This window comes from Somniosus microcephalus, unplaced genomic scaffold, assembly GCF_052327205.1.
Source record: "Somniosus microcephalus isolate GS21.2 unplaced genomic scaffold, FLI_Smic_1.0 unresolved_chr2, whole genome shotgun sequence".
Lineage (NCBI taxonomy): Eukaryota > Metazoa > Chordata > Chondrichthyes > Squaliformes > Somniosidae > Somniosus > Somniosus microcephalus.
The window spans coordinates 6,646,393-6,718,481 of record NW_028225180.1 but is presented as its reverse complement, the minus strand read 5'-3'; the positions used below and the strand labels follow the sequence as shown (position 1 = coordinate 6,718,481).

The window sequence follows — 72,089 nt, the reverse complement described above, 5'->3', positions numbered from 1 at the left end:
ATCCTCAAGGCAGCCTTGCCCAATTTGATTTGTCCAATTAATATGATAGTTAAAATCCCCCATAATTATAGATGTTCCCTTATTACAAGCCTCAACTATTTCCTGATTGATACTCCGTCCAACAGAGTTGCCACTGTTCGGAGGCCTATAGACTACGCCCACTAGTGTTTTTTTCCCCTTATTATTCCTTACCTCCACCCAAACTGTTTCATTATCCTGATCTTTTGACCCAATATCATTTCTCTGTATTGCAGTGATTCCTTCCTTTATTAACATAGCCACCCCACCTCCCCTTCCTTCCTGCCTGTCCTTCCTGATCGTTAAATAACCTGGTATGTTTAATTCCCAGGCATTGTCACCCTACAGCCATGTTTCTGTAATGGCCACAAGATCATACCCATATGTAGTTATTTGTGCCATTAACTCGTCTATTTTGTTATGAATGCTACGTGCATTCAGATAGAGAACTTTCAAATATGTTTTGTGACACTTAGTTCCTGATTTTGCCCTTTTTATTACTTTACCTTTTACTCCATACCTTCTGTCCCTTCCTGACACACTCTGTTTTTTAATTTCCCCACTGCTACCTAAGTCTATGACCTTCTCTGTTGTCATTTTTATTATTTGCTCTCTAGGAACCTCCCCCCCACTAGTTAGTTTAAAGCCCTCTCCACAGCCCTAGTTATATGATCCGCCAGGACTCTAGTCCCAGCACTGGCCAAGTGAAGCCCGTCCCAACGGAACAGCTCCCTCCTGCCCCAGTACTGGTGCCAGTGTCCCAGGAAGCAAAACCCATTTCTCCCACACCAGTCTTTGAGCCACGCATTTAACTCTCTAATTTTATTTGTCCTAGCCAAATTCGCTCGTGGCTCAGGTAATAATCCAGAGATTATTACCCTTGTGGTTCTGCTTTTTAATTTGGCCCCTAGCTGCTCAAACTCCCTCAGCAGAACCTCCTTCCTTGTCCTATCTATGTCGTTGGTACCAACATGGACCATGACAACTGGATCCTCCCCCTCCCACTCCAAGTTTCTCTCCAGTCCAGAGGAGATGTCCTTAACCCTGGCACCGGGCAGGCAACACAGCCTTCGGGACTCTCGCTCTCGGCTGCAAAGAACTCTATCTATCCCCCTAACGATACTATCCCCTAACACTACAACATTTCTTTTAACTCCCCCCACTTGAATGGCCCCCCGCTCCACGGTGCTGTGGCCAGGTTGCTCATCCTCCCTGCAGTCCCTGCTCCTGTCCCCACAGGGAGTAAGAGCCTCGAACCTGTTGGACAAGTGCAAGGGCTGCGGCTCCTCCAACACTACCTCCTGGATCCCCGTACCTGCCTCACTTCTAGTCACACCATCCTGACCCTGGCCACGGACTACATCTGAATTAATTAATCTAATTGGTGTGAATACCTCGTGATACACAGAGTCCAGGTAACTCTCCCCCTCCCTGATGTGTCTCAGTGTTTGAAGCTCGGACTCCAGCTCTTCAACACGGAGCCGGAATTCCTCGAGCAGCCAACACTTACTGCAAATGTGATCACCGTGAGCATCAATGATGTTCACCAGCTCCACATATTGCAGCAGTAACACATCGCCTGATCTCCCATTCTATGTAATTAATTAAATTTATTAATATTATTCTTAAATACCCTCTGCCTCGATTCTAGATGGTGAATATCGCACCTTAGAAACTATAAACCAAGGAGATTTAAGCTTAAAAAGGGAGAAATACTTACCAACCAATCACTTACCCGCTTTCTGGTGACGTCACACCTTGAATACTTTTTACCTCTCTCCTTCCCTGAGATTGGAGCTTGGTACGCCTACCTGAGCCTCTGGGGCCTCTTGTAGTCGCTCTGCCGCTCAGCTCCGCCTCCACCCACTGCCGATGCCGCACTGGGGCCTACCTGAGCCTCTGGGGCCTCTTGTAGTCGCTCTGCCGCTCAGCTCCGCCTCCACCCGCTGCCGATGCCGCACTGAGGCCTACCTGAGCCTCTGGGGCCTCTTGTAGTCGCTCTGCCGCTCAGCTCCGCCTCCACCCACTGCCGATGCCGCACTGAGGCCTACCTGAGCCTCTGGGGCCTCTTGTAGTCGCTCTGCCGCTCAGCTCTGCCTCCACCCACTGCCGATGCCGCACTGAGGCCTACCTGAGCCTCTGGGGCCTCTTGTAGTCGCTCTGCCGCTCAGCTCCGCCTCCACCCGCTGCCGATGCCGCACTGAGGCCTACCTGAGCCTCTGGGGCCTCTTGTAGTCGCTCTGCCGCTCAGCTCCGCCTCCACCCGCTGCCGATGCCGCACTGAGGCCTACCTGAGCCTCTGGGGCCTCTTGTAGTCGCTCTGCCGCTCAGCTCCGCCTCCACCCACTGCCGATGCCGCACTGAGGCCTACCTGAGCCTCTGGGGCTTCTTGTAGTCGCTCTGCCGCTCAGCTCCGCCTCCACCCGCTGCCGATTAGTTTGGGATTGATACAGGGCCATGGGGAGAGAGCGGGGCAGTGGGATTAGTTTGGGATTGATACAGGGCTATGGGGAGAGAGCGGGACAGTGGGATTAGTTTGGGGATTGATACAGGGCCATGGGGAGAGAGCGGGGCAGTGGGATTAGTTTGGGGATTGATACAGGGCTATGTGGAGAGTGGGGCAGTGGGATCAGTTTGGGATTGATACAGGGCTATGGGGAGAGAGCGGGGCAGTGGGATTAGTTTGGGGATTGATACAGGGCCATGGGGAGAGAGCGGGGCAGTGGGATTAGTTTGGGATTGATACAGGGCTATGGGGAGAGAGTGGGGCAGTGGGATTAGTTTGGGATTGATACAGGGCTATGGGGAGAGAGCGGGACAGTGGGATTAGTTTGGGATTGATACAGGGCTGTGGGGAGAGAGTGGGGCAGTGGGATTAGTTTGGGATTGATACAGGGCTATGGGGAGAGCGGGGCAGTGGGATTAGTTTGGGATTGATACAGGGCTATGTGGAGAGTGGGGCAGTGGGATTAGTTTGTGATTGATACAGGGCTATGGGGAGAGAGTGGGGCAGTGGGATTAGTTTGGGATTGATACAGGGCTATGGGGAGAGAGTGGGGCAGTGGGATTAGTTTGTGATTGATACAGGGCTATGGGGAGAGAGTGGGGCAGTGGGATTAGTTTGTGATTGATACAGGGCTATGGGGAGAGAGTGGGGCAGTGGGATTAGTTTGTGATTGATACAGGGCTATGGGGAGAGAGTGGGGCAGTGGGATTAGTTTGTGATTGATACAGGGCTATGGGGAGAGAGTGGGGCAGTGGGATTAGTTTGTGATTGATACAGGACCATGGGGAGAGAGCGGGGCAGTGGGATTAGTTTGGGATTGATACAGGGCTATGGGGAGAGAGCGGGGCAGTGGGATTAGTTTGGGGATTGATACAGGGCTATGGGGAGAGTGGGGCAGTGGGATTAGTTTGTGATTGATACAGGGCTATGGGGAGAGAGCGGGGCAGTGGGATTAGTTTGGGATTGATACAGGACCATGGGGCGAGAGTGGGGCAGTGGGATTAGTTTGGGATTGATACAGGGCTATGGGGAGAGAGCGGGGCAGTGGGATTAGTTTGTGATTGATACAGGGCTATGGGGAGAGAGTGGGGCAGTGGGATTAGTTTGTGATTGATACAGGGCTATGGGGAGAGAGTGGGGCAGTGGGATTAGTTTGGGATTGATACAGGGCTATGGGGAGAGAGTGGGGCAGTGGGATTAGTTTGTGATTGATACAGGACCATGGGGAGAGAGCGGGGCAGTGGGATTAGTTTGGGATTGATACAGGGCTATGGGGAGAGAGTGGGGCAGTGGGATTAGTTTGGGATTGATACAGGGCTATGGGGAAAGAGCGGTGTTTTGTATGTACCTTTAAGAGAGAACTGTTTTACAGCTCCTGTATACTGTAGTACCGGCAGTGACCACACCTGTATATAAAGCTGGAGCAGGCTTCTGTACTTCAGTCTTGAGACTACCCTACTCCAGTAAATACCTGTTGATTGTTCAGTTACAGCATCCGTGTAGTTCTTGGGGAAACATCCTATTTAAAGAATCACGGATCTAACAGTGGCGACGAGTGTCGATTCGAATCTACCTGCAACTCTGCATTTCCTTTCGAGGATTCGCTCCGGGAGGACGGTGGAAGAAAGTCAAGGCCGGCAACACGGGCGTCGACCACGAGCAACCGCCCAGTCGTCCAGCAGAGAGTGAACATCGCAGGGGAGGCTGTGGAGAGCCGGGCTTGGTTCCCCAGCCACGACGATCAGCAACAGACTGACGACAGGTACAGCGCAGACCCTTCCTGGACAGCGGCGGCTGGAGCCGACCGACGGCAGAGAAAAAGCCGAGCAGCGTCGACGGGGTAAGAGAGAGGGTGAAGCGCACAGGGCGCAGCCGGGGGTTGAAAACCGAGCGGCGTCGAGGAAAAACAAAACGGAGAGAGAGAGGGTAAAGCAGCAGCTGGGTTCAGGACCGAGCGGCGGAAACGGGAAAGGCGCACAGGAAAAAAAAAACGCGCAGAGCACAGCCAGGGCTCAAGGGCTGAACAGTGTCCACAGGGAGAAGAAGGGAGAGCGCGGGAGATGCCATTGAGCCGCAGAGAAGAAGGAAGAGCGCAGGAGACGCCATTTTTAGAAGCCGCAGCGGAGAAGAAGGGCGAGCGTGGGAAGAAAGGAAAGCGTGGGAGACGCCATTTTGTGTCAGCGGAGAAGAAGGGAAAGTGCGGGAGACGCCATTATTGACAGTTAAGTCACACCCAGGGATGACGAAGAGTGGCAGTATCTCTACGTTCGACAATGAAGTCGAAGATTGGGCGACATATGTGGAACGTATTGAGGTGTACTGCAGGGCGAATGAAGTGCCAGATGCTAGGAAAGCACTGGTTTTGTTAAATTCCATGGGTGCAAAAACTTATGGGTTACTGCAAAACCTAATAACCCCAGAGAAGCCTGTGAATAAGAATTTCGAAAGCATAGTAGAAATCCTACAGGACCACTTAACCCCCACACCGCTGCTGATAGCAGAACGATTTAAGTTCCATAAAAGGAACCAACACAAAGACGAAAGCAATGCTGAGTACTTAACGGAACTGCGCAAGCTATCGAAACACTGCCAGTTTGGATTAGGACTAGCAGATACGTTAAGGGACAAGTTTGTGTGTGGGCTTCAAAGTGAAGGAACCCAGAAACGGCTTCTATCAGAAAAGGATCTTACGCTGGACAAGGCTTTCAGTATGGCAGTATCATACGAAGCAGCCGAAAGGGGCGCTGCAGAGATACAACGGAGACCGCAAGAATATGGCACCAATGAAATGTCCTATGGAACAGGGAAGTGTTATCGCTGCGGCAGAACAACACACGACCAGAAGGATTGTTGGTTCAAGGACCAAGTGTGCAGACAGTGTGGAAAAGCAGGACACATAGCAAGAGTCTGCAGGTCTGGGAAGAAAACCAACAGCAAGGTGATGGACAGTAGTTCAGACGAACAGAAAAGTGACACAGACTCCGGAAGCAAGGAGCTGGGTTGTCTGAAACTACATAAGGTAACCAAAATGGAGGATCACCAGACTATCTGGGTTACACTCAAGATAGACGGAGTCCAAGTGAAAATGGAATTGGACACAGGATCAGCCCTAACAGTCATAAACCAAAGGGACTACAAGCAGCTATTTTCACATATACCCTTGAAAGCTACAGAGATTGTCTTGAAGATGTACACGGGGCAAAAAGTCTACCCCAAAGGAAAAATAAGGGTGAAAGTGATATACAATGGCCAGGAAATACCTAAAATGGACTTATATGTATTGCCAGATGGAGGACCACCACTGCTAGGACGTGAATGGATCTGGAAGATACAATTAGATTGGCATTCCATACAGGCACTGAAGGTTGAGGCCAAAAAGGATGAGGACGTCACACCTGGACGACTGTCAAAAATGCTAACTGACGCAAAAGAAGTGTTCCAGGAGGGACTCGGAACACTAAAAGGCATAACAGCAATGATTAAAATAGAGGAAAATGCAAGCCCAAAGTTTCTTAAGGCCAGACCAGTGCCTTATGCGATCAGACCAGCTGTCGAAGCAGAGCTGGAAGGGTTGGAACGTTCAGGAGTACTGTCCAAAGTAGACTGGAGCGAGTGGGCTACACCCATCGTTCCTGTAATGAAGAGGTCGTTGAGTAATACGCCTGGGGAACCAAAGAAGGTCCGCATCTGTGGGGATTTTAAGGTGACAGTGAACCCAGTCCTTCACACGGTACAATATCCGCTTCCACGAATTGAGGATATTTTCGCCTCGCTATCTGGAGGTAAACGCTTCACCAGAATTGATCTAGCCCAGGCGTACTTGCAAATGGAGGTAGAAGAAGCCTCGAAATAATACCTCAAGATCAACACTCATAAAGGTCTCTATCAATACAACCGGCTGGTCTTCGGGGTAGCATCGGCTCCGGCTATTTGGCAAAGGGCGATGGATCAAGTCCTGCAAGGGATTCCAGGGACCCAGTGTTATTTGGACGACATCCTAGTCACGGGTGAAAATGACAGTGATCACCTTGCCAACTTGGAGAAGGTGCTCACCAGATTAAAGGAATATGGGCTACGAGCTAATCGCCACAAGTGTGAGTTTTTCCAGAAGCAGATCTCGTATTGTGGCCATGTCATCGATGAAGAGGGGTTACATAAGTTCCCTGAAAAGATTGAGGCAGTAGTCAAGGCTCCAGCACCGGAAAATGTGTCACAACTGAGGTCGTTCCTCGGGCTGGTGAACTACTACCATAAGTTCTTACCAAATTTGTCCACAGTACTACACCCACTGAACACCCTACTGCAAACAGGGGTGCCATGGAAGTGGAATGACGAACGTAGACGAGCTTTCCAGAAGTGTAAAGAATTGATCACATCAAAAGAGGTGTTGGCCCATTTCAACCCAGCACTACCAATTCTTTTGGCATGTGATGCATCACCCTATGGTATTGGAGCGGTGCTGTCGCACAAATTCCCAGATGGGTTGGAGAGGCCAGTAGCCTTTGCGTCTCGGTCACTAACCTCAGCCGAGCGCGACTACGCCCAGATTGACAGGGAGGCCCTCAGCCTAGTGTGGGGAGTAAAAAAATTCAACCACTATCTGCATGGGCAGAAGTTCACCTTGCTGACTGACCACCAACCACTTGTCTCCATCTTTAATCCTAAGAAGGGCGTTCCAGTGATGACTGCACAACGGTTACAAAGATGGTCCCTGTTTCTAGGGGCGAATCAATATGAAATAGAATATAAAGGCACGAAACAGCATGGAAACGCTGATGGGCAATCACGCCTGCCACTGCCTACTGTGGAGGAAGCACCAGCAGTGGACCCTATCGAGATATTTTATTCATCAATAATTGAACGATTGCCAGTAACTAACGCGGATATAGAGAAGGAGACCCGCAATGATCCGACACTGTCTCGGGTATATGATTTGACGGTGAGGGGATGGCCAACACATGGCGACTCACTGTTGCCAGCATTCTCATCCAGAAGAGAACGGCTGTCAGTATGCCAGGGGACAGTGATGTGTGGATCCCGAGTGGTGATTCCACCCAAGTTAAGGGAGAGAGTGCTAAATGAGCTTTATGAAGGTCATCTGGGAGGGGTGAAAATGAAAAGCCTTGCTAGGACTTATGTGTGGTGGCTGGGGATCGATCAACAAATCGAGGACCTAACCAAGAGCTGCTCAGGATGCCAGAAGGTCCAAAATGCACCACCACATGCCCCTCTACACCCATGGGAGTGGCCCTCCTCTCCATGGCAACGGGTGCATATTGATTTTGCTGGTCCATTCATGGACTCAATGTTCTTAATAGCAGTGGATGCTCATTCGAAATGGCCTGAGGTGATGAAAATGTTCTCAACCACTACAGAGAAAACGATTGCAGTCCGACGGACCATATTTGCCAGGAACGGCTTGCCAGAGCAGATTTGCTCTGATAATGGACCACAGTTTGTGTCCGAAGAGTTTCAGAAATTTATGAGAAAGAATGGGGTAAGGCATTACACATCCGCCCCGTATCATCCAGCCACAAATGGATTGGCTGAAAGGTTCGTACAAACCTTTAAAAAGGCGATAAAGGCCATGTGCGACGATGAAATTCCACTACAGCATAAGGTGGACAATTTCCTATTAGCCTACAGAAATGCGACACATGCAGTTACCAACCAGACCCCGGCCATGATGTTCTTTAACCGAAGTTTGAGATCTCGTCTGGATTTGCTCAGACCCAATGTGCGAAGAAATGTTGAGGATAAACAATTCCAGCACATCAATGAGAAGCCGACAAGGAGCTTCAATGTAGGACAACCAGTCTTGGCCCGTGACTACCGAACAGAGAAATGGCAACCCGGAACGATATGCACAAGGCAGGGGCCTCTAATGTACATAGTGAATGTTGGGGAGAACATTGTGAGACGCCATGTCGACCAGATACTAGCGTCACAGGAACGAGTCAACCCCATGTCTCGAGTACCTGGGGATGAACCCGACATACCGGTAGCATCTACCCCAGAAACAGTAGCAGTGGAAACTGATGAACGAACCGACGAAAAGGGGCCAGAATCGCCTCCGCACCATGAACAAGAACCTCAGGAAAGGCGCTATCCCGAAAGGATCAGGAAGCCGCCCCAAAGACTGAATCTATAAATGGACTATTTTCAGTTAATGTTGCATGTTAAAAATGTTAATTGTTAAATGAATGTTATGGTACTGTTAATCTAAAAGGGGAGGAATTGTTGTGTATATACCTTTAAGAGAGAACTGTTTTACAGCTCCTGTATACTGTAGTACCGGCAGTGACCACACCTGTATATAAAGCCGGAGCAGGCTTCTGTACTTCAGTCTTGAGACTACTCTACTACAGTAAATACCTGTTGATTGGTAAGTTACAGCATCCGTGTAGTTCTTGGGGAAACATCCTATTTAAAGAATCATGGATCTAACAAGCGGGGCAGTGGGATTAGTTTGGGATTTATACAGGGCTATGAGGGGAGAGCGGGGCAGTGGGATTAGTTTGGGGTTGATACAGGGCTATGGGGAGAGCGGGGCAGTGGGACTATTTTGGGATTGATACAGGGCCATGGAGAGAGAGCGTGGCAGTGGGATTAGTTTGGATTGATGCAGGGCTATGGGGAGAGAGCGGGGCAGTGGGATTAGTTTGGATTGATGCAGGGCTATGGGGAGAGAGCGGGGCAGTGGGATTAGTTTGTGATTGATGCAGGGCTATGGAGAGAGCGGGGCAGTGGGATTAGTTTGGATTGATGCAGGGCTATGGGGAGAGAGTGGGGCAGTGGGATTAGTTTGTGATTGATACAGGGCTATGGAGAGAGTGGGGCAGTGGGATTAGTATGTGATTGATACAGGGCCATGGGGAGAGCGGGGCAGTGGGATTAGTTTGGGATTGATACAGGGCTATGGAGAGAGCGGGGCAGTGGGATTAGTTTGGGATTGATGCAGGGCTATGGGGAGAGAGTGGGGCAGTGGGATTAGTTTGGATTGATGCAGGGCTATGGGGAGAGAGTGGGGCAGTGGGATTAGTTTGTGATTGATGCAGGGCTATGGGGAGAGAGCGTGGCAGTGGGATTAGTTTGGGATTGATACAGGGCTATGGGGAGAGAGTGGGGCAGTGGGATTAGTTTGTGATTGATGCAGGGCTATGGGGAGAGCGGGGCAGTGGGATTAGTTTGGGATTGATACAGGGCTATGGGGAGAGAGTGGGGCAGTGGGATTAGTTTGTGATTGATGCAGGGCTATGGAGAGAGTGGGGCAGTGGGATTAGTTTTGGATTGATACAGGGCTATGGGGAGAGAGCGTGGCAGTGGGATTAGTTTGGGATTGATACAGGGCTATGGGGGGAGAGTGGGGCAGTGGGATTAGTTTGTGATTGATGCAGGGCTATGGGGAGAGCGGGGCAGTGGGATTAGTTTGTGATTGATACAGGGCTATGGGGAGAGAGCGGGGCAGTGGGATTAGTTTGGGATTGATACAGGACTATGGGGAGAGAGTGGGGCAGTGGGATTAGTTTGTGATTGATACAGGGCTATGGGGAGAGAGCGGGGCAGTGGAATTAGTTTGGGATTGATACAGGACCATGGGGAGAGAGTGGGGCAGTGGGATTAGTTTGGGATTGATACAGGGCTATGGGGGGAGAGTGGGGCAGTGGGATTAGTTTGGGGATTGATACAGGGCTATGGGGAGAGAGCGGGGCAGTGGGATTAGTTTGGATTGATGCAGGGCCATGGGGAGAGAGCGGGGCAGTGGGATTAGTTTGTGATTGATACAGGGCTATGGGGAGAGAGTGGGGCAGTGGGATTAGTTTGGGGATTGATACAGGGCTATGGGGAGAGCGGGGCAGTGGGATTAGTTTGTGATTGATACAGGGCTATGGGGAGAGAGCGGGGCAGTGGGATTAGTTTGTGATTGATACAGGGCTATGGGGAGAGAGTGGGGCAGTGGGATTAGTTTGTGATTGATACAGGGCTATGGGGAGAGAGTGGGGCAGTGGGATTAGTTTGTGATTGATACAGGGCTATGGGGAGAGAGTGGGGCAGTGGGATTAGTTTGTGATTGATACAGGGCTATGGGGAGAGAGTGGGGCAGTGGGATTAGTTTGTGATTGATACAGGGCTATGGGGAGAGAGCGGGGCAGTGGGATTAGTTTGGATTGATGCAGGGCCATGGGGAGAGAGCGGGGCAGTGGGATTAGTTTGTGATTGATACAGGGCTATGGGGAGAGAGTGGGGCAGTGGGATTAGTTTGTGATTGATACAGGGCTATGGGGAGAGAGTGGGGCAGTGGGATTAGTTTGTGATTGATACAGGGCTATGGGGAGAGAGTGGGGCAGTGGGATTAGTTTGTGATTGATACAGGGCTATGGGGAGAGAGTGGGGCAGTGGGATTAGTTTGTGATTGATACAGGGCTATGGGGAGAGAGTGGGGCAGTGGGATTAGTTTGTGATTGATACAGGGCTATGGGGAGAGAGTGGGGCAGTGGGATTAGTTTGGGATTGATACAGGGCTATGGGGAGAGCGTGGCAGTGGGATTAGTTTGAGATTGATACAGGGCTATGGGGAGAGAGCGGGGCAGTGGGATTAGTTTGGGATTGATACAGGGCTATGGGGAGAGCGTGGCAGTGGGATTAGTTTGAGATTGATACAGGGCTATGGGGAGAGCGGGGCAGTGGGATTAGTTTGTGATTGATACAGGGCCATGGGGAGAGAGTGGGGCAGTGGGATTAGTTTGGGATTGATGCAGGGCCATGGGGAGAGAGTGGGGCAGTGGGATTAGTTTGAGATTGATACAGGGCTATGGGGAGTGAGCGGGGCAGTGGGATTAGTTTGGGATTGATACAGGGCTATGGGGAGAGAGTGGGGCAGTGGGATTAGTTTGGGATTGACACAGGTCTATGGGGAGAGAGTGGGGCAGTGGGATTAGTTTGTGATTGATACAGGGCTATGGGGTGAGAGCGGGGCAGTGGGATTAGTTTGGATTGATACAGGGCTATGGGGAGAGAGCGGGGCAGTGGGATTAGTTTGTGATTGATACAGGGCTATGGGGGGAGAGTGGGGCAGTGGGATTAGTTTGTGATTGATACAGGGCTATGGGGAGAGAGTGGGGCAGTGGGATTAGTTTGTGATTGATACAGGGGATGGGGGGAGAGCGGGCAGTGGGATTAGTTTGTGATTGATACAGGGCTATGGGGAGAGAGCGGGGCAGTGGGATTAGTTTGGATTGATACAGGGCTGTGGGGAGAGAGCGGGGCAGTGGGATTAGTTTGGGATTGATACAGGGCTATGAGGGGAGAGCGGGACAGTGGGATTAGTTTGGGGATTGATACAGGGCTATGGGGGGAGAGTGGGGCAGTGGGATTAGTTTGTGATTGATACAGGGCTATGGGGGGAGAGTGGGGCAGTGGGATTAGTTTGGGATTGATACAGGGCTATGGGGAGAGAGTGGGGCAGTGGGATTAGTTTGTGATTGATACAGGGCTATGGGGAGAGAGTGGGGCAGTGGGATTAGTTTGGATTGATACAGGGCTATGGGGAGAGAGTGGGGCAGTGGGATTAGTTTGGATTGATACAGGGCTATGGGGAGAGAGCGGGGCAGTGGGATTAGTTTGGATTGATACAGGGCTATGGGGAGAGAGCGGGGCAGTGGGATTAGTTTGTGATTGATACAGGGCTATGGGGGGAGAGTGGGGCAGTGGGATTAGTTTGTGATTGATACAGGGCTATGGGGAGAGAGTGGGGCAGTGGGATTAGTTTGTGATTGATACAGGGCTATGGGGGGAGAGCGGGCAGTGGGATTAGTTTGTGATTGATACAGGGCTATGGGGAGAGAGCGGGGCAGTGGGATTAGTTTGGATTGATACAGGGCTGTGGGGAGAGAGCGGGGCAGTGGGATTAGTTTGGGATTGATACAGGGCTATGAGGGGAGAGCGGGACAGTGGGATTAGTTTGGGGATTGATACAGGGCTATGGGGGGAGAGTGGGGCAGTGGGATTAGTTTGTGATTGATACAGGGCTATGGGGGGAGAGCGGGCAGTGGGATTAGTTTGTGATTGATACAGGGCTATGGGGGGAGAGTGGGGCAGTGGGATTAGTTTGGGATTGATACAGGGCTATGGGGAGAGAGTGGGGCAGTGGGATTAGTTTGTGATTGATACAGGGCTATGGGGGGAGAGTGGGGCAGTGGGATTAGTTTGTGATTGATACAGGGCTATGGGGAGAGAGTGGGGCAGTGGGATTAGTTTGTGATTGATACAGGGCTATGGGGAGAGAGTGGGGCAGTGGGATTAGTTTGTGATTGATACAGGGCTATGGGGAGAGAGTGGGGCAGTGGGATTAGTTTGTGATTGATACAGGGCTATGGGGAGAGAGTGGGGCAGTGGGATTAGTTTGTGATTGATACAGGACCATGGGGAGAGAGTGGGGCAGTGGGATTAGTTTGTGATTGATACAGGGCTATGGGGAGAGAGTGGGGCAGTGGGATTAGTTTGTGATTGATACAGGGCTATGGGGAGAGAGTGGGGCAGTGGGATTAGTTTGTGATTGATACAGGGCTATGGGGAGAGAGTGGGGCAGTGGGATTAGTTTGTGATTGATACAGGGCTATGGGGAGAGAGTGGGGCAGTGGGATTAGTTTGTGATTGATACAGGGCTATGGGGAGAGAGTGGGGCAGTGGGATTAGTTTGTGATTGATACAGGGCTATGGGGAGAGAGTGGGGCAGTGGGATTAGTTTGTGATTGATACAGGGCTATGGGGAGAGAGTGGGGCAGTGGGATTAGTTTGTGATTGATACAGGGCTATGGGGGGAGAGCGGGGCAGTGGGATTAGTTTGGGATTGATACAGGGCTATGGGGAGAGAGTGGGGCAGTGGGATTAGTTTGTGATTGATACAGGGCCATGGGGAGAGCGGGGCAGTGGGATTAGTTTGGGATTGATACAGGGCTATGGGGAGAGAGCGGGGCAGTGGGATTAGTTTGTGATTGATACAGGGCTATGGGGAGAGAGCGGGGCAGTGGGATTAGTTTGTGATTGATACAGGGCTATGGGGAGAGAGCGGGGCAGTGGGATTAGTTTGTGATTGATACAGGGCCATGGGGAGAGCGGGGCAGTGGGATTAGTTTGGGATTGATACAGGGCTATGGGGAGAGAGCGGGGCAGTGGGATTAGTTTGTGATTGATACAGGGCTATGGGGAGAGAGTGGGGCAGTGGGATTAGTTTGGGATTGATGCAGGGCTATGTGGAGAGAGCGGGGCAGTGGGATTAGTTTGGGATTGATACAGGGCTATGGGGAGAGAGTGGGGCAGTGGGATTAGTTTGTGATTGATACAGGGCTATGGGGAGAGAGTGGGGCAGTGGGATTAGTTTGGGATTGATGCAGGGCTATGGGGAGAGAGCGGGGCAGTGGGATTAGTTTGGGATTGATACAGGGCTATGGGGAGAGAGCGGGGCAGTGGGATTAGTTTGTGATTGATACAGGGCTATGGGGAGAGAGTGGGGCAGTGGGATTGGTTTGGGATTGATACAGGGCCATGGGGAGAGCGGGGCAGTGGGATTAGTTTGGGATTGATACAGGGCCATGGGGAGAGCGGGGCAGTGGGATTAGTTTGGGATTGATACAGGGCCATGGGGAGAGCGGGGCAGTGGGATTAGTTTGGGATTGATACAGGGCTATGGAGAGAGCGGGGCAGTGGGATTAGTTTGGGATTGATACAGGACTATGGGGAGAGAGCGGGGCAGTGGGATTAGTTTGGGATTGATACAGGGCCATGGGGAGAGCGGGGCAGTGGGATTAGTTTGGGATTGATACAGGGCTATGGGGAGAGAGTGGGGCAGTGGGATTAGTTTGGGATTGATACAGGGCTATGGGGAGAGAGCGGGGCAGTGGGATTAGTTTGTGATTGATACAGGGCTATGGGGAGAGAGCGTGGCAGTGGGATTAGTTTGGGATTGATACAGGACTATGGGGAGAGAGCAGGGCAGTGGGATAAGTTTGGATTGATGCAGGGCTATGGGGAGAGAGTGGGACAGTGGAATTAGCTTGGGATTGATACAGGACTATGGGGAGAGCGGGGCAGTGGGATTAGTTTGGGGTTGATACAGGGCTATGGGGAAAGAGTGGGGCAATGGGATTAGTTTGGGATTGATACAGGGCCATGGGGAGAGCGGGGCAGTGGGATTAGTTTGGGATTGATACAGGGCTATGAGGGGAGAGCGGGGCAGTGGGATTAGTTTGGGATTGATACAGGGCTATGGGGAGAGAGCGGGGCAGTGGGATTAGTTTGTGATTGACACAGGGCTATGGGGTGAGAGCGGGGCAGTGGGATTAGTTTGGGATTGACACAGGGCTATGGGGAGAGAGCGGGATAGTGGGATTAGTTTGGGATTGACACAGGGCTATGGGGAGAGAGCGGGGCAGTGGGATTAGTTTGGGATTGACACAGGGCTATGGGGAGAGAGCGGGGCAGTGGGATTAGTTTGGGATTGACACAGGGCTATGGGGAGAGAGCGGGGCAGTGGGATTAGTTTGGGATTGACACGGCTATGGGGAGAGAGTGGGGCAGTGGGATTAGTTTGGGATTGACACAGGGCTATGGGGAGAGAGTGGGGCAGTGGGATTAGTTTGGGATTGACACAGGGCTATGGGGAGAGAGTGGGGCAGTGGGGTTAGTTTGTGATTGATACAGGGCTATGAGGGGAGAGAGCGGGGCAGTGGGATTAGTTTGGGATTGACACAGGGCTATGGGGAGAGAGCGGGGCAGTGGGATTAGCGTTGGATTTGCCTTTTGCAAAGAGCACTAACACGATGGGCTGAACGGCTTCCTTCTGTGATGGATGCCTCTCTATTTCCCCTGTCGGTGGCGATTAAATTGCCGTTTTTTAACCTCTGCTTCGGACCGATAAAAATGTCCGCCAAATTCAAAATGGCCGCCCCCAGAAATGTCGAGACCACACTTCCAAATTACGGCTTAACAATTTATTGACATATTTAATACACAGGTTCACGCCAATCTGTGGGTTATGGACAAAACGCGTGTACAATGAATCCACGGTTCATGCTTTTCGAAATGTGCAAATAGTAAATATTCTCTGGAGTAAAAATGATAGCTAATAAAGTCAGCATCTGGAGTAAATATATTACCCTTGACATCCAACTGCTCCCCAAATTCCCAATCCCTGGCCATCCTTCTTCCTGACTCTCCATTACAGCAACCGTCTGGATGCTTGTGTCCTCATCGGCGATGAAAGTCCTGCCACGGGCGATTAGAAACCTGGGAATGCCCCCCCGGAGGTGCCTTGACAATCGACCATGTCTCATTGGGCCATCTTCTCCCCTGGCGTGATCAGAACCCCCCGCTGTGGACCTTCTCTCCTCCCTCGGATTGTTCCCCTCCCCTACCCCCACCCCTCCCTCAAGCTCGTAGCCAACTGGCCAGAACTCGGAGATTCAACCTCGTCCCCGCCCCTTCCCCAGTCTAACAAAGAGAGATTCCCGCCCCGTGTTGACATGTGTCACGTCACTGCTGGGAGACGGACGAGGGCCTCTTGGGGCCCGTTGTGAGCCCATCCTTCCAGGCGACCGAACGAGAACAAACTACACACCCACTCACAAACGTGTGCAAACTGCTCACACCCGCTCACAAACGTGTATAAATTGCTCACTCCCGCTCACGAGCGCCCACACACTGCAAACACAAACACCGCACACAGTTATTTAGAAACAGTTTGCACTGCACACTTGTTCACAAACACACACATCCGCTCACTAACACTCACACACACTCACTAACACACACACACACACACACTCACTAACACACACACACTCACTAACACACACACTCACTAACACACACACACACTCACTAACACACACTCACTAACACACACACACTCACTAACACACACACACTCACTAACACACACACTCACTAACACACACACACACTCACTAACACACACACTCACTAACACACACACACACTCACTAACACACACACTCACTAACACACACACTCACACACACTCACTAACACACACACTCACTAACACACACACACTCACACACACACACTCACTACACACACTCACTAACACACACACACTCACACACACTCACTCACACACACTCACTAACACACACACACTCACTAACACACACACACACTCACTAACACATACACACACTCACTAACACACACACTCACTAACACACACACACTCACTAACACACACACACTCACACACACAGACACACTCACTAACACACACACTCACTAACACACACACTCACACACACTCACTAACACACACACACTCACTAACACACACACACACTCACACACACACACACACACTCACTAACACACACACTCACTAACACACACACTCACACACACTCACTAACACAAACACACACTCACTAACACACACACACTCACTGACACACACACCCACTCACTAACACACACACACCCGCTCACTAACACACACACACTCACTAACACACACACACTCACTAACACACACCCGCTCACTAACACACACCCAATCACTAACACACACACACACTCACTAACACACCCACTCACTAACACACACACTCACACACACTCACTAACACACACTCACTAACACACACACACTCACTAACACACACACTCACTAACACACACACTCACTAACACACACACACTCACACACACACTCACTAACACACACACTCACACTCACTAACACACACACTCACTAACGCACACACACTCACTAACACACACACACACACTCACTAACACACACACTCACTAACACACACACACTCACACACACACACACTCACTAACACACACTCACACACACTCACTAACACACACACTCACTAACACACACACACACTCACTAACACACACACTCACTAACACACACACTCACTAACACACACACACACACTCACTAACACACTCACTAACACACACACTCACTAACACACACACTCACACACACTCACTAACACACACACTCACTAACACACACACACTCACTAACAAACTCACACACACTCACTAACACACACACTCACTAACACACACACTCTCACACACACACACACACACACACTCACTAACACACACACTCACTAACACACACACTCACACACACTCACTAACACACACACTCACTAACACACACACTCACTAACACACACCCACTCACTAACACACACCCGCTCACTGACACACACACCCACTCACTAACACACACCCACTCACTAACACACACCCGCTCACTAACACACACACCCGCTCACTAACACACACACCCACTCACTAACACACACACACTCACCAACACACACCCGCTCACTAACACACACCCGCTCACTGACACACACACCCACTCACTAACACACACCCACTCACTAACACACACCCGCTCACTAACACAAACCCGCTCACTAACACACACACCCGCTCACTAACACACACACATTCACTAACACACACACCTGCTCATTAACACACACACACACACACACTAACACACACTCACTAACACACACATCTGCTCACTAACACATACCTGTTCACTAACACACACATTCACTCACACACACACTCATTAACACACACTCACTAACACACACCCGTTCACGAACACACACACCTGCTCACTAACACACACACACACCCTCACTAACACACACACACTCACTAAAACACACACACACTCACACACACACTAACACACACATTCACTAACACACACACTCACACACACACTAACACACACACTCACTAACACACACATACTCACTAACACACACATACTCACTAACACACACCTGCTCACTAACACACACACCTGCTCACTAACACACACACACTAACACACACACCTGCTCACTAACACACACATTAACACACACTCACTAACACACACACACACTCACTAACAAACACACACACTCACTAACACACACACACTAACACACACACTCACTAACACACACACACTCACGAACACACACACACACTAACACACACAATCACTAACACACACTCACTAACACACTCACTAACACACACTCACTAACACACACACTCACTAACACTCAGTAACACACACACGCACTAACACTCACTCACTAACACACACACTCACTAACACACACACTCACACACACACTCACTAACATACACAAACACACACACTCACTCACTCACACACCCACACACTCACTAACACACACACACACACTCACTCACACACACACACACACACCCGCTCACTAACACACACACACCTGCTCACTAACACACACACACTAACACACACACCTGCGTGCTAACACACACACTAACACACACTCACTAACACACACACCCTCACTAACACACACACTCACTAACACACACACTCACACACACACTAACACACACACTAACACACACTCACTAACACACACACACTAACGCACTCACTAATGCACACACACACTCACTAACACACACACACTCACTAACACACACACACTCACTAACACACACACACACTAACACACACACACTCACACACACACACACTCTCAGACACACACACACTCACTAACACACACACACACTAACACACACACTCACTAACACACACATACTCACTAACACACACCTGCTCACTAACACACACACCTGCTCACTAACACACACACACTAACACACACACCTGCTCACTAACACACACATTAACACACACTCACTAACACACACACACTAACAAACACACACACTCACTAACACACACACTCACACACACTCACGAACTCACACACACACTAACACACACAATCACTAACACACACTCACTAACACACACTCACTAACACACACACACTCACTAACACTCACTAACACACACACACGCACTAACACTCACTCACTAACACACACACTCACTAACACACACATTCACACACTGTGGTAAACCACTGTTTGTATTCCTGTTTGTCCTGTTTGTATTCCACTGTGTACATGCCTGGACATGCCTCGGCTGACTCCTCCCACAGGTCCTAGTATAAAGGTGACTGCTCCCCAGCCCTTTGTATCCTGGACCGGTCGACCACTCGAGGCAGACCTCCATTCTGTTGTTAATAAAAGCCTTTAGTTACTCTTCTAACTCTCAGTCTTTTATGAGTAATTGATAGCGCATCAATTTTATTAACAACATTTTTATAATGGAGAAGATCCTCACACCAGCATGCCTGGACTTAGATCATCGGGAGGCGGACTCATCCACCAAGTTTACTCACTGGCTTAAGTGTTTCGAAAAATTCCTGACCGCCTCCGAAGCAATCAAATCGGACGAGGACAAACTGGATGTCCTGACCTCCAAAGTGAACCACCGAGTGTACTCGGTCATCCAAGACGCGACCTCATACGCGGATGCTATCAAGCTCCTCAAGGACCAGTACACGCGCCCAGTGAACGAAGTGTACGCCAGGCACCTCCTGGGGAGTCGTAAACAACAACCTGGGGAATCGACCGTGGAATACCTTCAGGCACTGTCTGTGCTTGGCCGGGCCTGTGGTTGTAAGGATGTAAAGGCCGCCGTGTACACAGAGGAACTTATCCGGGACGCTTTTGTAGCGGGCCACAGATCCAATTACACACGACAGCGACTGTTGGAGCAGAGTAACCTCGACCTCAACAAGGCCTCTGAACTCGCACTATCGTTGGATGCAGCCTACCAGGGCATGGATGCCTACTCCTCTGCACCGTGGACGCCGCGGGGAATGACAGCCTGGGACACGGTAGGACCGCCTCATAGCGCCGTGCCACCCCAGCCACACCCCAACAACGGCCCAACTACCGCAGCAGTGTCCCAAGGCCAGACAGCAGTGCCCCAAGGCCAGAAATGCTACTTCTGTGGCCAGGCAAAACACCCCAGAGCGCGCTGCCCGGCGAAAAACGCGATCTGCTCGGGCTGCGGGAAGAAGGGACACTACGCTAGCGTCTGCAGGGCCAAAGCCACCCCGAACCCCAGCAGCGCCGCGTGTGGGCCATGCGGGCCGCCATTTTGGACCTCCCCGGCCGTGTGCGAATCACCGGTACAGCAGCCATTTTGGACGCCTCCAGCCACATGGGGATCATGGACGCCGCCATCTTGGATGACAGCCGGGACGCAGCAGGCCCCCGACACCGCCTCATCTGATACCCGCAGCGACACACCAACCCCTACGCTGGCATCCGTTACACTGGACCAAGCGAGACCGCACCAACTGGCCAGTTCCACAATGGACATTAAGGTAAATGGTCACGATACAATCTGCCTTTTTGACTCTGGGAGCACGGAGAGCTTCATCCACCCCGACACGGTGCGGCGTTGCTCTCTCCCAGTCCTGCCTGCGCAACAGCGTATTTCTATGGCCTCCGAGTCCCAGTCGGCGGACATCGGCGGCTACTGCGTGGTGACACTCGTAGTAGACGGGACCGTGTATGATCATTTTAAACTTCTGGTCCTGCCTGACCTCTGCGCTGCCGTCCTGCTGGGGTTAGATTTTCAGTGCCACCTTAAAAGTGTTACGATGGCGTACGGTGGACCCCTACCCCCACTCACAGTCTGCAGCCAGCAGCTTCCAAATTGCCCGCCGCGCACCAGGTGCAACCTCTCCACACTCAGAGTCACCCCCCCACCACTGTTTGCTAACCTCACCCCCGACTGTAAGCCCATCGCCACAAAGAGCAGGCGATACAGTGCCGGGGACAGGGTTTTCATTAAAACCGAAGTGGAGCGGCTCCTGAAAGAAGGGATTATTGAGGGCAGCACCAGCCCCTGGCGAGCCCAGGTTGTGGTCGTTAAGACCAGCGAGAAGCAGCGCCTGGTCATCGACTACAGCCAGACAATAAATCGCTACACCCTGCTGGACGCCTACCCACTCCCCCGTATAGCTGATATGGTCAACCAGATCGCGCAGTACCGCGTCTTCTCGACCATTGACCTGAAATCAGCGTACCACCAGCTCCCCATCCGCCCTGAGGACCGCCAGTACACTGCCTTTGAGGCAAACGGCCGCCTCTATCACTTCCTTAGGGTTCCCTTTGGCGTCACCAACGGGGTCTCCATCTTCCAAAGGGAGATGGACCGGATGGTAGATCAAAATGCGTTGCAGGCCACTTTCCCATATCTGGACAATGTGACCATCTGCGGCCGTGACTTGCAGGACCATGACGCAAACCTCGAAAAATTCCTCCGCACCGCCCAACTCCTAAACCTGACATATAACAAGGAGAAGTGCATATTCCGCACAAACCGCCTCGCCATCCTTGGCTGTGTTGTGGAACACGGAGTCATCGGCCCCGACCCCGACCGGATGCGTCCCCTTATGGAACTTCCACTGCCCCACTGCCTCAAGGCCCTGAAGAGGTGCCTAGGGTTTTTCTCCTATTACGCCCAGTGGGTCCCCTACTATGCGGACAAGGCCCGTCCGCTGATCAAGTCCACCTCTTTTCCCTTGACGGCAGAGGCCCGCTTAGCCTTCCACCGTATCAAGGAGGACATTGCCAAAGCCACCATGCACGCAGTGGACGAATCCATCCCCTTCCAGGTGGAAAGCGGCGCGTCCGACTTTGCCCTGGCCGCTACCCTCAATCAGGCGGGGAGACCCGTGGCCTTCTTTTCATGAACCCTCCAAGGCCCGGAGACCAGACACTCCGCTGTTGAGAAGGAGGCCCAGGCGATTGTGGAGGCTGTGCGTCATTGGAGGCACTACCTGGCCGGAAAACGATTTACCCTGCTCACTGACCAGCGTTCAGTTGCTTTTATGTTTAACAACAAGCAGAGGGGCAAAATCAAAAATGACAAGATCTTGAGGTGGAGAATCGAACTTTCCACCTACAACTACGAGATCTTGTACCGGCCCGGGAAGCTAAATGAACCCCCGGATGCGCTATCGCGTGGCACCTGCGCCAGCGAGCAGATCGATAGACTACGGGTCCTCCACAATGACCTCTGCCACCCGGGGGTCACCAGGTTCTTCCACCTCATCAAGGCCCGCAACCTGCCTTACTCTATTGAGGAGGTCAGGACCATGACCAGGAACTGCCAAGTCTGCGCTGAGTGCAAACCACACTTTTATAGACCAGACAGGGCCCACCTGATAAAAGCCACTCGCCCCTTCGAGCGCCTGAGCGTTGATATTAAAGGGCCTCTCCCCTCCTCCGACCGCAATGTGTACTTCCTCAATATTATTGATGAGTACTCCCGTTTCCCGTTCGCCTTCCCCTGCCCGGACATGACCAGTGCCACGGTCATTAAATGTCTGAACAACCTCTTCACCCTGTTCGGCTTCCCCAGCTATATCCATAGCGACCGGGGCTCATCGTTTATGAGCGACGAACTCCGTCAGTACCTGCTAACTAGGGGTATTGCCACAAGCAGGACCACCAGTTACAACCCCCGGGGGAACGGACAGGTGGAAAGAGAAAATGCGACAGTTTGGAAGGCCGTCCTGCTAGCCTTAAAGTCTAGGGGCCTTCCAACCTCCCGCTGGCAGGATGTGCTCCCCGATGCGCTCCACTCTATTCGGTCACTGCTCTGCACTGCCACTAACGCCACCCCTCATGAGAAAATGTTTGTCTTCCCAAGGAAGTCCACATCAGGGACATCGCTACCGCCATGGCTGACGTCCCCAGGGCCGGTCCTACTGAGAAGACAAGTGAGGACCCATAAAACGGACCCCCTGGTCGAGAGGGTCGACCTCCTCCACGCCAACCCCCAGTATGCTTACATCGCATACCCGGACGGGCGGGAGGACACAGTCTCCATAAGAGACCTTGCACCCTCAGGGACCACAGTAACCCACTACCCACTACCACCCCCCCCCACGATCCGATATCCAGCCCCAGCAGACGGCAGGCCTGGGCCCCGCGACCCGCTCGACATCTACGAGGACGACACGCCTGTGCCACAGCCTACGCTGGACTCGACGCCGGAAGCTTCACTACCCCTGCCGTCGCCACGCCGATCACAGCGGCAGACAAGACCTCCGGAGAGACTCCAATACACTAACTTTTAATACACTTCACCCCGCCGGACTCAATTTTAAACAAGGGGTGAATGTGGTAAACCACTGTTTGTATTCCTGTTTGTCCTGTTTGTATTCCACTGTGTACATGCCTGGACATGCCTCGGCTGACTCCTCCCACAGGTCCTAGTATAAAGGTGACTGCTCCCCAGCCCTTTGTATCCTGGACCGGTCGACCACTCGAGGCAGACCTCCATTCTGTTGTTAATAAAAGCCTTTAGTTACTCTTCTAACTCTCAGTCTTTTATGAGTAATTGATAGCGCTCACTCACACACACACACTCACTAACATACACATACACACACACTCACTCACTCACACACACACACACTCACTCACACACACTCACTCACACACACACACACCCGCTCACTAACACACACACACCTGCTCACTAACACACACACTAACACACACACACTAACACACACTCACTAACACACACACACTCACTAACACACACACACTCACTAACACACACACTCACACACACACACTAACACACACACTCACTAACACACACACACACACACTAACACACTCACTAACGCACACACACACTCACTAACACACACACACTCATTAACACACACACACTCACTAACACACACACTCACACACACTCACTAACACACACACACACTCACTAACACACACACACTCACACACACACACACTCACACACACACACACTCACTAACACACACACTCACACACACTCACTAACACACACACACACTCACTAACACACACACACCTGCTCACTAACACACACACAGTAACACACACACCTGCGTGCTAACACACACACTAACACACACTCACTAACACACACACACTCACTAACGCACACACACTCACTAACACACACACTCACACACACACTAACACACTCACTAACACACACACACTAACACACTCACTAACACACACACACAATCACTAACACACACACACACTCACTAACACTCACTAACACACACACACACTCACTAACACACACACACTCACACACAGACTCACTAACACACACCTGCTCACTAACACACACACCTGCTCACTAACACAGACACCTGCTCACTAACACACACACACTAACACACACACCTGCTCACTAACACACACATTAACACACACTCACTAACACACACACACACTCACTAACAAACACACACACTCACTAACACACACACTCACACACACACTAACACACACACTCACTAACACACTCACTAACACACACTCACTAACACACACACACTCACTAACACTCAGTAACACACGCACTAACACTCACTCACTAACACACACACTCACTAACACACACACACACACACACTCACACACACACACACTCACTAACATACACATACACACACACACTCACTCACTCACACACCCACACACTCACTAACACACACACACACACTCACTCACACACACACACACACCCGCTCACTAACACACACACACCTGCTCACTAACACACACACACACTAACACACTCACTAACGCACACACACACTCACTAACGCACACACACACTCACTAACACACACACACACTCACTAACACACACACACACTCACTAACACACACACACTCACTAACACACACACTCACACACACTCACTAACACACACACACTCACACACACATACACTCTCACACACACACACACTCACTAACACACACACACTCACGAACTCACACACACACTAACACACACAATCACTAACACACACTCACTAACACACTCACTAACACACACACACTAACACACACACACTCACTAACACTCACTAACACACACACACTCACTAACACTCACTCACTAACACACACACTCACTAACACACACGCACACTCACTAACACCCACACACACCCACTAACACACACCTGCTCACTAACACACACCCGCTCACTAACACAAACACACACTCACTAACACAAACACAAACACACACTCACTAACACACACTCATTAACACTTTCACTAACACAAACACACACACCCGCTCACTAACACACACACCCACTCACTAATACACACATACAAACACACACTTACTAACACAAACACAAACACCCGCTCACTAACACACACTCACTAACACGCTCACTAACACAAACACGCACACCCATTCACTAACACACACTCACTAACACACACCCGCACTAACACACACTCACTAACACACACACACCCTCACTAACGCACACACACACTCACACACACACTAACACAAACACTCACTAACACACACACTCACACACACACTAACACACACACTCACTAACACACACATACTCACTAACACACACCTGCTCACTAACACACACACCTGCTCACTAACACACACACACTAACACACACACTAACACACACTCACTAACACACACACACACTCACTAACACACACACACACTCACTAACACACACACTCACACACACACTAACACACACACTAACACACACACTCACTAACACACACACTCACTAACACACACACACTAACACATGCACAATCACTAACACACACTCACTAACACACTCACTAACACACACTCACTCAGACACTCACTAACACACACACTCACTAACACACACTCACACACACTCACTCACACACGCACACTCACTAACATACACATACACACACACTCACTCACACCCACACCCACACACTCACTAACACACACACACCTGCTCACTAACACACACACCTGCTCGCTAACACACACACTAACACACACTCACTAACACACACACACACACTCACTAACATACACATACACACACACTCACTCACACACACACCCACACACTCACTAACACACACTCACCTGCTCACTAACACACACACACTAACACACACACCTGCTCGCTAACACACACACTAACACACACTCACTAACACACACACACACTCACTAACATACACATACACACACACTCACTCACACACACACCCACACACTCACTAACACACACTCACCTGCTCACTAACACACACACACTAACACACACACCTGCTCGCTAACACACACACTAACACACACTCACTAACACACACACACTCACTAACACACACACACACTCACACACACACTAACATACACACTAACACACACACTCACTAACACACACACTCACACACACTCACACACACACACACACACACTCACTAACACACACACACACTCACACACACACCCACCCGCTCACTAACACCCACCCACCCACTCACTAACACACACCCACCCACTCACTAACACACACACACTCACTCACACACACACACACACCCGCTCACTAACACACACACACCCGCTCACTAACACACACACACGCTCACTAACACACAAGCGCTTTACAGCCAATGAAGCACTTTTGAAGTGTGGTCACTGTTGTAATGTAGGAAACGGGGCCTCGGTTTAACGTCTCATCTGAAAGACGGCACCTCCGACAGTGCAGCACTCCCTCAGCACTGCACTGGAGTGTCAGCTCTGATTTATGTGCTCAAGTCCCTGGAGTGGAACTTGAACCCACAACCGTCTGCCTCAGAGGCGAGGAGTGCGACCCACAGAGACACGGCTGACACTAACACCTGTTCACTAACACACACACACGTTTGCTTAGAAACAACAGACACACACACACACCCTCTCACAGAAACACAAACCCACGGTAGACACCTGCACCTTCGAGAGCGACACACAGGCCCTGACACAGGAAGGGGAATTTCACCCATCGAAACATCAAGCATGGCCGTGAAGTCCAAGCTGCTGCATGTCACAGACAAGCGGCGATTCGCACCCGCCACGACCAACAGAGGCACGTGCCACAAGTGAGGGGGCTTCACCGCTCCGCCTCCCGACATCATAAACCGCACCCGCTCAGACACAGGGTAATAGAAGCGCTGATTCCACTAGACATTGCCGCCTGTCCCCCACCCCGGTCCCAGTCACCTCTTGCTTCAGTAGGCCGACATCGAGGAGCTGCAGGTGGGGTTTTCCGAGAAAGGGTTGTGCACGACCACCACGGGCTGGAATCACACACACAGGGAACGTGTGAAGCGCTCGCTTGCTCGCTCACGACAGTCCCGCGCTCGTTAAACTCGTGTACAGACCTCTGACTCGCTAATCCCACCCCCCCACCCCCCCACCCCCCGTGAACCACTTATACAGCCCGGTTAAACTCCTTGAGGTGGGTGCTCGGTGTTGGCTGGAGGCGGGTGTGTGTGTTTTGTACGCATTGTTGCACATGTTGTCCTTGTGTATTGATGAGGTATCACAGTGTGTCATTCTGTCTAATTCTGTCTGTGTGCTTACAGGTCTGTCCGTGTGCATTAATGTGACTGGGAGCATCTTGTGTGTGTGTGAGTGTGTGTGTGAGTGTGAGTTACTGTGAGTGTGTGTGTGAGTGTGATCTACTGTGAGTGTGTGTGAGTGTGTGTGTGTGAGTGTGAGTTACTGTGAGTGTGTGTGTGAGTGTGAGTTAATGTGAGTGTGTGTGAGTGTGTGTGTGAGTGTGATTTACTGTGATTGTGTGTGAGTGTGAGTTACTGCGAGTGTGTGTGAGTGTATGAGTTAATGTGAGTGTGTGTGAGTGTGTGTGTGAGTGTGAGTTACTGCGAGTGTGTGTGAGTGTGTGTGTGAGTGTGAGTTACTGTGAATGTGTGTGTGAGTTACTGTGAGCGTGCAAGTGTGTGTAAGTGTGTGTGAGTGAGTGAGTTACTGTGAGTGTGCGTGAGTGTGAGTGTTTGTCTTTGTGAGTAAGCGAGTGTGTGTGTAAGTGAGTGTGTGAGTGTGTGGGTGGGTGTGAGTTACTGTGAGTGTGAGTGTGGTGTGAGTGAGTGTGTGAGTGTGAGTGTGAGTTAGAGTTACTGTGTGTGTGTGAGTTACTGTGAGTGTGCACGTGTGTGTGAGTGAGAATGTGTGAGAGTGAGTGAGTGTGAGTTACTGTGAGTGTCTGTAAGTGTGTGTGAGTGAGTGAGTGTGAGAGTGAGTGAGTTTGTGTGTTTGTGTGTGCTTTTGTGAGTGTGTTAGAGTGAGTGTGAGTGATTGTGAGTGAGTGTGAGTGTGTGTGAGTGTGTGTGTCTGAGTGTATTTGTGACAGTGTGTGTGTGAGAGTGAGAGTGTGTGTGTGAGAGAGTGTGTGTATGTGTGTGAATGTGTGTGTGTGTCTGAGAGTGTGTGTGTGTCTGAGAGTGTGTGTGTGTGTCTGAGAGTGTGTGTGAGTGTGTGTGTGTAAGTGTGTGTGAATGTGTGTGAGAGTGTGTGAATGTGTGTGAGAGTGTTTGAGAGTGTGTGTGAGTGTGTGTGTGAGTGTATTTGTGACAGTGTGTGTGAGAGAGAGTGTGTGTGTGTGTGTGAATGTGTGTGTGTGTGTGTGTGTGTGTCTGAGAGTGTGAGTGTGTGTGTGTGTGTGAATGAGTGTGTGAATGTGTGTGAGAGTGTTTGAGAGTGTGTGTGAGTGTGTGTGTGTGAGTTTGTGTGTGTGAAAGTGTGTGAGTGATTGTGTGTGTGTGAGTGAGTGTGAGTGTGTGTGTGTGAGTTAGTGTGAGTGTGTGTTAGTGTGAGTGTGTGTTAGTGTGAGTGTAAGTGTGTGTGTGAGTTAGTGTGTGTTAGTGTGTGTGTGTGTGTGTTAGTGTGTGTTAGTGTGAGTGTGAGTGTGTGTGTGAGTGTGAGTGTGAGTGAGTGTGAGTGTGAGACTCACCATGTTTGTACTGGGGCTGCAGTACCGCAGGCCCTTACAGCAGAAGATGGACAGGACGATATTGAGAACTGCTCCAGACACAGCGAAGACCAGCAGAACTGTCTTGATCCCGTACGACAAATGCTGACAAAGAAAAAAAGTGCAAAAGTGTCAGAATGATGGCCCCTACAACCCTCCCTATCTCTGTAACCTCCTCCAGACCCTACAACCCTCCCTATCTCTGTAACCTCCTCCAGCCCTACAACCCTCCCTATCTCTGTAACCTCCTCCAGACCCTACAACCCTCCCTATCTCTGTAACCTCCTCCTGACCTTACAACCCTCCCTATCTCTGTAACCTCCTCCAGACCCTACAACCCTCCCTATCTCTGTAACCTCCTCCAGCCCTACAACCTTCCCTATCTCTGTAACCTGCTCCAGCCCTACAATCCATTCGACATTGCAGGGTGCCCTCACTACTGCCGTTCCAATAGCGCAGTGCTGCCACAGTACTGCCCCTCCGACAGTGCGACGTTCCCTCAGTACTGCCCCTCCGACAGTGCAGTGCTCCCTCAGTAAAGCCCCCTCCTAGAGTGCTGCGCTCCCTCAGTACTGCCCCTCCGACAGTGCGGTGCTCCCTCAGTACTGGCCCTCCGACAGTGCATCGCTCCCTTAACTACTGCCCCTCCGACAGTGCAGCGCTCCCTCAGTACTGCCCCTCCAACAGTGCGGCGCTCCCTCAGTACTGCCCCTCCGACAGTGCAGCGCTCCCTCAGTACAGCCCCTCCGACAGTGCGGCGCTCCCTCAGTACTGCCCCTCTGACAGTGCAGCGCTCCCTCAGTACTGCCCATCCAACAGTGAGGCGCTCCCTCAGTACTGCCCCTCCGACAGTGCAGCGCTCCCTCAGTACTGCCCCTCCAACAGTGCTGCGCTCCCGCAGTACTGCCCCTCCGACAGTGCTGCGCTCCCTCAGTACTGACCCTCCGACAGTGCAGCGCTCCCTCAGTACTGCCCCTCCGACAGTGCAGCGCTCCCTCAGTACCGCCCCTCCGACAGTGCAGCGCTCCCTCAGTACCGCCCCTCCGACAGTGCAGCGCTCCCTCAGTACTGCCCCACCGACAGTGCTGCGCTCCCTCAGTACTGACCCTCCGACAGTGCAGCACTCCCTCAGTACTGCCCCTCTGACAGTGCAGCGCTCCCTCAGTACTGCCCCACCGACAGTGCTGCGCTCCCTCAGTACTGCCCCTCCGACAGTGCAGTGCTCCCTCAGTACAGGCCCTCCGACAGTGCAGCGCTCCCTCAGTACTGTCCCTCCGACAGTGCAGCGCTCCCTCAGTACTGCCCCTCCGACAGTGCAGCACTCCCTCAGTACTGCCCCTCCGACAGTGCAGCACTCCTTCAGTACTGCCCCTCCGACAGTGCAGCGCTCCCTCAGTACCGCCCCTCCGACAGTGCAGCGCTCCCTCAGTACTGACCCTCCGACAGTGCAGCACTCCCTCAGTACTGCCCCACCGACAGTGCTGCGCTCCCTCAGTACTGCCCCTCCGACATGGCAGTGCTCCCTCAGTACAGCCCCTCCGACAGTGCAGCGCTCCCTCAGTACTGTCCCTCCGACAGTGCAGCGCTCCCTCAGTACTGCCCCTCCGACAGTGCAGCACTCCCTCAGTACTGCCCCTCCGACAGTGCAGCACTCCTTCAGTACTGCCCCTCTGACAGTGCAGCGCTCCATCAGTACTGCCCCTCCGACAGTCCAGCGCTCCCTCAGTACTGCCTCTCCGACAGTGCTGCGCTCCCTCAGTACTGCCCCTCCGACAGTGCAGTGCTCCCTCAGTAAAGCCCCCTCCTACAGGGCTGCGCTCCCTCAGTACTGCCCCTCCGACAGTGCGGTGCTCCCTCAGTACTGGCCCTCCGACAGTGCATCGCTCCCTTAACTACTGCCCCTCCGACAGTGCAGCGCTCCCTCAGTACTGCCCCTCCAACAGTGCGGCGCTCCCTCAGTACTGCCCCTCCGACAGTGCAGCGCTCCCTCAGTACAGCCCCTCCGACAGTGCGGCGCTCCCTCAGTACTGCCCCTCTGACAGTGCAGCGCTCCCTCAGTACTGCCCATCCAACAGTGAGGCGCTCCCTCAGTACTGCCCCTCCGACAGTGCAGCGCTCCCTCAGTACTGCCCCTCCAACAGTGCTGCGCTCCCGCAGTACTGCTCCTCCGACAGTGCTGCGCTCCCTCAGTACTGACCCTCCGACAGTGCAGCGCTCCCTCAGTACTGCCCCTCCGACAGTGCAGCGCTCCCTCAGTACCGCCCCTCCGACAGTGCAGCGCTCTCTCAGTACCGCCCCTCCGACAGTGCAGCGCTCCCTCAGTACTGCCCCACCGACAGTGCTGCGCTCCCTCAGTACTGACCCTCCGACAGTGCAGCACTCCCTCAGTACTGCCCCTCTGACAGTGCAGCGCTCCCTCAGTACTGCCCCACCGACAGTGCTGCGCTCCCTCAGTACTGCCCCTCCGACAGTGCAGTGCTCCCTCAGTACAGGCCCTCCGACAGTGCAGCGCTCCCTCAGTACTGTCCCTCCGACAGTGCAGCGCTCCCTCAGTACTGCCCCTCCGACAGTGCAGCACTCCCTCAGTACTGCCCCTCCGAGAGTGCAGCACTCCTTCAGTACTGCCCCTCCGACAGTGCAGCGCTCCCTCAGTACCGCCCCTCCGACAGTGCAGCGCTCCCTCAGTACTGCCCCACCGACAGTGCTGCGCTCCCTCAGTACTGACCCTCCGACAGTGCAGCACTCCCTCAGTACTGCCCCACCGACAGTGCTGCGCTCCCTCAGTACTGCCCCTCCGACATTGCAGTGCTCCCTCAGTACAGCCCCTCCGACAGTGCAGTGCTCCCTCAGTACTGTCCCTCCGACAGTGCAGCGCTCCCTCAGTACTGCCCCTCCGACAGTGCAGCACTCCCTCAGTACTGCCCCTCCGACAGTGCAGCACTCCTTCAGTACTGCCCCTCTGACAGTGCAGCGCTCCATCAGTACTGCCCCTCCGACAGTCCAGCGCTCCCTCAGTACTGCCTCTCCGACAGTGCTGCGCTCCCTCAGTACTGCCCCTCCGACAGTGCTGCGCTCCCTCAGTACTGACCCTCCGATAGTGCAGAGCTCCCTCAGTACTGCCCCTCCGACAGTGCGGCGCTCCCTCAGTACTGCCCCTTCGACAGTGCAGCACTCCGTCAGTACTGCCCCTCCGACAGTGCAGCGCTCCCTCAGTACTGCCCCACCGACAGTGCTGCGCTCCCTCAGTACTGACCCTCCGAAAGTGCAGCACTCCCTCAGTACTGCCCCTCTGACAGTGCAGCGCTCCCTCAGTACTGCCCCTCCGACAGTGCTTTGCTCCCTCAGTGCTGCCCCTCCGACAGTGCGGCGCTCCCTCAGTACTGCCCCTCCGACAGTGCAGCACTCCCTAAGTACTGCCCCTCTGACAGTGCAGCGCTCCCTCAGTACTGCCCCTCCGACAGTGCAGCGCTCCCTCAGTACTGCCCCTCCGACAGTCCATCGCTCCCTCAGTACTGCCCCTCCGACAGTCCAGCGCTCCCTCAGTACTGCCCCTCTGACAGTGCAGCGCTCCTTCAGTATTGCCCCTCCGACAGTGCTGCGCTCCCTCAGTACTGCCCCTCCGACAGTGCAGCGCTCCCTCAGTACTGCCCCTCCGACAGTGCTGCGCTCCCTCAGTACTGCCCCTCCGACAGTGCTGCGCTCATTCAGTACTGACCCTCCGACAGTGCGGCGCTCCCTCAGTACTGCCCCTCCGACAGTGCAGCACTCCCTCAGTAGTGCCCCTCTGACAGTGCAGCGCTCCCTCAGTACTGCCCCACCGACAGTGCTGCGCTCCCTCAGTACTGACCCTCCGAAAGTGCAGCACTCCCTCAGTACTGCCCCTCTGACAGTGCAGCGCTCCCTCAGTACTGCACCTCCGACAGTGCTGCGCTCCCTCAGTACTGCCCCTCCGACAGTGCAGCGCTCCCTCAGTACTGCCCCTCCGACAGTGCAGCACTCCCTCAGTACTGCCCCTCCGACAGTGCAGCGCTCCCTCAGTACTGTCCCTCCGACAGTGCAGCGCTCCCTCAGTACTGCCCCTCCGACAGTGCTGCGCTCCCTCAGTACTGCCCCTCCGACAGTGCTGCGCTCATTCAGTACTGACCCTCCGACAGTGCGGCGCTCCCTCAGTACTGCCCCTCCGACAGTGCAGCACTCCCTCAGTAGTGCCCCTCCGACAGTGCAGCGCTCCCTCAGTACTGCCCCACCGACAGTGCTGTGCTCCCTCAGTACTGACCCTCCGAAAGTGCAGCACTCCCTCAGTACTGCCCCTCTGACAGTGCAGCGCTCCCTCAGTACTGCACCTCCGACAGTGCTGCGCTCCCTCAGTACTGCCCCTCCGACAGTGCAGCGCTCCCTCAGTACTGCCCCTCTGACAGTGCAGCACTCCCTCAGTACTGCCCCTCCAACAGCGCAGCGCTCCCTCAGTACTGTCCCTCCGACAGTGCAGCGCTCCCTCAGTACTGCCCCTCCGACAGTGCAGCGCTCCCTCTGTACTGCCCCTCCGACAGTGCGGCGCTCCCTCAGTACTGGTAGTGGGAGTGTCAGCCTGGATTATGGGGCTCGAGGCTTTGGAGTGGGTCTCGAACCCACGACTTTCTGACTCAGAGTCCACTCATCAAGTGTCCCAAATGGAGACGTGTTAAGAAAGTGGAAACTGAAGGCTTACCAGAAAGTTTACGGCTAGGTCGATGTCTTTGTCGTAAGTGTAGTGCCACGACGCCAGGTCTGCACAGTAGATGACTATCGCGATTCCTGTTGCTATGGCGGTGATGATATTTGTGGCTAAGCAAGCTGTGACCTGGGAGGGAACGGAGCAAATCACAAAGTGAACACAAAACACTGAAACTAAACACGGCATGAAACAGCAGCAAAGTATGTCGATAACTCACATTAATGTTTAAATATTTCAATAATTCACATTAATTATAAATATTGTAATTATTCACATTAATAAATATTTCAATTATTCACATAATAAATTTATCAATATTAACATTAATAATTCACTAAATCACATCTATGTATAATTATGTCACTAATTCATTGTAATAAATATTTGAATGATTCACATCAATTTATCAGTACAGGTAGACTATCCTTTATCCGGACTTCCGAAAACCGAAAACCTCTAAAAACCGAAAGTTTTTTCGTTCAGCGTAAGTCGTGCGCACGACATGACCAGAGTGGCGCACAACTTACGCTCCCCCCGTCGACCCCCCCGCCGACCCCGACCCCCCCGCCGACCCCCCGCCGACCCCCACCCCCGACAAATTTCCCAGTCTTATAAAATACCTTCTGAAATCCGAAATTTTCCGAAAACCGGAACACGGCTGGTCTCGAGGCTTTCGGATAAAGGATAGTCTACCTGTATTTCAATCTTTCACATTAATAAATATTTCAATAATTCACCAACAAGTTACGTTTATATAGCTCCTTTAACGTTATAAACCTCCCAAGGCGCTTAATTCAAATTAAGGTATAAATATTTCAATAATTCATAGAATTCACAGAGACTTCCAGCACAGAAGGAGACCGGTCGTGCTTAGTCCCACTTCCCGGGTTTATCTCCGTAACCCTGTAAGTTGCTCATCCTCCAGTGCCCGTCCAACTCCCTTTTTAAATTATTGATGGAATCAGCGACCAGCACCTTTTCAGACAGAGTGTTCCCAATTCCCGACAACTCTCTGAGTGAAAACATTTCTCCTCACCGTCCCTCCAGATATTTTTCCAGTGATTATGGGCTGGATTTTGTCAATTGTGGGGGGGGCGGGCATTGGGGGCGGGACTGCTGGTTGTCGGGTTTCAGTCCTGCCCCCAGCGACGTCTGACCAACCCACGCTATTTTCCCTTGATTGACCCCGTTAAGCCCGCCCTGCAGGCTTACCGGCCAATTAAGGGAAAGCTGGTGACAGAGGACGTTTCACCTGTCGAAAAATGTTTGATCGGTGAATGGTCAGCGTTTGACAACTTTGAGAACATGTCAAACACTGACAATCTCTGTTCTAAGGTGAGCCCTTGCACAGAAGGCTCACCAAGACCTCTCTCCTCAGCAGAAAGCAGATGGCTGCTGCGTCTGAGAACACAGCAGCCATTCTCTCATGTCTGCCGTTGAGATGAGGCACCTCCGGATCCCCAAGAGTTGAAGCCGGCAGGAAGAAGCAACGCTAAGGAAACTTTTTCAACCACTTTACACTCACCTCTCAGACTTACCACTCCACACTTGCACCCATCACTTACCTCTACAGTGGACTTTTCGATCCACCTCACCCCCGCAGACCCACTGCTCATCTCGCTGACCCTGGCGAGGTTCGCAGCCGTCGGGAAGCCCGCACTTGCAGGGGTGAAATGGGGATAAGTCTTAAAACTGCCTGTTAAACCCCTTCCTGCCTCAAGGAGATGGGTCCCTGCGCAAGTCGGGGACCCGCCTCCCAGGAAGATGGCACGGAGGCAGGTTGGGAGCGGGGTCGGTACCCACTCCCAGTTTCTGCCATTTTCCCGGCACTCCTGCCTCCAAACCTGCCTCCTCCGGGCTGGGAAATCCCCCCCTTTGAATCTATGACCTCTGGCTATTGGCCCACTCACCAGCTCTTGGAGCGCAGCCGGCCCTCTGCCGGGGGTGGCGGGTCAGGAGGCCGGGGACGGGAGCGCAGGCAGGTGCTGGCAGGCGGCCAGCAACAAAAATGGCCGCCCCGCACCTCGCCTTTAATTTGCGCCTCCCCGGCCGCAGGTACGTCACCCTGACCCTGTCGGACATAGCAGGGGGTGCTCCTGAAGATCGCAGCCGGGGCATGAGCGGGGCGCTGCGCACACCGATGACGTCATCGCCAGTGGCGCAGCGCGAACGGTTAGCACCACCACTAACCTCCCGCTGAATTTTGCGGGAGGCGTGGGCAGTGCCGCGCCCGGGCGCTAGTTGGTTTGCGCCCCACTTAGCGCCCTCTTAAGGCGCTAACGGGTGGTGCAACCAACTGAATTTTTCCCCTTACACCCTTCCTGAAGTACGGGGCCCAGGATTGTTCACCAGACTCCAGCTGAGGCCTAACCAATGATTTATAAAGGTCGAGCAGGGTCTCCTCGAGTGAGCATGTAAGAATGCATCAGGATTTCAGCAATACACTTTAAACCTGCCCTTTAAGATAGTCGGTAAAAGAAGCAGAGGGGGATGATTTCATACAGAGAGTTGTCGGGGATCAGGAACGCTCGGCCTGAAAAGGTGCCGGATGCCGATTCTGTAACTAATTTTAAAAGGGAGTTGGACGGACACTTGAGGATGAGCAACTTGCAGGGGTCCGGACAAAAAGCCGGGATGTGGGACTGAGGACGGCTGCTCCTTCAAAGAGCCCGCACAAGCAGGACGGGCCGAATGGTCTCCTTCTGTGCCACAAGATATGATTCTAAACCTTGAGTTGTGCAAAATGATAGCACAGCAGTAAACTAGTTAAACCTCATGTGAAATTACTCTAACCAGCAGAAGCCATTAACACCATCAGCAATCCAGCAGAAGACATCACCATCAGAGTGTCATATGGAGACCAGAACTGTGCACAGTATTCCAAGTGTGATATGGAGACCAGAACTGTGCACAGTAACTCCCAGTGTGATATGGAGACCAGAACTGTACACAGTAACTCCAAGTGTGATATGGAGACCAGAACTGTGCACAGTAACTCCAAGTGTGATATGGAGACCTGAACTGTACACAGTAACTCCCAGCGTGATATGGAGACCAGAACTGTGCACAGTATTCCAAGTGTGATATGGAGACCAGAACTGTGCACAGTAACTCCCAGCGTGATATGGAGACCAGAACTGTACACAGTAACTCCCAGTGTGATATGGAGACCAGAACTGTACACAGTAACTCCCAGTGTGATATGGAGACCAGAACTGTGCACAGTAACTCCCAGTGTGATATGGAGACCAGAACTGTACACAGTAACTCCCAGTGTGATATGGAGACCAGAACTGTACACAGTAACTCCCAGTGTGATATGGAGGCCAGAACTGTACACAATAACTCCCAGTGTGATATGGAGACCAGAACTGTGCACAGTTGATATACCTATCAATTCAGTCCATGAAAAGCGACGAGTTAAGGTGGTAACTATAGGTTTTTATTGGCTAAATAACAGAGCCCACCCTCGTGGGTGATCGGTTTCAACAAGGAAGAATACTAGCCAAGCGGTCACCTATATACCTGGGCAAGCAGGCGGAGCCATGGGCGGAGTCAGCTGAGGTATGCCTAGGTATAACAGCGTGCGTGGCAAGAGGTAACCTTGTGCAGTGATAACAACAGTGTAAACAGTGATAACAACAGTGTAACAATAGTGAACGGTTGTGAACGGTAACAGTGGTTTACCACAAAAGTAACTCCAAGTGTGATATGGAGACCAGAACAGTGCACAGTAACTCCCAGTGTGATATGGAGACCAGAACTGTGCACAGTAACTCCCAGTGTGATATGGAGACCAGAACTGTGCACAGTAAATCCAAGTGTGATATGGAGACCAGAACTGTGCACAGTAACTCCAAGTGTGATATGGAGACCAGAACTGTGCACAGTACTCCAAGTGTGATATGGAGACCAGAACTGTGCACAGTAACTCCAAGTGTGATATGGAGACCAGAACTGTGCAAAGTACTGCAAGTGTGATATGGAGACCAGAACTGTGTACAGTAACTCCCAGTGTGATATAGAGACCAGAACTGTGAACAGTGCTCCAAGTGTGATATGGAGGCCAGAACTGTGCACAGTAACTCCAAGTGTGATATGGAGACCAGAACTGTGCACAGTAACTCCAAGTGTGATATGGAGACCAGAACTGTGCACAGTACTGCAAGTGTGATATGGAGACCAGAACTGTGCACAGTAACTCCAAGTGTGATATGGAGACCAGAACTGTGCACAGTAACTCCAAGTGTGATATGCAGGCCAGAACTGTGCACAGTAACTCCAAGTGTGAAATGGAGACCAGAACTGTGCACAGTAACTCCAAGTGTGATATGGAGACCAGAACTGTGCACAGTAACTCCCAGTGTGATATGGAGACCAGAACTGTGCACAGTAACTCCAAGTGTGATATGGAGACCAGAACTGTGCACAGTAACTCCAAGTGTGATATGGAGACCAGAACTGTGCACAGTACTCCAAGTGTGATATGGAGACCAGAACTGTGCAAAGTACTGCAAGTGTGATATGGAGACCAGAACTGTGTACAGTAACTCCCAGTGTGATATAGAGACCAGAACTGTGAACAGTGCTCCAAGTGTGATATGGAGGCCAGAACTGTGCACAGTAACTCCAAGTGTGAAATGGAGACCAGAACTGTGCACAGTAACTCCAAGTGTGATATGGAGACCAGAACTGTGCACAGTACTGCAAGTGTGATATGGAGACCAGAACTGTGCACAGTAACTCCAAGTGTGATATGGATGCCAGAACTGTGCACAGTAACTCCAAGTGTGATATGGAGACCAGAACTGTACACAGTAACTCCCAGTGTGATATGGAGACCAGAACTGTGCACAGTAACTCCCAGTGTGATATGGAGACCAGAACTGTGCACAGTAACTCCAAGTGTGATATGGAGACCAGAACTGTGCACAGTAACTCCAAGTGTGATATGGAGACCAGAACTGTGCACAGTACTCCAAGTGTGATATGGAGACCAGAACTGTGCACAGTAACTCCAAGTGTGATATGGAGACCAGAACTGTGCAAAGTACTGCAAGTGTGATATGGAGACCAGAACTGTGTACAGTAACTCCCAGTGTGATATAGAGACAAGAACTGTGAACAGTGCTCCAAGTGTGATATGGAGGCCAGAACTGTGCACAGTAACTCCAAGTGTGATATGGAGACCAGAACTGTGCACAGTAACTCCAAGTGTGATATGGAGACCAGAACTGTGCACAGTAACTCCAAGTGTGATATGGAGACCAGAACTGTGCACAGTACTGCAAGTGTGATATGGAGACCAGAACTGTGCACAGTAACTCCAAGTGTGAAATGGAGACCAGAACTGTGCACAGTAACTCCAAGTGTGATATGGAGACCAGAACTGTGCACAGTACTGCAAGTGTGATATGGAGACCAGAACTGTGCACAGTAACTCCAAGTGTGATATGGAGACCAGAACTGTGCACAGTAACTCCAAGTGTGATATGGATGCCAGAACTGTGCACAGTAACTCCAAGTGTGATATGGAGACCAGAACTGTGCACAGTATTCCAAGTGTGATATGGAGACCAGAACTGTGCACAGTAACTGCAAGTGTGAAATGGAGACCAGAACTGTGCACAGTATTCCAAGTGTGATATGGAGACCAGAACTGTGCACAGTATTCCAAGTGTGATATGGAGACCACAACTGTGCACAGCATTCCAAGTGTGATATAGAGACCAGAACTGTGCCCAGTACTGCAAGTGTGATTGGAGACCAGAACTGTATACAGTAACTCCCAGTGTGATATGGAGACCAGAACTGTGCACAGTAACTCCAAGTGTGATATGGAGACCAGAACTGTACACAGTAACTCCCAGTGTGATATGGAGACCAGAACAGTACACAGTAACTCCCAGTGTGATATGGAGGCCAGAACTGTACACAGTAATTCCCAGTGTGATATGGAGACCAGAACTGTGCACAGTAACTCCAAGTGTGATATGGAGACCAGAACTGTACACAGTAACTCCCAGTGTGATATAGAGACCAGAACTGTACACAGTAACTCCCAGTGTGATGTGGAGACCAGAACTGTACACAGTTACTCCCAGTGTGATATGGAGACCAGAACTGTGCACAGTAACTCCCAGTGTGATATGGAGACCAGAACTGTACACAGTAACTCCCAGTGTGATATGGAGACCAGAACTGTGCACAGTAACTCCCAGTGTGATATGGAGACCAGAACTGTACACAGTAAATCCCAGTGTGATATGGAGACCAGAACTGTACACAGTAACTCCCAGTGTGTTATGGAGACCAGAACTGTACACAGTTACTCCCAGTGTGATATGGAGACCAGAACTGTGCACAGTAACTCCCAGTGTGATATGGAGACCAGAACTGTGCACAGTAACTCCAAGTGTGATATGGAGACCAGAACTGTGCACAGTAACTCCAAGTGTGATATGGAGACCAGAACTGTGCACAGTACTGCAAGTGTGATATGGAGACCAGAACTGTGCACAGTAACTCCAAGTGGGATATGGAGACCAGAACTGTGCACAGTAACTCCAAGTGTGATATGGAGACCAGAACTGTGCACAGTAACTCCAAGTGTGATATGGAGACCAGAACTGTGCACATTAACTCCAAGTGTGATATGGAGACCAGAACTGTGCACAGTAATTTCAAGTGTGATATGGAGACCAGAACTGTGCACAGTAACTCCAAGTGTGATATGGAGACCAGAACTGTGCACAGTACTCCAAGTGTGATATGGAGACCAGAACTGTGCACAGTGCTCCAAGTGTGATATGGAGACCAGAACTGTGCACAGTAACTCCAAGTGTGATATGGAGACCAGAACTGTGCACAGTAACTCCAAGTGTGATATGGAGACCAGAACTGTGCACAGTAACTCCAAGTGTGATATGGAGACCAGAACTGTGCACAGTATTCCAAGTGTGATATGGAGACCAGAACTGTGCACGGTAACTCCAAGTGTGATATCGAGACCAGAACTGTGCACAGTAACTCCAAGTGTGATATGGAGACCAGAACTGTGCACAGTAACTCCAAGTGTGATATGGAGACCAGAACTGTGCACAGTAACTCCAAGTGTGATATAGAGACCAGAACTGTGCACAGTATTCCAAGTGTGATATGGAGACCAGAACTGTGCACAGTATTCCAAGTGTGATATGGAGACCAGAACTGTGCACATTAACTCCAAGTGTGATATGGAGATCAGAACTGTGCACAGTATTCCAAGTGTGATATGCAGACCAGAACTGTGCACAGTAACTCCAAATGTGATAGGGAGACCAGAACTGTGCACAGTAACTCCAAGTGTGATATGGAGACCAGAACTGTGTACAGTAACTCCAAGTGTGATAGGGAGACCAGAACTGTGCACAGTATTCCAAGTGTGATATAGAGACCAGAACTGTACCCAGTACTGCAAGTGTGATATGGAGACCAGAACTGTGCACAGTAACTCCAAGTGTGATATGGAGACCAGAACTGTGCACAGTATTCCAAGTGTGATATGGAGACCAGAACTGTGCACAGTATTCCAAGTGTGATATGGAGACCAGAACTGTGCACAGTATTCCAAGTGTGATATAGAGACCAGAACTGTGCCCAGTACTGCAAGTGTGATATGGAGACCAGAACTGTGCACAGTAACTCCAAGTGTGATATGGAGACCCGAAATGTGCACAGTAACTCTAAGTGTGCTATGGAGACCAGAACTGTGCACAGTATTGCAAGTGTGATATAGAGACCAGAACTGTGCCCAGTACTGCAAGTGTGATATGGAGACTGTAGTGTCCGCGTATCAATAACACACGGACTGCAGGAGAACGGTAATAACAGGTGTTTACTGAACAGAGGTTATGCTGGAACTGAAAGTACAGAAGCCTGCTACGGCTTTATATACAGGTGTGGTCACTGCCGGTACTACAGTATAAAAGCAGTTCTCTCTTAAAGGTACATACACAACAATTCCTCCCCTTTTAGATAAACAGTACATAACATTCATGTAACAATTAAATAATAACTAATTACAATTACAATTTTCTCTACTATATACATCAACTGAAGTAATCATTTATAAATTCGGTCTTTGAGGAGGCTTCCTGATCCTGTCTGGATAGCGCCTTTCTCGAGTATCCTGTTCTTGCGGCAAAGTCGATTCTGGCTCATTGTCATTGGTTGGTTCGTCAGCTTCCAATACCACTGATTCTGAGGTAGACGCAATCTGTACTTTGGGTTCATCACCAGGTGCGCATGCTCGTGGTATAGGTTTGACTTGTTCCTGTGACTCGAGAATCTGGTCAGCATGGCATCTCACGATGCTCTCTCCAACGTCCACTGTGTACATTAGTGGTCCCTGCCGTGTGCATATCGTTCCTGGCTGCCATTTTTCTGTTCGGTAATCACGGGCCAAGACTGGTTGCCCTATCTTGAAGCTCCTGGTTGGCTTCTCATTGATGTGCTGGAATTGCTTATCCTCAACATCTCGTCTTATGTTTGGTTTGAGCAAATCCAGGCGACATCTTAACCTTCGGTTAAAGAATATTATGGCTGGAGCTTGGTTGGTGACTGCATGTGTCGCATTCCGGTAAGCAAACAAGAAATTATCCACCTTGTGTTGTAGTGGTATGATGTCGTTATACATCGCCTTTATTGCTTTTTTGAAGGTCTGAACAAACCTCTCATTTGTGGCTGGATGATATGGGGCAGATGTGTAATGTTTTACCCCATTATTCCTCAAAAACCTCCGGAAATCCTCGGACACAAACTGTGGTCCATTCTAGGAGCAAATCTGTTCTGGCAAGCCATTCCTGGTGAAGATGGTCCGTAGGACTGCAATAGTTTTCTCCGCGGTGGTGGAGGACATTTTGATGACCTCTGGCCATTTCGAATGTGCATCCACGGCGATTAAAAACATTGAGTCCATAAATGGACCAGCAAAATCAATGTGCACCCGTTGCCATGGAGATGAGGGCCACTCCCATGGGTGTAGCGGGGCCTGTGGTGGAGCGTTTTTGACTTTTTGGCATCCTGTGCATCTCTTGGTCAATTCCTCCATTTCTTTATCGATTCCCGGCCACCACACAAACGCCCTGGCTAGGCTCTTCATTTTTACCCCTCCCAGATGACCCTCATGAAGCTCATTGAGCACTCTATCTCTCAACTTGGGTGGAATTACCACTCGGGATCCACACATCAATGTCCCCCGGCACACTGACAGCTGTTCTCTCCTTGGCGAGAATGCTGGCAACAGTGAGTCGCCATGTGCTGGCCATCCCTTCACCGTCAAATCATAGACCCGAGAGAGTGTCGGGTCATTTCGGGTTTCCTTCTCTATACTTGAGTTTGTAACAGGTAGACATTCGACTATGGTCGAATGGAATATCTCAACAGGGTCCACTGCAGGTGCTTCCTCCACCGTAGGCAACGGTAGGCACGACAGCCCATCAGCGTTTCCATGCTGTTTCGTACCCTTGTACTCTATGTCGTATTGATGTGCCCCTAGAAAAAGGGACCATCTTTGCAGCCGTTGTGCCGTCATCACCGGAACGCCCTTCTTTGGGTTAAAAATGGGGACAAGAGGCTGGTGATCAGTTAGTAGAGTAAATTTCTGACCGTGCAGATAGTGATTGAACTTCTTCACCCCCCACACCAGGCTGAGGGCCTCCCTGTCAATCTGGGCGTAGTTACGCTCGGCTGAGGTTAACGAGCGCGACGCAAAGGCTATTGGCCTCTCTGAACCGTCAAGGAATTTGTGTGACAGCACCGCTCCAATGCCGTAGGGAGACGCATCACATGCCAACCGAATCGGTAGTGTTGGATTGTAGTGGGCCAATACTTCTTTTGAAGTGATTTGGCATTTACATTTCTGAAAGGCACGCTTACACTCATCACTCCATTTCCATGCTACTCCAGTTTGCAGCACGGCATTCAGTGGGTGCAGAATTATAGATAAATTTGGCAAGAACTTATGGTAGTGGTTCACCAACCCGAGGAACGACCTCAGTTGCGACACATTTTGCAGTGCTGGAGCCTTGACTACTGCCTCAATCTTGTCTGGGGACTTAGGTAACCCCTCTTCATCAATCATGTGGCCACAATACGAGATTTGTTTCCTGAAAAACTCGCATTTGGGGCGGTTGGCTCGTAGCCCATATTCTTGTAATCTAGTGAGCACCCGCTCCAGGTTGGCAAGATGTTCACTGTCATTTTCGCCTGTAACCAGGATGTCGTCCAAATAACACTGGGTCCCCGGGATCCCTTGCAGGACTTGTTCCATCGCCCTCTGCCAAATAGCCGGAGCTGATGCTACCCCGAATACCAGTCGGTTGTACCGGTAAAGACCTTTGTGAGTGTTTATCGTGAGGTATTTTCTAGATGCTTCATCTACCTCCATTTGTAGATACGCTTGGGCCAGATCAATCTTCGTAAAGCGTTTCCCTCCAGATAGTGAGGTGAAAATATCTTCTATCCGCGGAAGTGGATATTGTACTGTGTGCAGGACTGGGTTCACAGTTACCTTAATGTCCCCACAGATGCGAACCTTCTTCGGCTCCCCAGGCGTGCTGCTCAATGATTTCTTCATTACAGGAACGATGGGTGTGGCCCACTCGCTCCAGTCCACCTTGGACAGCACACCCAAATGCTCCAGACTCTCTAGCTCTGCTTCGACGGCTGGGCGGATCGTGTACGGTACCGGTCTGGCCTTAAAAATGTTGGGGTTTGCGTTATCTTCAATTTTTATCATTGCCGTTACTCCTTTTAGAGTCCCAAGTCCTTGCTGGAACACCTCTTTCGCGTCAGTTAGAATTTTTGACAGTCGTCCAGGTGTGACGTCGTCATCCTTTTTGTCAGCCACAGTTAGCGCCTGAATGGAATGCCAATCCAATTGTATTTTTCGGATCCATTCACGTCCCAATAATGGTGGTCCTCCATCTTGTAGTATATAGCGATACAGTTTCTGTGTTTCCTTGCCATTGTATTTAACGGACACCCTTATTTTTCCTCTGGGGTAGACATTTTGCCTCATGTATGTCTTCAATACAATGGACGTGTCCTTCAAGGGTATGTGTGAGAATAGCCGCTCATAGTCTCATCGATTCATGACTGTTAGGGCTGATCCTGTGTCCAATTCCATCTTCACTGGGGACCCTGCTATCATGAGGGTGACCCAAATGGTTCGGTGATCCTCCTTTGCGATCACGTTGTGTAACTTTAGACAACTTAGTCTCCTGCTCCCGGAGTCCTTATCACTCTCCTGATCTCCTGAACTGCTGTCTGTCATTTTTTTTTACTTTCTTGTACTTTTCCTTAGTAGTTCTTGTAGTGTTGGTTTTCTTTCCCGACCTGCAGACTCGTGCTATGTGTCCCACTTTTCCACATTGCCTGCATACTTTGCCTTAAACCGGCAGTCCTTCTGGTCATGGGTTGTTCTGCCGCAGCGATAGCACTTTTCTGCTCCATATGCCATTTCGTTAGCGCTGTATTCTTGCGGTTTCTGTTGTATTTCCGCAGCTCCCCGTGCTGCTGCTTCATAGGATACTGCCACGCTGAAAGCCTGTTCTAGCGTCAGATCCTTTTCCGAAAGTAGTCGTTTCTGGGTTCCTTCACTCTGGAGCCCGCAAACAAACTTATCCCTTAAGGTATCTGCCAGTCCTGCTCCGAACTGGCAGTGCTTCGATAACTTGCGTAGTTCCGTAAGATAGTCAGCATTACTCTCATCTTTGTGCTGGTTTCTTTTATGCAACTTGAATCTTTCTGCTATCAGCAGCGGTGTAGGGTTTAGATGTTCCTGTAAGATATTGACAATCTCTTCAAAGCTTTTCTCGATTGGTTTAGCTGGGGTAATTAAATTCCGCAATAGGCCGTACGTTCTCGCGCCCATCAAATTTAATAATACCGACGCCTTCTTTTCATCGGCCACCCCATTTGCCTTGCAGTACACTTCAATTCTTTCCACATATGTGGTCCAGTCTTCTATTTCGTTGTCAAAAGCAGTGATACTGCCACTCTTCGGCATCTTGGGTGGTTTAAAATGGCGCCTCCCGCGCTTTTCCTTCTTCCCCAATGGATTAAAATGGCGTCTCCCATGCTTTTCCTTCTTCCCCTTGCTGCCAATGCTGCTCCTAGCGTTCTAAATAGTAATGGCGGCGCCCCGTGGCTTCGGCACGTCTCTCTTTTGTTAGTTAAATTCCTTCATTTTATTCTTCTTCGACGCTGTCCACTGCGCGTCTCTTTTCCTTCCCCTCTTTTATTTTCTCTAACGCTGCCCGGCTCTTGAGCACCGACCGCGCCCTGTGTGCTCCACCCTCTCTCTCCCTTTTCCTTCCCGATGACGCTGCAAGGCCCCCTTGCAGAGCCGCTCGATCGAGCTCAAGCCCGCCGCAGTCCGGAAGGGTCAGCGCACGATCTGCTACCAGCACGATTTGCTGGAATACCTTGACTGGGGAGCCAAGCCCAGCTCTCCACAGCTTCCCCTGCGATTCACTGAGCTCCGATGGATCACTGGGCGGTTGCCCACGGTCGACGCCCGTTGCTCTGGCTTCGACCTCCAAGAAGCTTCTTTTCAGGGATGGATCCCCGTGAGGTGATGCAGTACTGCAGGTGAGTTCTAACCTGCTCGTCGCCACTGTAGTGTCCGCGTATCCATAACACATGGACTGCAGGAGAACGGTAATAACAGGTGTTTACTGAACAGAGGGTAGGCTGGAACTGAAAGTACAGAAGCCTGCTACGGCTTTATATACAGGTGTGGTCACTGCCGGTACTACAGTATAAAAGCAGTTCTCTCTTAAAGGTACATACACAACAGAGACCAGAACTGTGCACAGTAACTCCAAGTGTGATATGGAGACCAGAACTGTGCACAGTGCTCTAAGTGTGATATGGAGACCAGAACTGTGCACTGTACTCCAAGTGTGATATGGAGACCAGAACTGTGCACAGTATTCCAAGTGTGATAAAGAGACCAGAACTGTGCACAGTATTCCAAGTGTCATATGGAGACCAGAACTGTGCACAGTAACTCCAAGTGTGATATAGAGACCAGAACTGTGACCAGTACTCCAAGTGTGATATGGAGACCAGAACTGTGCACAGTATTCCAAGTGTGATATAGAGACCAGAACTGTGCCCAGTACTGCAAGTGTGATATGGAGACCAGAACTGTGCACAATATTCGAGGTGTGATATGCAGACCAGAATTGTGCACAGTACTCCAAGTGTGATATGGAGACCAGAACTGTGCACAGTATTCCAAGTGTGATATGGAGACCAGAACTGTGCACAGTAACTCCCAGTGTGATATGGAGACCAGAACTGTGCACAGTAACTCCAAGTGTGATATGGAGACCAGAACTGTGCACAGTAACTCCCAGTGTGATATGGAGACCAGAACTGTGCACAGTACTCCAAGTGTGATATGGAGACCAGAACTGTGCACAGTAACTCCAAGTGTGATATGGAGACCAGAACTGTGCACAGTAACTCCAAGTGTGATATGGAGACCAGAACTGTGCACAGTAACTCCAAGTGTGATATGGAGACCAGAACTGTGCACAGTAACTCCAAGTATGATATGGAGACCAGAACTGTGCACAGTAACTCCCAGTGTGATATAGAGACCAGAACTGTGCACAGTAACTCCAAGTGTGATATGGAGACCAGAACTGTGCACAGTAACACCAAGTATGATATGGAGACCAGAACTGTTAACAGTAACTCCAAGTGTGATATGGAGACCAGAACTGTGCACAGTAACTCCCAGTGTGATATGGAGACCAGAACTGTGCACAGTAACTCCCAGTGTGATATGGAGACCAGAACTGTGCACAGTAACTCCAAGTGTGATATGGAGACCAGAACTGTGCACAGTAACACCAAGTATGATATGGAGACCAGAACTGTTAACAGTAACTCCAAGTGTGATATGGAGACCAGAACTGTGCACAGTAACTCCAAGTGTGATATGGAGACCAGAACTGTGCACAGTAACTCCAAGTGTGATATGGAGACCAGAACTGTGCACAGTAACTCCCAGTGTGATATAGAGACCAGAACTGTGCACAGTAACTCCCAGTGTGATATGGAGACCAGAACTGTGCACAGTACTTCAAGTGTAGGGGGTTTTGGTTTGGGGTTTGTGTCTGGTCAGTCAGTCGTGTGCCTGAGCTGCCCCTGTCCCGTGTGGTTTGAATCACTTCCCCTTTGGTTCTGACCACCGGACTTATTTACAAGTAGCAATATAGACAAACAAGACCAGTGGTTCGGTGCAAAGAAAACCAATGTTTATTAAAGTAGAGAACAATTACTATACAGAGAAAATCACTATGGATGCAGCACAATTACACTTAACGGGGGAGGAGAAACGGACACATTGAGGGAAAATGACTAGAATGACACTTTAGCAATTCCCCTTAACTCCCACCCTTTACACCTATCTAGATTATCTTGTGATGGGCCAGAAAATTGATGCTCACCAGTCTAGGATGTTGAAACGCCTGCTCCGTGCCCTGTTGCCTGCCGATGTCTTAGGTTTTCACCGCCCCAAAGCAGAGGTACCCCAGTAATTTAAACGTAATTGTGGGTATTCTACTTCCCTGGACGGGCTCTTCGTCGATGGTGCTTTTTGCTGGGTTGATGGTAAGGCAGGGCACCGGAGGCAAGGCAGGAGAGAGAGAGAAATGGCCTCCCGAGGGATGAGTTATACCCTTCCCGGTAGCCCTCATCTCCCCCCAGATCAGCTAATTTCTTTTGTCTAATCTGGACGTATTGAAACTCATACAAAAGGTACTGATCTGGGCCCATCGACCTGGATGGCCGGTAATCAGTTTTAAACGCCTCATCAGTGTTCCCCTTTGCCCAACTGGTTTTGTGATGGGACCATTCCAGCCTGAATGCCCCGTTGATCATTTTGAAGCACTTGGGTAAACAATGTTGACGTCCTCTAAACGAAAGCCTGAATGCAGCTGAGCTTGTCCCACTACATACTGAATAGGCCTTGTCTGCTCTTGATTGTTTTTGCAAACAACCTTGATCGCTTTTAATCAGAGGCCCGAATGCCACTGGGTTTGTTTCTCATGCATAAATGCAGAAGGTCTGTTTGCATTCAAGTTCTGGAAAGTTCCTTCTCACAGTCATCAGAATACAAGCTTGTCAGTCCAAACTGAAACTTACAGGCTTTGGCCATGAGGCTGACCACAGCCACCTTGTTGAGCCCTGGATTTCAAACTCAGTCCAACCAGGGCTTCTTTAATAAACCAAAAGTAAATCTTCGGGGGAGACATGAAATTTGTGAATCCTTTCACAAGTGCGATATGGAGACCAGAACTGTGCACAGTAACTCCGTGTGATATGGAGACCAGAACTGTACACAGTAACTCCCAGTGTGATATGGAGACCAGAACTGTGCTCAGTAACTCCAAGTGTGATATGGAGACCAGAACTGTGCACAGTAACTCCAAGTGTGATGTGGAGACCAGAACTGTGCACAGTAACTCCAAGTGTGATATGGAGACCAGAACTGTGCACAGTAACTCCAAGTGTGATATGGAGACCAGAACTGTGCACAGTGCTCCAAGTGTGATATGGAGACCAGAACTGTGCACAGTAACTCCAAGTGTGATACGGAGACCAGAACTGTGCACAGTAACTCCTAGTGTGATATGGAGACCAGAACTGTGCACAGTAACTCCAAGTGTGATATAGAGACCAGAACTGTGCACAGTAACTCCAAGTGTGATATGGAGACCAGAACTGTGCCCAGTAACTCCAAGTGTAATATGGAGGCCAGAACTGTGCTCAGTAACTCCAAGTGTGATATGGAGACCAGAACTGTGCACAGTAACTCCCAGTGTGATATAGAGACCAGAGCTGTGCACAGTAACTCCCAGTGTGATATGGAGACCAGAACTGTGCACAGTAACTCCGTGTGATATGGAGACCAGAACTGTGCACAGTAACTCCGTGTGATATGGAGACCAGAACTGTGCTCAGTAACTCCCAGTGTGATATGGAGACCAGAACTGTGCACAGTAACTCCATGTGATATGGAGACCAGAACTGTCCACAGTAATTCCAAGTGTGATGTAGAGAGCAGAACTGTGCACAGTAACTCCAAGTGTGATATGGAGACCAGAACTGTGCACAGTAACTCCAAGTGTGATATGGAGACCAGAACTGTGCACAGTGCTCCAAGTGTGATATGGAGACCAGAACTGTGCACAGTAACTCCAAGTGTGATATGGAGACCAGAACTGTGCACAGTAACTCCCAGTGTGATATGCAGACCAGAACTGTGCACAGTAACTCCAAGTGTGATATGGAGACCAGAACTGTGCACAGTAACTCCAAGTGTGATATGGAGACCAGAACTGTGCACAGTAACTCCAAGTGTGATATGGAGACCAGAACTGTGCACAGTGCTCCAAGTGTGATATGGAGACCAGAACTGTGCACAGTAACTCCAAGTGTGATATGGAGACCAGAACTGTGCACAGTAACTCCAAGTGTGATATGGAGACCAGAACTGTGCACAGTAACTCCAAGTGTGATGTGGAGGCCAGAACTGTGCACAGTAACTCCAAGTGTGATATGGAGACCAGAACTGTGCACAGTAACTCCAAGTGTGATATGGAGACCAGAACTGTGCCCAGTAACTCCAAGTGTAATATGGAGACCAGAACTGTGCACAGTGCTCTAAGTGTGATATGGAGACCAGAAACGTGCACAGTAACTCCCAGTGTGATATGGAGACCAGAACTGTGTACAGTAACTCCAAGTGTGATATGGAGACCAGAACTGTGCACAGTAACTCCAAGTGTGATATGGAGACCAGAACTGTGCACAGCGCTCCAAGTGTGATATGGAGACCAGAACTGTGCACAGTAACTCCCAGTGTGATATGGAGACCAGAACTGTGCACAGTAACTCCCAGTGTGATATGGAGACCAGAACTGTGCACAGTAACTCCAAGTGTGATATGGAGGCCAGAACTGTGCACAGTAACTCCAAGTGTGATATGGAGACCAGAACTGTGCACAGTAACTCCAAGTGTGATATGGAGACCTGAACTGTGCACAGTAACTCCAAGTGTGATATGGAGACCAGAACTGTGCACAGTGCTCCAAGTGTGATATGGAGCCCAGAACTGTGCACAGTAACTCCAAGTGTGATATGGAGACCAGAACTGTTCCCAGTGACTCCAAGTGTGATATGGAGACCAGAACTGTGCCCAGTAACTCCAAGTGTGATATGGAGACCAGAACTGTGCACAGTGCTCTAAGTGTGATATGGAGACCAGGAATGTGCACAGTAACTCCCAGTGTGATATGGAGACCAGAACTGTGCACAGTAACTCCAAGTGTGATATGGAGACCAGAACTGTGCACAGTAACTCCAAGTGTGATATGGAGACCAGAACTGTGCACAGTAACTCCAAGTGTGATATGGAGACCAGAACTGTGCACAGTACTCCAAATGTGATTTAGGGAGCACTGTGCACAGTTCTCCCAGTGTGGTCTAACCAAGGTTCGATGCAAGATTAACAGAGACAGACACGAGGCGAGGAGAATCCCTCCAGTGGCTGGAGATCTTTGGGAACCAGAGAGAGGTCTGAAGTTCCCTGTTCCTCCTTCTTCTTAGGCAGTCCCTCGGAACCGAGGATGACTCGCTTCCAGAATAAAAATGAGTTCTCAGGTGACTGATGAGTCCAATGCGGGACCTACAGTCTCTGTCACAGGTGGGGCAGATGGTGGTTGAAGGGGCGGGTGGGTGGGGTGCTTGGGTTGACGTGCGCTCCTTCCGCTGAATGCGCTTGGCTTCCGCTTGCTCCCGGCAAAGAGACGTGAGGTGTTCGGCGCCTTCTCGGATGCTTCTCCTCCACTTTGTGCGGTCTTGGGCCAGGGATTCCCAGATGTCGGTGGGGATGTTACACTTTTTCAAGGAGGCTTTGAGGGTGTCCTTGAAGCGTTTCCTCTGCCCACCTGGGGCTCTCTTGCTGTGTCAGAGCTCCGAGTAGAGCACTTGTTTTGGGAGTCTCATATCGGGCATGCGGACAATGTGACCCATCCATCGGAGCTGATTGAGCGTGGTCAAAGCTTCGATGCTGGGGATGTTGGCCTGAGCAAGAACACTGACGTTGGTGCACCTATCCTGCCAATGGATTTGCAGGATCTTGCGGAGGCAGCGTTGGTGGTACCTCTCCAGTGCTTTGAGGTGCCTGCTGTATATGGTCCATGTCTCTGAGGCATACAGCAGGGCGGGTATCACTGCTGCTCTGTAGACCATGAGCTTAGTGCCTGGTTTGAGGTCCTGGTCTTCAAACACTCTCTTCCTCAGGCGACCGAAGGCTGCACTGGCACACTGAAGACGGTGTTGGACTTCGTCGTCGACGTCTGCCCTTGTTGACAGTAAGCTCCCGAGGTATGGAAAGTGGTCCACGTTGTCCAAGGTCTTGTCGTGGATTTTGATAATCGGGGGGCAGTACTGTGTGGCAGGGGCAGGTTGGTAGAGGACTTTTGTCTTACGGATGTTTAGAGTAAAGCCCATGCTCTCGTACGCTTCGGTGAAGGTGTTGACGATGGTTTGGAGTTCGACCTCCGAGTGAGCACAGACGCAAGCATCGTCTGCATACTGTAATTCGATGACAGAGGATGGGACGACCTTGGATCTGGACTGGAGGCGACGGAGGTTGAACAGTTTCCTGTTTGTTCTGTAAATTAGCTCCACTCCAGTGGGAAGCTTACTGAGGGTGAGATGGAGCATTGCAGCAAGGAAGATTGAGAAGAGCGTTGGTGCAATGAAACAGCCTTGCTTGAGCCCGGTTTGTACGTGAATTGGGTCTGTGGTGGAACCGTTGGTCAGGATCATGGCTTGCATGTCGTCGTGAAGCAGGCGGAGGATGGTGACAAACTTTTGAGGGCAGCTGAATTTGAGGAGGACACTCCATAATCCCTCACGGTTGACAGTGTTGAAGGCCTTTGTGAGATCAAAGAAGGCCATGTACAGTGGTTGGTGCTGTTCCCTGCATTTCTCTTGTATTTGACGTGCGGTGAAGATCATGTCCATTGTGTCCCTTAGTGGGCGGAATCCGCATTGCGACTCTGGGAGGAGCTCTCCGGCCACTGGGAGAAGGCGATTGAGGAGGATTCTTGTGATGACGTTCCCTATGGCAGATAGCCGGGAAACTCCTCTGTAATTACCGCAATCGGACTTATCATCTTTCTTGAAGATGGTCACAATTACGGCGTCTCTGAGATCCACTGGCATGCTCTCCTCCTTCCAGATAAGAGAAATGAGTTCATGAATTCATGCCAGCAGTGCTTCCCCGCCATGCTTTAGTGCCTCAGCGGGGATTCCATCTACTCCTGAGGCCTTGTTGTTCTTCAGTTGTCGGATAGTCTTTTCAACCTCATGCCGGGCTGGGGTTGTGCTGCGATGGTGGCGGGTAGCATGCTGCGGGATGGAGTTGAGGACACTCGAGTCGAAGATAGAGTCTCGGATAAGGAGATCTTCGAAGTGCTCCTTCCAGCGGGCACTGACTGCCTCTCTGTCCTTGGTGAGTACCTCTCCGTTTAGAACATGGCCTCGACATAACCAACACCTTGTTCCGTCAGAGAGACAAGTACAAGGCTTCATGGCAGCACCCTCGTTCCAAGCACTGGCATCTGCTGGACTACATCATCATCCGAGCGAGGGACCACACAGACATCCGCATCACCCGCGCCAAGACAGGAGCTGATGACTGCTGGATAGACCACCGCCTAATCCGTTCTGTCATCTCCATCAATGTAGCCCCAAAACAGCGGCGGCAACAGAAACAATGTCACGGGAAAATTAACACTGGAGCATTCAAAGACCCCACTAAGAAAGCCCTATTCAGCCTGCACCTCACAACCAACCTGACGACTCCCAGTGATGCAGAGACACAGAGTGCCCACAGCGCCTGGTCTGCACTCAAGGCCTCCATAATCAGCACCTGTGAAGAGACGCTCGGTCACTCGACCAGGAAACACCAAGACTGGTTCGACGAGAACGACCAGGAGATCCAGGAGATAATAAGCCGCAAGCGCAAGGCATTCCTGATCTGGAAACAGCAACAGAACTCAAGAGCAAGAAAGCAGCTCTACAGAAACCTGAAGGCCGAGGTCCAACAAAAAACTCGCGACCTAAAGAACAGATGGTGGGTGGAGAAAGTGCAGGAGATCCAGCAGCTAGCCGACAACCACGACGTGCGTGGATTCTTTAGCGCAGTCAAGACCATCTACGGCCCAAGCACCCAAGGCCCTTCCCCACTGTGGGCCAAGAACGGAGAGGTACTGTTCCTCCTGATCATTGCGACACTGCAAACATGAATCACAACAGTGAGTGTGTAAAGATAGCGAGCAACGTGTGTGGAATAAGCAATACTTACACGAGGTTTGTTGGGATTGCGGCCACACACGACCCCCAGAGCTCCTGATACTATGAACTGCAAGACAGAAAATCCCCACAGTGCACAGGGTGAGCAACAGCAACAATAAGCTGCATTTATATAGCACCGTTAACGTCGTAAAAAGATCCCAAGGCATTTCACAGTAACGTACATCAGACAATACCTGACCCCGATCCATCGAAGGACACGTTAGGACAGATGACGAAAAGTTGGGTCAAAGAGGTAGGTTTTAAGGAGTGTCTTAAAGGAGGAGAGAGGTAGAGAGGTTTCGGCAGGGAATTCCAGAGTTTAGGGCCCAGGCAGCTGAAGGCACGGCCGCCAATGGTGGAGCGATTATAATCTGGGATGCGCAAGAGACCAGAATTTGAGGAGCGCAGAGATCTCAGAGGGTTGTAGGGCTGGAGGAGGTTACAGAAATAGGGAGGGTTGTGGGGGCTGGAGGAGGTTACAGAGATAGGGAGGGTTGTAGGGGCTGGAGGAGGTTACAGAGATAGGGAGGGTTGTAGGGGCTGGAGGAGTTTACAGAGATAGGGAGGGTTGTAGGGCTGGAGGAGGTTACAGAGATAGGGAGGGTTGTAGGGGCTGGAGGAGGTTACAGAGATAGTGAGGGTTGTAGGGCTGGAGGAGGTTACAGAGATAGGGAGGGTTGTAGGGGCTGGAGGAGGTTACAGAGATAGGGAGGGTTGTAGGGGCTGGAGGAGTTTACAGAGATAGGGAGGGTTGTAGGGCTGGAGGAGGTTACAGAGATAGGGAGGGTTGTAGGGGCTGGAGGAGGTTACAGAGATAGTGAGGGTTGTAGAGCTGGAGGAGGTTACAGAGATAGGGAGGGTTGTAGGGGCTGGAGGAGGTTACAGAGATAGGGAGGGTTGTAGGGCTGGAGGAGGTTACAGAGATAGGGAGGGTTGTAGTATTGGAGGAGGTTACAGAGATAGGGAGGGTTGTAGGGGCTGGAGGAGGTTACAGAGATAGGGAGGGTTGGAGGGCTGGAGCAGGTTACAGAGATAGGGAGGGTTGTAGGGGCTGGAGGAGGTTACAGAGATAGGGAGGGTTGCAGGGCTGGAGGAGGTTACAGAGATAGGGAGGGTTGTAGGGCTGGAGGAGGTTACAGAGATAGGGAGGGTTGTAGGGCTGGAGGAGGTTACACAGATAGGGAGAGTTGTAGGGCAGGAGGAGGTTGCAGAGATGGGGAGGGTTGTGGGGGCTGGAGGACGTTACAGAGATAGGGAGGGTTGTAGGGCTGGGGGAGGTTACAGAGATAGGGAGGGTTGTAGGGGCTGGAGGAGTTTACAGAGATAGGGAGGGCTGTAGGGCTGGAGGAGGTTACAGAGATAGGGAGGGTTGTAGGGGCTGGAGGAGGTTACAGAGATAGTGAGGGTTGTAGGGCTGGAGGAGGTTACAGAGATAGGGAGGGTTGTAGGGGCTGGAGGAGGTTACAGAAATAGGGAGGGTTGTAGGGCTGGAGGAGGTTACAGGGATAGGGAGGGTTGTAGGGGCTGGAGGAGATTACAGAAATAGGGAGGGTTGTGGGGGCTGGAGGAGGTTACAGAGATAGGGAGGGTTGTAGGGGCTGGAGGAGGTTACAGAGATAGGGAGGGTTGTAGGGCTGGAGCACGTTACAGAGTTAGGGAGGGTTGTAGGGGCTGGAGGAGGTTACAGAGATAGGGAGGGTTGTCGGGCTGGAGGAGGTTACAGAGATAGGGAGGGTTGTGGGGGCTGGAGGAGGTTACAGAGATAGGGAGGGTTGTAGTGTTGGAGGAGGTTACAGAGATAGGGAGAGTTGTAGGGCAGGAGGAGGTTACAGAGATAGGAAGGGTTGTAGGGCTGGAGGAGGTTACAGAGATAGGGAGGGTTGTGGGGGCTGGAGGAGGTTGCAGAGATAGGGAGGGTTGTAGGGCTGGAGCAGGTTACAGAGATAGGGAGGGTTGTAGGGGCTGGAGGAGGTGACAGAGATAGGGAGGGTTGTAGGAGGTTACAGAGATAGGGAGGGTTGTAGGGCTGGAGGAGGTTACAGAGATAGGGAGGGTTGTAGGGCTGGAGGAGGTTACACAGATAGGGAGAGTTGTAGGGCAGGAGGAGGTTGCAGAGATGGGGAGGGTTGTGGGGGCTGGAGGAGATAACAGAGATAGGGAGGGTTGTACGGCTGGAGGAGGTTACAGAGATAGGGAGGGTTGTAGGGCTGGAGGAGGTTGCAGAAATGGGGAGGGTTGTGGGGGCTGGAGGAGATAACAGAGATAGGGAGGGTTGTACGGCTGGAGGAGGTTACAGAGATAGGGAGGGTTGTTGGGCTGGAGGAGGTTGCAGAGATGGGGAGGGTTGTAGGGCTGGAGGAGGTTTCAGAGATAGGGAGGGTTGTAGGGCTGGAGGAGGTTACAGAGATAGGGAGGGTTGTAGGGCTGGAGGACGTTACAGAGATAGGGAGGGTTGTAGGGCTGGAGGAGGTTGCAGAGACAGGGAGGGTTGTAGGGCTGGAGGAGGTTACAGAGATAGGGAAGGTTGTAGGGCTGGAGGAGGTTCCAGAGATAGGGAGGGTTGTAGGGGCTGGAGGAGGTTACAGAGATAAGGAGGGTTGTAGGGGCTGGAGGAGGTTACAGAGATAGGGAGGGTTGTAGGGGCCGGAGGAGGTTACAGAGATAAGGAGGGTTGTAGGGGCTGGAGGAGGTTACAGAGAGAGGTTTGCAGGGCTGGGGGAGGATAAAGAGATAGGGAGGGTTGTAGGGCTGGAGGAGGATACAGAGATAGGGAGGGTTTTAGGGACTGGAGGAGGTTACAGAGATAGGGAGGGTTTTAGGGACTGGAGGAGGTTACAGAGATAGGGAGGGTTGTAGGGACTGGAAGAGGTTATGGAGATAGGGAGGTTTGTAGGGCTGGAGGAGGTTAGAGATAGGGAGGGTTGTAGGGCTGGAGGAGGTTACATAGACAGGGAGGGTTGTAGGGCTTGAGGAGGTTACAGAGATAGGGAATGTTGTAGGGGCTGGAGGAGGTTACAGAGATAGGGAAAGTTGTAGGGGCTGGAGGAGGTTAGAGATAGGGAGGGTTGTAGGGGCTGGAGGATGTTACAGAGATAGGAAGGGTTGTCGGGGCTGGAGGAGATTTCAGAGATAGGGAGGGTTGTCGGGGCTGGAGGAGGTTACAGAGATGGGGAGGGTTGTGGGGGCTGGAGTAGATAACAGAGATAGGGAGTGTTGTAAGACTGCAGGAGGTTATAGAGATAGGGAGGGTTGCAGGGCAGAAGGTGGTCACAGAGATAGGGAGGGTTGTAGGGGCTAGAGGAGGTTACAGAGATGGGGAGGGTTGTAGGGGCTGGAGGAGGTTACTGAGATAGAGAGGGCTGCAGGGCTGGAGTAGGTTATGGAGATAGGGAGGGTTGTAGGGCTGGAGGAGGTTACAGAGATAGCGAGTGTTGTAGGGGCTGGAGGAGGATACTGAGATAGAGAGGTTTGTAGGGCTGGAGTAGGTTATGGAGATAGGGAGCATTGCAGGGCAGGAGGAGGTTACAGAGATAGGGAGGGTTGTAGGGCTGGAGGAGGTTAGAGAGACAGGGAGGGTTGTAGGGCTGGAGGACGTTACAGAGATAGGGAGTGTTGTAGGGGCCGGAGGAGGTTACAGAGATAAGGAGGGTTGTAGGGGCTGGAGGAGGTTACAGAGAGAGGTTTGTAGGGATGGGGGAGGATACAGAGATAGGGAGGGTTGTAGGACTGGAGGAGGATACAGAGATAGGGAGGATTGTAGGGCTGGAGGAGGTTGCAGTGATAGGGAGGGTTGTAGGGGTTGGAGGAGGTTACAGAGATGGGGAGTGTTGTAGGGCTGGGGGGGCTACAGAGATAGGGAGGGTTGTAGGGGCCGGAGGAGGTTACAGAGATAGTGAGGGTTGTAGGGGCTGGAGGAGATTACAGAGATAGGGAGGGTTGTAGGTGTTGGAGGAGGTTACAGAGATAGGGAGGGTTGTAGGGACTGGAGGAGGTTACAGAGATAGGGAGGGTTGTAGGGCTGGAGGAGGTTACAGAGATAGGGAGGGTTGTAGGGACTGGAGGAGGTTAGAGATAGGGAGGGTTGCAGGGCAGGAGGTGGTTACAGAGACTGGGAGGGTTGTAGGGCTGCAGGAGGTTACAGAGATAGGGTGCTTCATAGGGCTGGAGGAGGTGACAGAGATAGCGAGGTTTGTAGGGCTTGAGGAGGTTACAGAGATAGAGAGGGTTGTACGGGCTGGAGGAGGTTAGAGAGATAGGGAGTGTTGTAGGGCTGGAGGAGGTTACAGAGATAGGGAGGGTTGTAGATGCTGGAGGAGGTTACAGAGAAAGGGAGTGTTGTAGGGGCTGGAGGAGGTTACAGAGATCGGGAGGGTTGTAGGGGCTGGAGGAGGTTACAGAGATAGGGAGTGTTGTAGGGACTGGAGGAGGTTACAGAGAAAGGGAGGGTTGTAGGGGCTGGAGGAGGTTACAGAAATAGGGAGGGTTGTAGGGGCTGGAGTAGGTTACAGAGAAAGGGAGGGTTGTAGGGGCTGGAGGAGGTTACAGAGATAGGGAGGGTTGTAGGGGCTGGAGGAGGTTACAGAGATAGGGAAGTTTGTAGGGCTGGAGGAGGTTACAGAGATAGGGAATTTTGTAGTTGCTGGAGGAGGTTACAGAGATAGGGAGGGTTGTAGGTTTGGAGGAGGTTACAGAGATAGGGAGGGTTGTAGGTCTGGAGGAGGTTACAGAGATAGGGAGGGTTGTAGGGGCTGGCGGAGGTTACAGAGATAGGGAGGGTTGTAGGGGCTGGAGGAGGTTACAGAGATAGGGAGGGTTGTAGTGGCTGGAGGAGGTTACAGAGATAGGGAGGTTTGTAGGGCTGGAGGAGGTTACAGAGATAGGGGGGGTTGTAGGGCTGGAGGAGGTTACAGAGATAGGGAGGGTTTTAGGGGCTAGAGGAGGTTACAGAGATAGGGAGGGTTGTCGGGGCTGGAGGAGGTTACAGAGATAGGGAGGCTTGTAGGGGCTGGAGGAGGTTACAGAGATAGGGAGGGTTGTAGTGGCTGGAGGAGGTTACAGAGATAAGGAGGTTTGTAGGGCTGGAGGAGGTTACAGAGATAGGGGGGGTTGTAGGGCTGGAGGAGGTTACAGAGATAGGGAGGTTTTTAGGGGCTAGAGGAGGTTACAGAGATGGGGGGGGTTGTAGGGCTGGAGGAGGTTACAGAGATAGGGAGGTTTTTAGGGCTAGAGGATGTTACAGAGATAGGGAGGGTTGTCGGGGCTGGAGGAGGTTACAGAGATAGGGAGGGTTTTAGGGGCTAGAGGAGGTTACAGAGATAGGGAGGGTTGTAGGGGCTGGAGGAGGTTACAGAGATTGGGAGGGTTGTAGGGGCTGGAGGAGGTTAGCGGGTACGGTGGTCTCTGACCCATGGCCTTCTGGGGAGTTTGCTAGCGACTGAGCCAAGCTAAATTCGGCACCACCTGTCGCTTTAACGTGATTGTGCACCCGAGGCTCCTCACAATTTGCATATCATTTTCCCCTGGTTTCCAACATTTGCCCTTCACATTAAAATCAAAGCCAAGCCATTCAGGAGTGAAGTTAGGAAACACTTTTTCAATCAGACGGAGGTGTGGAACTCTCTATCACAGAAAGGTGTTAGATGCTCGCTGAATTAATCACTTTAAATCTGAGTTCGGCAGAATTTTGCTCGCCAAGTGTATAAAAGGATATGGTGCCAAGGCGGGTGGATTGAGGTAGGATACAAATTACACTTGATCTCATTGAATAACAGAACAGGCTCAAGGGCCTGAATGACCTTCTCCTGTTCCTATGTGACAGACTCGAGGGGCTGAATGGCCTCCTCCTGTTCCTGTGTAACAGGCTCGAGGGGCTGAATGGCCTCCTCCTGTTCATATGTAACAGTCTCGAGGGGCTGAATGGCCTTCTCCTGTTCCTATGGTAACAGGCCCGAGTGGGGCTGAATGGCCTCCTCCTGTTCCAGTGTAACAGGCCTGAGTGGGGTTGAATGGGCCTTCTCCTGTTCCTATGGTAACAGGCCCGAGTGGGGCTGAATGGGCCTCCTCCTGTTCCTATGGTAACAGGCCTGAGTGGGGCTGAATGGCCTACTCCTGTTCCTAATGTAACAGGCTCGAGGGCTGAATGGGCCTCCTCCTGTTCCTATGGTAACAGGCCCGAGTTGGGTTGAATGGGCCTCCTCCTGTTCCTATGGTAACAGGCCCGAGTGGGGCTGAATGGGCCTACTCCTGTTCCTATGGTAACAGGCCCGAGTGAGGCTGAATGGGCCTCCTCCTGTTCCTATGGTAACAGGCCTGAGTGGGGCTGAATGGCCTACTCCTGTTCCTAATGTAACAGGCTCGAGTGGGGTTGAATGGGCCTCCTCCTGTTCCTATGTTAACAGGCCCGAGTGGGGCTGAATGGGCCTCGTCCTGTTCCTAATGTAACAGGCGCGAGGGCTGAATGGGCCTCCTCCTGTTCCTATGGTAACAGGCCCGAGAGGGGCTGAATTGGCCTACTCCTGTTCCTATGGTAACAGGCCTGAGTGGGGCTGAATGGGCCTACTCCTGTACCTACGGTAACAGGCCCGAGTGAGGCTTAATGGGCCTCCTCCTGTTCCTATGGTAACAGGGCAGAGTGGGGTTGAATGGGCCTCCTCCTGTTCCTATGGTAACAGGCCTGAGTGGGGCTGAATGGCCTACTCCTGTTCCTAATGTAACAGACTCGAGGGGCTGAATGGGCCTTCTCCTGTTCCTATGCTAACAGGCCCGAGTGGGGCTGAATCGGCCTCCTCCTGTTCCTATGGTAACAGGCCTGAGTGAGGCTGAATGGGCCTCCTCCTGTTCCTATGCTAACAGACCTGAATGGGCCTCCTCCTGTTCCTATGGTAACAGACCCGAGTGGGGCTAAATGGGCCTCCTCCTGTTCCAATCCTAGTTTGAGCCCTACTCTCTGTTTTTCTGTTTTGTAGTCAGCTTGCTACCCCTATTGAGAAGGAACCTTCGCCTGAGACAACGCCAGGTAGCGGACACGGGCCGGTGAATGATGAAGCGTTGGGCAGGAGACAAGCGCGACAAGCTCACCAGGACCGTCAGCCACCAGGGAGTTCCGAGTCCCGTAATTTCCGAGACTTCCGCCATACGGATAGGAATGCCAAACCCGAGCTGAATGATGCCCAGCATGATCAGCGTTACCTGTGGGAACGAAAGATTCACAGGATGAGACAGAGCGGAAGGAGGCCATTTGCCCCATCATGCCCGTGCCGGCCCTTTGGTAGAGCTCTCCAATTAGTCCCACACTTCCCCGCCCCCACCGCCCCCGGCTCTTTTCCCCATAGAACTGCAAATTTTTCCCCTTCAAGTATTTATCCAATTCCCCTTTAGAAAGTTACTACTGAATCTGCTTCCACCGCCCTTTCGGGCAGCACGTTCCAGATCACAACAACTCGCTGCGTAAAAATATCTCTCCTCATCTCCCCCTCTGGTTCTTTTGCCAATTATCTTCAATCTGTGTCCTCTGGTTACTGACCCTCCTGCCACTGGAAACAGTTTCTCCTTATTTACTCTATCAAAGTCCTTGTAATTTTGAACATCTCTATTAAATCTCCCCTTAACCTTCTCTGCTCTAAGGAGAACAACCCCAGCTTCTCCAGTCCCTCCACATAACTGAAGTCCCTCATCCCTGGTACCATTCTGGTCAATCTCCCTTTAACCTTCTCTGCTCTAAGGAGAACAATCCCAGCTTCTCCAGTCTCTCCACGTAATTGAAGTCCCTCATCCCTGGTACCATTCTGGTCAATCTCCCCTTAACCTTCTCTGCTCTAAGGAGAACAATCCTAGCTTCTCCAGTCTCTCCACGTAATTGAAGTCCCTCATCCCTGGTACCATTCTGGTCAATCTCCCCTTAACCTTCTCTGCTCTAAGGAGAACAATCTCAGCTTCTCCAGTCTCTCCACGTAACTGAAGTCCCTCATCCCTGGTACCATTCTGGTCAATCTCCCCTTAACCTTCTCTGCTCTAAGGAGAACAATCCCAGTTTCTCCAGTCTCTCCACATAATTGAAGACCCTCATCCCTGGTACCATTCTGGTCAATCTCCATCAATGTGGTGACAGGATTGCGTTCTGATGACGTGGATTTATCAAGGACAGTGCAAAACTGCCAACAATAACAACCTGGAATCTGAAACGGCCGAGTCCAGCGAAAAGCCTGAAAAAGGTACTTTCCTCGCACGCTCTTTCACACTTGATGTTTGCTTCATTCTCGGGGGATGTGGGCGTCGCTGGCAAGGCCGGCCATTATTGCCCATCCCTAGTTGCCCCTTCAGAAGGTGGTGGTGGGCCTTCTTCTTGAACCCACTGGGTCACGGTTTTGATTCAACGGACTGACCACTCCAGAGGGGCAGTTAAAGATTCAACCAGGTTATGCACCTCAGGAAGGATATATTGGCCTTGGAGGCGGGTGTGGGGGGGGGGGGGGGCGGGGAGGGGGTGCTAAAAGGGTTAAATTATGAGGACAGGTTGCATAGACTGGGCTGGTGTTCCCTTGGGTTTACAAGGTCGAGTGGTGACCTGCTGGAGGCCCTAGTTAGACCACTCCTGGAGCACTGCGTTCAGTTCTGGGCACCACACCTTAGGAAGGATCTATTGGCCTTGGAGGGAGTCCAGCGTAGGTTTACCAGAATGATACCCGGTCTCCAAGGGTTAAACTACGAGGAGAAATTACACCAACTCGGGTTGTATTCCCTGCAATTTAAAAGGTTAAGGGGCGATTTGATTGACGTTTTCAAGATATTAAGGGGAATTGATGGGCTAGATAGAGAGAGAAACTACCTCCACTGGTTGGGGTTCTAGGACTGGGGACATCGTCTAAAAATTAGAGTCAGGCCTTTCAGGAGTGAAGTTCGGAAACACTTCTACACACAAAGGGAGGTAGAAGTTTGGAACTCTCGTCCGCAAATGGCCATTGATGCTGGGTCAGTTGTTAAATTTAAACCTGAGATTCGTAGATTTTTGTTAACCAAAGGTATTAAGGGATATGGGGCAAAGGCAAGGATATGGAGTTAGTTCACAGATCAGCCATTGAATGGCGGAACAGGCTCGAGGGGCTGAATGGCCTCCTCCTGCTCCTATGCTTATGATGATAGAAGGATTCGATGGGGGAGATACAGAGAGAAACTATTTCCTCTGGAGTCCAGAACAGCGTCAGTCAGTGACCTTTCACCCTCAGTGACCTGGGGGGTCAGACAGAGGGGACGAGGGGCTGCTCTCGCTGCTGGGGGAGTGGGCGGGTCAGACACTGTATGACGTTGGGGGGGAAGGGGGGACACTGAGGGGGTGAGGGGGCGATGCAGACACACAAGATCCCCCGCCCTTGATTCGCAACCCGCGGTATAACCTTGGCATCGCTGCCTGCGCGCCGTGCGGTCTAACTACAGTCCCCCAGTTCGCCCGTTACTTCCTGGCGCTGTCGGTCGGTACCTGGGAGCATCTAATCCCCCCCACGCCCCCCAGAAACACGGACGGCGATCTTACCCCCAGCGCCTTCGGCTCCCCGTTGATGAACTTCTGAAGAGGTTTTGGCTGCTGGCGGAGTTGGATGGTGGCCGCGGGATTGGCGGGCGGCGCGGCCGCGGGGTTAGGGGCGGCGGGAGAAGACATGGGGGCTGGGCCGAGGTCCACCTGCAGGCAGGAGAGAGCAGAGAGATGAGAGGGCAACACAAGGCGCGGCGCTCAATGGCTTCGTGAGTAGGTGTCAGTGATAACCCACCACCCCCGGACTGACCCTCGACCTCATTGGGATTGTGAGCCAGTCTCAGGATAACCCATCACCCCTGCACTGACCCTCGACCTCATCGGGATTGTCAGCCAGTCTCAGGATAACCCACAACCCCCGCACTGACCCTCGACCTCAGGGAGGAGGGGAGAGGGAGGGTGGAAGGGGATGAGGGGAGAGAGTTGAGGGGAGGGAGTTGAGGGGAGAGGGTGAGAGGAGCGAGGGTGAGGGGAGCGGGGGTGAGAGGAGGGAGGGGAGGGGGAGGGAGGGAGGAGTGAAGGGAGGGGGAGGGTGGGGGTGAGCGGAGGGTGTGAGGTGAGGGGAGGGGGTGAGGGAGGAGGGGAGGGAGGGGGTGAGGGAGGAGGGGAGGGAGGGGAGGGAGGGGGTGAGGGGGGAGGGGAAGGAGGGGGTGAGGGGAGAGGGTGAGGGGAGGGGGTTAAGGGAGGAGGGAGGGGATGAGGGAGGAGGGAGGCGGTGAGGGGAGGGGGTGAGGAGGGAGGGGTGAGGAGGGAGGGGTTGAGGGGAGGGGGTGAGGGGAGAGGGTGAGGGGAGGGGGTGAGGGAGGAGGGGAGGGAGGGGTTGAGGAGAGGGGGTGAGGGAGGAGGGGAGGAGGGGAGGGAGGGGGTGAGAGAAGGGAGGGTGGGAGGGGATGAAAGGGGTGAGGCGATGGGGGAGGGGGGAGGGAGGAGTGAGGGGAGGATGGGAGGGAGGGGGTGAGGGGAGAGGGTGAGGGAGGAGGGGAGGGAGGGGGTGAGGGGAGAGGGTGAGGGAGGAGGGGAGGGAGGGGGTGAGGGGAGGGGGTGAGGGGAGGAGGGAGGGTGTGAGGGGAGGGGTGAGGAGGGAGGGGAGAGGGTGAGGGAGGGTCGGAGGGGAGGGGGTGAGGGTGAGGGAGGGATGGAGGGGAGGGGGTGAGGGGAGTCAGTGTTTCTCCGCGGTCCCTGCTCCTCCATCCGGCGGGGGTCGGGCTGGGGGTCCGGGGCTGACACAGTGATGTGGGGCGTGTTGGTCCCACACACAGCAGGGCTGAGAGTTCCTCACCGTGTGTTATCTGGGCTCACAGGCTGAGTTGGAGATCTCGGGGACCCCCGTCAGCTCTAAACACCAGGCCCCGGGGAAAGTCATCCCTCTTCGAGCGGAGGAGAGATCAAGCCTGACTTACCGAGGACCAGGGGTTGTGGGAATGTGAGTCGCTCCCTGCTCCGGGATCTCAGACACGCCGCTGGAATCTGGAGAGACAAACTCCGGAGCCAAGTGTTGTTGCTGCTGCTGGTGTAGTCAGTCCCAACCCAACTCCCTCAACATTAACTCTCCCTGTACCAGGGCAAGCAGCAGATTCCATACATCCGACCCCCAGAGTTCATCGAGAGAGAGAGGGAGATATATATATATCTATATATAATAGAGAGAGACACACACAGGGAGAGACAGAGAGAGAGAGACAGACACAGAGAGAGAGAGAGACAGGCAGACAGAAAGACAGAGAGAGGGAGGGAGATAGAGAGAGAGAGAGAGGGGGAGACAGAGAGCGAGACAGAGAGAGAGAGACAGAGAGAGACACAGAGAGACAGACAGAGAGACAGACAGACAGACAGAGAGGAGAGACGGAGAGAGACAGATAGAGAGACAGAGAGACAGAGAGAGAGAGAGAGAGACTGACAGAGAGACAGAGAGACAGACAGAAAGAGAGAGAGAGCAGAGAGACAGTGAGAGAGAGACAGAGAGTGACAGATAATATGGCAATATGGTTCTCTGTAAACTTTCATGCCAATAAAGCATTTGAATTGGAAAATTGGAATTGGAATTGGACAGAAAGAGAGACAGATAGAGAGAGACAGAGAGAGAGAGAGAGACAGACAGAGAGAAAGACAGAGAGTGACAGATAGAGAGAGACAGAGAGAGAGACAGAGAGAGAGAGAGAGAGCGACAGAGAGAGAGAGAGAGAGAGAGAGACCTCAAATCTAGCTCCCCAGACACCCTTCATTTTAAAGCCTTCCAGACCCAAGAGCTAAACCCAGAAAAGAGTCCCCTGAGTCAGCTGCTACTGAAACTAAGTACTCCTACTCAGCCGGACCCTGACCAGTCCCAGACCAACACTGCCGTCCAAACACCAATCCGAGTGAACCAAATCATTAAACAATGCAAAGAAACCTACCTGGAACATTGGAACAAAATAACCAAAAGCCAAAGCAGATTAGAATGTTACCGGGCCCTAAAAAGAGAATATAAACTGGCAGACTGTCTCTCGACCATCAGAGACACAAAACAGAGACAGACCCTCACCAGGTACAGACTAAGCGACCACCAACTGGCAATTGAAAAAGGAAGGTACAAGAAATCCTGGCAGCCTAGAGAGAATAGAATATGTGATCAATGTCTGGCCGGCGAGGTTGAGACAGAGATGCATTTCCTCCTAAAGTGTGAAAAATTCAACACAACAAGAAACATATTATTTGACAAGCTCAGCCAAACAACCCCAGATTTCAAAGAATTGGATGACCTGTCAAAATTAAGATTAGTCCTGGGAGAAGGAGACAGACCATACCTTGGTGCCAAATATGTAACAACATGTCACAACCTGAGGACTGTTTAAAATTAATACTGAATGTACCCAACGATGTTCAACGACTGTTTAAATTAATATTGTTTAAACTAATATTGTATGTACCCAACGAAGGTCAAAATTGTTTGACACCTACAGAATGTTGGAAAACTGTACTTTTTGTTATGTAAGCTTTGGCAATATGGTTCCCTGTAAACTTTCATGCCAATAAAGCATTTGAATTGAATTGAAATTGAATTGAATTGACAGAGAGTGAGACAGACAGACAGCTAGAGAAAGAGAGAGACATAGAGAGACAGAGAGAGAGAGGGAGGGAGATAGAGAGAGAGGGAGATAGAGAGAGAGAGAGAGAAGGAGATAGAGAGAGAGAGTGTGTGAGAGACAGACAGACAGACAGAAAGACAGAGAGAGAGAGAGAGATAGAGAGAGAGAGAGGGAGATAGAGAGAGAGACACACATACACAGGGAGAGACAGAGAGAGAGAGAGAGAGAGAGAGAGACAGAGAGAGAGAGAGACAGAGACAGAGACAGACAGAGAGTAAGACAGACAGAGAGACAGAAAGACAGAGAGGAGAGACAGAGAGACAGACAGACACAGAGAGAGACAGACAGACAGACAGCGAGGAGAGATACAGAGTGTAATGTATGTAATGTATATATACCTTAAGGGAGAGAACTACCTTTTACAGCTCCTGTATACTGTAGTACCGGCAGTGACCACACCTGTATATAAACCCTGAGTAGTGATCTGTATAGTTAGTTCTAGAGTAACCCTCATTCAGTAAACACCTGTTGAATCGTTCCCTGCAGTCTGTTGTCTGATTATTGAAGGACACAACATTAAGATACACGGATATAACATTGGCGACGAGGCAGATTCGAACCTACCTGCAACTCTGCATCACCTCCCAGGGATTCGCTCCTGGAGAACAGTGGAAGAAGGCCGAGTCCAGAAGCACGGGTGTCGACCACGGGCAACCCCCCAGTCATCCAGCGGAGATTTGAGCATCGCAGGGGAGGCTGTCGAGAGGCAGGCTTGGCTTTCCAGTCACGGTGGTCCAGCGAAACGGGCTGGCAACAGGTACTGCGCGGACCCTTCCCGGACAGCGGCAGGCTAGAACCCGATCGAGCGGCACAGAAAAAGGCCGAGCAGCGTCGACGGGGGAGAGAGAGAGGGCAGAGCGCACAGGGCGCAGCCGGTGTTCAGGACCGAGCGGCGTCAACGGGGGAGAGAGACGAGAGACAGCAGAGCGCAGCCAGTGTTCAAGGGCCGAGCAGCATCCACGGGGGAGAGAGGCGCGCAGGAAAACGCGAGGCGCTGCCATTGCCACGAGGACCGCAGAGAGCGGCATTGGCAGCAGCAGCGCACGAAACCCACAGGGCGTCGCCATTTGCCACGAGGACCGCCGAGAGCGGCGTTGACAGCAGCGCGGGAGACGCCATTTTAAGCCGCAGCGGGGAAGAAAGGAAAGCGCGGGAGATGCCATTTTAAGCTGCAGCGGGGAAGAAAGGAAAGCGCGGGAGACGCCATTTTAAGCCAGTCTAACCACACCCAAAAATGCCGAAGAGTGGCAGTATCACAGCGTTCGACAATGAAGTCGAAGATTGGACGACATATGTCGAACACATAGAAGAATACTGCAAGGCGAATTAAGTGCCAGATGACAAGAAAGCGCTGGTATTGTTGAATTCAATGGGTGCAAAAACGTATGGCTTACTACGAAACCTAGTAACCCCAGAGAAGCCAGTAGAAAAGGATTTTGAAAACATAGTGTCAATCCTACAGGACCACTTAAACCCCACACCGCTGCTGATAGCAGAAAGATTTAAGTTTCACAAAAGGAACCAGCATAAAGATGAAAGTAATGCTGAGTATCTAACGGAACTGCGCAAGCTATCGAAACACTGCCAGTTTGGAACGGGACTAGCAGATACTTTAAGGGACAAGTTTGTGTGTGGGCTTCAAAGTGAAGGAACCCAGAAACGGCTTCTATCAGAAAAGGATCTTACGTTGGACAAGATCGTGGTGTGGAGTTGACGTTTTCCAGTGACTCTAGAATCTGGTCAGCATGGCGTCTTACAATGCTCTCTCCAACGTCCACGGTATACATGAGAGGTCCTTGCCATGTACAGATCGTTCCTGGCTGCCATTTCTCTGTGCGGTAGTCCCGGGCCAAAACTGGTTGACCTATCTTAAAACTCCTGGTCGGCCTTTCATTCATATTTTGAAACTGCCTGTTCTCCACATCTCTTCTGATGTTTGGCTTAACCAAATCCAAGCGGCATCGTAGTCTTCGATTGAAGAACATCATGGCTGGAGTTTGGTTGGTAACCGCATGTGTTGCATTCCGGTAGGCAAAGAAGAAGTTATCCACCTTGTGTTGTAGGGGTATATCTTCATTACACATTGCCTTGATAGCCTTCTTGAATGTTTGAACAAACCTCTCGGCCAATCCATTAGTGGCTGGATGATATGGGGCAGATGTGTAATGCTTAACACCATTGTTCTTTAAGAACCTCCGGAACTCTTCAGACACAAACTGTGGTCCATTGTCAGAGCAAATCTGTTCAGGCAGCCCATTCCTGGCGAATATGGTTCGTAAGACTGTGATAGTTTTTTCTGTGGTGGTTGAGGACATTTTTATTACCTCTGGCCACTTTGAATGTGCATCCACCGCAATTAAAAACATCGAGTCCATAAAGGGACCAGCAAAATCAATGTGCACCCTTTGCCATGGAGATGAGGGCCACTCCCATGGATGTAGAGGGGCTTGTGGCGGGGCGTTTTGGACCTTCTGGCATCCTGTACAGCTCTTGGTCATCTCTTCGATTTCTCTATCGATTCCCGGCCACCACACAAACGCTCTGGCTAAGTTCTTCATTTTTACCCCTCCCAGATGACCCTCATGAAGCTCATTGAGCACTCTATCCTTCAACTTGGGTGGAATTACTACTCTGGATCCACACATCAAGGTTCCTCTGCACACTGACAGCTGTTCTGTTCTCGGCGAGAATGCTGGCAGCAGTGGTTCGCCATGTGCTGGCCATCCCTTCACCGTTAAATCATAGACCCAGGAGAGTGTCGGGTCATTTCGTGTTTCCTTTTCTATGTTTGCATTCGTCACAGGGAGACATTCGACTATGGTCGAGTGGAATATCTCCACTGGATCCACTGCAAGTTCTTCTTCCACCGTCGGCAACAGTAGGCGCGACAATCCATCAGCATTCCCATGCTGTTTAGTTCCTTTGTACTCGATGTCATATTGGTGTGCCCCTAGGAAAAGGGACCACCTCTGTAGCCGTTGTGCTGTCATTATCGGTACGCCCTTCTGAGGGTTGAAAATGGAGACAAGAGGTTGATGATCAGTTAGTAGAGTAAATTTCTGACCGTGCAGGTAGTGATTGAACTTCTTCACCGCCCACACCAGGCTGAGGGCCTCTCTGTCAATCTGGGCGTAGTTACGCTCGGCTGAAGTTAACGAGCATGACGCAAAAGCTATCGGCCTCTCTGAACCATCAAGGAATTTATGTGACAGTACTGCCCCAATGCCGTAGGGAGACGCATCACACGCCAGTCTTATCGGTAGTGATGGGTTGTAGTGAGCCAATACTTCTCTTGAAGTGATTAGGTCCTTACTCTTCTGAAAGGCCCGCTTACATTCATCGCTCCATTTCCATGCTACTCCCGTCCGTAGTAGGGCGTTCAGTGGGTGCAGAATTGTGGACAAATTCGGCAAAAACTTATGGTAGTAATTCACCAACCCGAGGAATGACCTCAGTTGCGACACATTTTCAGGCGCTGGAGCCTTAACTACCGCTTCAATTTTGTCAGGGGACTTATGCAACCCCTCTTCATCAATCACGTGGCCACAATACGATATCTGTTTCTTAAAAAACTTGCACTTGGGGCGATTGGCTCATAGCCCATGTTCACGCAGTCTAGTGAGCACCTGCTCTAGGTTGGCAAGGTGTTCACTGTCATCTTCACCTGTCACTAGGATGTCGTCCAAATAACACTGAGTACCCGGAATCCCTTGCAGGACTTGTTCCATCGCTCTTTGCCATATCGCCGGAGCTGATGCTACTCCGAATACCAGTCGATTATACTGGTAAAGACCTTTGTGAGTGTTTATCGTGAGATACTTCCTAGAGGATTCTTCAACCTCCATCTGCAAATATGCTTGTGCTAGGTCAATTTTTGTAAAACGCTTCCCTCCAGATAGTGAGGCGAAGATATCTTCTATCCTTGGAAGAGGATATTGTACTGTGTGAAGGACTGGGTTCACCATCACCTTGAAGTCCCCACAGATGCGAACCTTCCTTGGCTCCTCAGACTTATTGTTTAACGTTTTCTTCATGACAGGAACGATGGGTGTCGCCCACTCGCTCCAGTCTACCTTAGATAACACACCTGCATTCTCCAGATTCTCCAGCTCTGCCTCGACGGCTGGGCGAATTGCATATGGTACCGGTCTTGCTTTGAAGAACTTGGGAATTGCATTCTCCTCTATTTTTATCGAGGCAGTTACGCCTTTAAGAGTGCCCAGTTCTTGTTGAAATACCTCTTTGGCGTCAGCTAAGATTGTTGACAATCGTCCAGGAGTGACGTCATCATCCTTTTTACCAGCCACCATCAGTGCCTGAATGGAGTGCCAGTCTAAACTTATCTTTCTGATCCATTCACGTCCCAATAACGGTGGTCCACCATCTTGCAGTATGTAGAGATACAATTTCCGTATTTTCTTGCCGTTGTATTCGACAGGCACCCTTATTTTTCCTCTGAGGTATACTTTTTGCCCCGTATACGTCCTCAAGACAATGGATGTCTCTCTCAAGGGTATGTGTGAGAATAGCCGCTTGTAGTCTCGTCGATTCATGACGGTTAGAGCTGATCCTGTATCCAATTCCATTTTGACTTGGGACCCTGCTATCGTGAGGGTGACCCAAATGGTTCGGTGATCCTCTTTTGCGGTTACGTTGTGAAGTTTGAGACAGCTTAGTCTCTTGTTCCCGGATTCACTATCGCTCATCTGGTCTTCGGAACTACTGTCCGTCATCTTTTGTACTTTCCTGTACGGTTCCTTAGTAGCCTTTTTGTTGTCGTTGGTCTTCTTCCCAGACCTGCAAACTCGTGCAATGTGTCCCATCTTTCCGCATTGCCTGCATATTTTGTCCTTGGACCAGCAGTCCTTCTGGTCATGGTTTGTTCTGCCGCAGCGATAACATTTTGCAAATCCCCGTGTCATTTCGTGGGTGCCG

The 72,089-nt window shown here is 51.4% G+C and overlaps 1 protein-coding gene across 1 annotated transcript; it reads right to left on the bottom strand.

Annotated features, from left to right (window-relative positions):
• Positions 1-26,865: 26,865 nt before the first annotated feature.
• On the bottom strand, positions 26,866-65,669 carry LOC147092059 (membrane-spanning 4-domains subfamily A member 15-like). The gene is made up of 7 exons (XM_085975797.1): positions 65,430-65,669; positions 64,030-64,176; positions 61,581-61,691; positions 54,514-54,570; positions 34,065-34,196; positions 29,339-29,461; positions 26,866-27,665 (listed from the first exon to the last, which is right to left on the bottom strand). The coding sequence occupies exons 2-7, from the start codon at positions 64,153-64,155 to the stop codon at positions 27,597-27,599; spliced, it is 618 nt and encodes a 205-aa protein (XP_085831923.1). The 5' UTR covers positions 64,156-64,176; positions 65,430-65,669; the 3' UTR covers positions 26,866-27,596.
• Between the last annotated feature and the right edge of the window lie 6,420 nt (positions 65,670-72,089).

Bases quoted from the DNA above. Each gene is read 5' to 3' on its own strand.
- LOC147092059 (XM_085975797.1), bottom strand. From the start codon at position 64,155: ATGTCTTCTCCCGCCGCCCCTAACCCCGCGGCCGCGCCGCCCGCCAAT. The intron at 29,462-34,064 runs GTAAGCCTTCAG...TTTCTTTGTCAG, and splicing joins ACCTAGCCGTAAACTTTCTG to CATTTGTCGTACGGGATCAA. The intron at 27,666-29,338 runs GTGAGTCTCACA...GTGTGATTCCAG, and splicing joins GCAGCCCCAGTACAAACATG to CCCGTGGTGGTCGTGCACAA.